At 43.2% G+C, this 72,089-nt stretch overlaps 2 protein-coding genes, 2 long non-coding RNA genes and 1 pseudogene across 5 annotated transcripts; 2 read left to right on the top strand and 3 right to left on the bottom strand.

The window, feature by feature from the left end:
* Positions 1–12,881: 12,881 nt before the first annotated feature.
* LOC127310478 (BTB/POZ and MATH domain-containing protein 1-like) lies at positions 12,882–14,086 on the bottom strand (annotated as a pseudogene).
* Positions 14,087–17,708: 3,622 nt separating this feature from the next.
* On the bottom strand, positions 17,709–20,657 carry LOC127307972 (uncharacterized). Of its 2 annotated transcripts, none has more exons than XM_051338725.2 (8): positions 20,432–20,657; positions 19,962–20,176; positions 19,609–19,841; positions 19,252–19,501; positions 19,008–19,153; positions 18,715–18,920; positions 18,508–18,632; positions 17,709–18,411 (listed from the first exon to the last, which is right to left on the bottom strand). In XM_051338725.2, coding segments are annotated over exons 1-8 (1,761 nt in total). In that variant the 5' UTR covers positions 20,434–20,657; the 3' UTR covers positions 17,709–17,827. The 2 variants fall into 2 exon arrangements, with proteins under 2 accessions (XP_051194685.1, XP_051194686.1); XM_051338726.1 differs by lacking the exon at positions 20,432–20,657 and adding an exon at positions 20,302–20,323.
* Positions 20,658–20,883: 226 nt separating this feature from the next.
* Positions 20,884–25,062, bottom strand: LOC127307973 (phosphatase IMPL1, chloroplastic). Its single transcript, XM_051338727.2, has 10 exons — positions 24,740–25,062; positions 24,124–24,191; positions 23,865–23,998; positions 22,999–23,087; positions 22,827–22,884; positions 22,697–22,749; positions 22,398–22,496; positions 22,162–22,275; positions 21,566–21,667; positions 20,884–21,292 (listed from the first exon to the last, which is right to left on the bottom strand). Exons 1-10 carry the CDS (start codon positions 24,995–24,997, stop codon positions 21,194–21,196), a joined length of 1,074 nt encoding a protein of 357 aa, XP_051194687.1. The 5' UTR covers positions 24,998–25,062; the 3' UTR covers positions 20,884–21,193.
* Positions 25,063–25,353: 291 nt separating this feature from the next.
* Positions 25,354–27,908, top strand: LOC127307971 (uncharacterized). Its single transcript, XR_007856109.2, has 3 exons — positions 25,354–25,920; positions 26,017–26,460; positions 26,604–27,908. It is a non-coding gene; the product is annotated as an uncharacterized lncRNA (long non-coding RNA).
* A 514-nt stretch (positions 27,909–28,422) lies between these two features.
* Positions 28,423–40,049, top strand: LOC139831918 (uncharacterized). The gene is made up of 2 exons (XR_011746318.1): positions 28,423–28,582; positions 39,200–40,049. It is a non-coding gene; the product is annotated as an uncharacterized lncRNA (long non-coding RNA).
* The last annotated feature ends 32,040 nt before the right edge of the window (positions 40,050–72,089 follow it).

Here is a 72,089-nt window from a genome sequence, read left to right as displayed (position 1 = left end):
CGGCGTCATCGGGTGCGGCAAATCGCGCAGTCGTCAACGCCAACAACGGTCCACCTCCAGCACCGCGTGCGGCCCACTCGACCAATAACCGAATCGAGCCGCGCCCTGCGCGAGTGATGGTCGCCGCCAACGGACAGCCCGTTGATGCGCGAACTCACATCGTCAACGATCAAGAATGGCGGGCGCGAAACCGGCTGAACGACCGCTACGCCGACGAAGCCCCGCGCCAAAGCGCGTTCACTCGAGTCGGCCCCGCCTGCTTCGGGCCGATGATCAGAGGCGAGCCATACCCCGCCGGGTTCAAGGGGCCCCGCGACATCGAGAAGTACGACACACATATCGACCCCACGGTCTGGATCGATTCATACATCGAGAAGCCCTTTACGTCAGTATCTTGAAGCCCTTTTCCCATGAGCTCGAGTTACAACCAGATTTGACATACATCGAGAAGCCAGCAAAGATTCTCGAGGAGAACTGGAAACAACTCAGGAATCGAGCTATTAAGTACTGCAAGATACAATGGAAACATCACCCCGAGAGGGAAGCCACCTGGGAAAAGGAGGAAGACCTGAGGAAAACATACCCCGAACTCTTCAGGTATTACAACCACAACTTCGGGACGAAGTTTTCTTTAAGGGGGAAAGGCTGTAATATCCCAGGTTTAGAGACAATCGAGGGGTATATTTTAGAAAGGGATGTGCATTGCATCGTAAATTCTGGGAAAATTTCGCGCTTTTAAAACAAAACTGCATCGAAGGGGGACAAGTTTCTCTCTCGACACCTTACAGGGTTAGGGTTTCGAGAGTGCGACAAACTTGTTTCTTATTCAACTAAGTTAGGGTTTTGAGAAGAGAAGGGAGATCTTGCATCACAACTTAAGTTGCATGATTGAATTCAAACTTAAGTTGCATGATTGAATTCAAACTTAAGTTGCATGTTTGAATGCAAACCTAAGTTGAATTTGAATTTAAAATTCAAATATCAAATGAATATCTCATAATTAAAAAGTGAGGAAATTCATTAAGTAAATTATAAATAATAAAGCACTTGAATAATACAAATATAAAGTAAAGCTCATTAGAGAAAAGTTGAGCTTTATTGATAAACACACAAGATACATTGTCTTTACAATATTCACAATTGAAATAAAAGAATATTACTCCCTCCGTCCCGCGGAAAATGTCGCGACCCCCGTTTTGCAAAAACGCCATCCTAGTTTCTCCGACCAAACCTGCAGTCCTCCGCATCATCTCCTTCCCCTCCGCGCGTCCCCTTCCCCTCCCTCCGCCGCTCCGTCGCCGGCTCGCCACTCCATAGGCGGCCACCCCGCCGTCGCCCGCGCCGCGGAGCTCCGCGCCTCCTCCCGCTCTATTCCCCGCTTAGTTCCTGCGCTCCCTCCTCCACTCCACCGCGCCTCCATCCACTCCCCCGTAGCTAAATATCGACTATTTCTCCCGCGATTCGGACGGTCGGCGTACTCCGGCGGTTCGGCACCAGATAAAGGTGGAGCGGCTTCGCTTAGGAGAAGAGGCGCTCGATCTGGAGTTCATGGCGACGAGGGAGGCGATGAGCTGGTGCTGTGGTGCTGGGTGCGACGAGGCGGACGAAGCTTCCACCTTTTTCCTCCATGGTCGACGGCGGCGCAGCAGTGGGTGGTGGCGACGCGGCTTGGAGAACGTCCGGCCCTCTTTCCCGTCGTTCCCAATCTCATTGGTATGCTACAGCAATCAACGGTTTCTCTCTCTGGTGTCTCTGTTCGTGAACTTGGGCGGCGACTGAGCATATGGTGCTGTGAACGTGATTGGCCGGCGGCGGCGGTCACACGGCCTCCATCGCGCCTCCTCTTGGCCGCACGGTGAACAGGCCAGCAGGGACTCACGCTTGTGGACTCGCGGTCGCAATTGCAGGCTGCCGGGTGCCGGCCCCTCATCTCTCCGGTCTCCGGCCATCCGACGAACTCTTTCCCTGCCTTCAAGTTTCAGGTAAATTCCCCTTTCCTACCGCAGTACGAATTTAGTTCTTGCTTTAATAACTCTGATTCTTGCATATTAGAATTGGGGAAAATTCTAGCTACTTTATAGATTTAGCAGTACACTAAAATTGTTGATCACAGATTGTTGTTTCATTGTGTAGCTAGGAAGTAGCGATGACAAATGTGAAGGTCCATGGTTCAGTATAAAGATTATTTTGTTTTGAAGTAGCTTATGCGTATGTTGATGATAGAAATGTATTTTGTGAACAAGCACGGCATATTATATAATTTTCTCAAAATGCTACGGATTTGAGCATGTTGTTGTCATATGATTTGGCATTCGAATTTTTTTCAATCTCATTTTTGTAGCTTCGCCTCTTCTAAGATTTTGGTCAAGCTTCGCCACTGTCCGGCCGGCTTAGACATATCATCTTCGCCTTCCCCATCTCCTGATGAGTAAACATTCTCATGCTCATGAGTAGTGATATTTAGCTAGGCGGCGATGATGCAAAAACATCTGGTGGTATTAAAATGATTGTTCTTCTTTAGATTATAGTATTAAAATGATTGTTCGGATGCCAAACCCTCATTTCCATGGACATGTATGCTCTTCTTTAGATTAATATTAAAATGATTGTTCTTTGCATAGGGCACCAAAGCATCAGGCATCAAGGAGGAGACACCATCTTCCTCAAAACCTACATCAAATGCCACTGTTTCCTCAAAAAGTTCCCGTGCCTGTATCTCCTATGAGGACTGTTCATCTTGCTGTGGCTCCAGTCACTACACAAGATTTAGTATCCAGATTTAAGTCTACACTACGAGTCAAAAGGTAGGCTTCTTCAGCTTTACTGTTTTACAATTTAAAGCTGTGACATTGTATTGTACTCCTACTCTGAATAATTAATGTTAACCGTATACATTAGCTAGTTCTATCATATTGTATTGACGCTGTTTACTTGACACTGATTTAGTGAAGACAGGAATGAAGCATATTGTTTCCTTGCTGGCTGGCTCTCCGCCATGCTGCCGCCACGGGCAATGCTGCTACAATCTGAGCTTTTGGATGTCAGCATATAAAAGACAACATTACTTGCTTTGATTTGTTCCACAATGTACTTGGTAGCGTTGATATCTTTGCACATTTTCTTTCTTTCTGCAGAAATGTAGTGTAGGGTGGCAAGATTGCAAATTTTCTGAGCTCTGCACAGTTTTCAGTAGAAACATTTTCTGTATTTTTTGTTTGTTTTAATGGTAGAAGGAACCTCTAGGAGACATGTGAAAGGACTGAAGAGTAACATAAAACGAGAACAGTCATCTACTCTTTAGGAACGAGATATTACTGGTGTGCTAATGTCTAGAGTTTGATTTCTCATTACTCTGTTCAATATGCAATTGACATTAGCTGCAAATTTCAGTTCACATGGCTGGACTAGCTTCGCTGGTGAAGAAATATTGTGGTGGTTGCAAGAGATATGTTGACCATATGGATAAAAACATAAAATGTTTCCGTAGGCATATGGCTGCTGATTTTAGACATGGCATGGTGCCCATTATAATTTCTGTGTCTCAATGTGCCCAAAATTTTTTTGTTCACAAAGTTTAACATGCATGATCTCAATAACCATCGAACTAGAATCTCCTAATGGCGATATGCATCCTATTGAGGTTTCAAGCATACGAGTAAGACAGTCCTCCGCCGTGGATGGGATGCATTTATAGATGTTGACAGGCTGTGGCAGACCTCGAACCTTCCCAGGTGGTGGTAGAGGATGCTGTGGGAAGATTTCGCGAAAAAAAAGGATGTTGTTGGATTAGCTTGCAAGAATTAAGCTTCTTCTTCATCCTCTTGCTTGCAGACGTAGCCCAGGCGGGCGAGCTCAAGGATGAAGCCCAGGCGAACGAGCTGACGGACGCAGTCGGAGGAGGGCCCTAAGGGCGAGTCGGGCGGAGGAGGCGGCAGGGGGCAGGCCAAGTCGGGCAGGGGCTCCTCTGCGCCCCACCAGCTCGGGGAGCCCATGCGGCAGAGTTCCGCGTCCTCCGCTAGGGAGCAGCCGGCGGTGGAGATGCGGCCGGATGCGAGGAACGGCGAGGACGGCCAGGGAGGAGAAGAACAGAACTTGGATTTCAGATCTGAAGGTTCAAAACGGAGAAGAACTGAGTATCTGGGGGGTTTTCTGTAAAAGTTAGAATGACTAGCCGCTCCGACATTTTCCACGGGACGGAGGGAGTAATATACCTCAAAAAAAAAGTATGCAATGCTAATAGGTTTTGGGAAAGCGCACTGCAAGTACAACAGAACAAACTAGCTATTTAGAAAAAAACTACAAATGAGTGCAATGCATCGAAAATCATTTTAAATTCCATTTTCATCAAAGAGACATGCCTGCGACTCCTTGAAGGTCGACCTTTATGATTTATGAAGGCCACTTCTCTGTATAGCCGAGCGATTCCAAGGGTGTCCCGAGAGTGAGAGGGGCCACACTACACATGCCCTTCCCCATAAGGCCCACCATCTGGCGCACATGGACCTAGGCAACGCGTGCGGCAGCGGAGTGAGCAGCATGCGAACACGGATGTACATCACGTTTCAAGGTGGCAGTTTCCCCCGTCAGGACGAGTACCCGCAGGTAATTACCCGCTAAGAACCGGGGTATGGGGCAAATTTGCCCAGTGGGGATGGCAGGGTGGGTATCCGGTAGCTTAACAGGGTGGGGACGGGTATGGAAATCCCCCCATGGGGACCTGGGACCCCACATGTTACTGTAATAGAACCCAGACCCCAACCTCTCCTCACCCAGCCTAGGCCCACTGATTCCCTCACTCCTCCACGACCCAGCCGCCACGAACGCACGGCCACGAGTCCTCGTCTCATGGCTCCTCTCCTCGAACTCCTAACTCCGCTCTTCGACCTCGCTCCCTTACTCCCAAATCATGGCTCCTTCCCATTCGTTGTCACCAACTCGTCGTCCGCTCCTGCTCAGGCGGTGACAAAAGGGGAGGAGCTCTCGCCGTTAGCAGATAGGAGCTCGTCGCCATCGGCAAGCAGAAGCTCTGGTTTGTTTATAAAACACACATGTATTAGCTTTTCTTGTTAATACAATTATAGCATGAGAAAAAACCTTTATAATAAACACAATTTAGAATAATAACAATTTTGTTATTGCCTCTCGGAGTCTCGGGCATACCTCCAACATGGGACTGGACAAACGGGAGATAGAGGAGGCGACGACGACGGCTGAGGCGTTGGAGGTCACGGCGCGGACCAAGAAAACCGGCCAAACTTGTTTCTCGAAATGCGTAATTAACCATCTATCATCTATGTAAAGATGGCCATTTTGGGCAAATAATATTAATGAAGAACCATTTACTATCATGTGTCAATGATGGATGGGTGGGTGGAGGAATCCGGCGGACACGAAAACAGTTTGCGGCACGTCCATGCCTCAGTATTGTCAGCCCAAAGTTGGGACGTGAATGCATCGGTACCAACAAGTCGTACACTTTGTATCAGGCCGCCGGGATAGGGTATGTTTTTCCTATTTCCTCTCAGCGTGGACCGAACATACACGTTTGGCCGGTTTGCATCTGGCCGCTGGAAGATGTCCCAAAACAAAAGTACTCCCTCCGATTCATATTAATTGACTTCAATATGGATGTATCTAGACACATTTTAGTTCTAGATACATCTTAAAATACACGGAAGTATAAAATACAAATTGAGCTAAAACAGAAGCATAGCAGAGCACTAAGTCTTCTAAGTAAAGTATGGGACAACAAAGAGATGTTGCCACGAATCAAAACATTCGCTTGGAGAATCATTAGAAGAGCCATTCCCACAGGAGAAAGAGCATCAAGGTATTCTAGCCACATTTCTAACATTTGCTGCAGGTGTGGTCTTCAAGAAAACGATATTCACTTATTTTTTACGTGCGCCTTTGCTAGAGCTGCTTGGTTTCAATCACCTTGGTATCTTAGGATGGATTTGATAATCCAAAACTCTCAAAATTTCCATACCACTGTATTGCAGCTTCTAGCTTTAAACCACCCTCACATAAACATACCAAATATCTTTACATTCTTATGGTGCCTTTGGAAGATGAGAAATGAAAAATTATTTAACAATTTGGAAGGGCAGCCTAGTCAAGTAATCATAAGAACGAATGCTTTGCTAAACAGTTTACAAATTCAAATGCTTCCAGTTGTTCCTCAAAAAACACATGAAACTCCCTCACAGCTATTGTACTCTGGGCCTAGAATTTTTGTTGATGCAGCCTGGAAGAAAAGACCAAACGGACAGCCATCTAAAGCTGGAGTTGGAATACACATCATTTGGAAACAGGGACAACACATCACTGATGTTTTCATCTCAGCTAAGACAATGCCAGTTTCTACACCATTGCAGGCGGAGGCGGAAGGACTTCTTATAGCGGCCAACATTGCTTCTTCACTTCTTTTGCAGGATGCTTATTTCTTCACAGATAATCTCGGACTAGCAAAAGTAGTGCAAGCGCGTGGAGGAGCAGATCCAAATGTTCTGTGGGAGATCAGGAGACAAGCTGTCCAATTTCAGGAAATTATGCAACTGCTTAGACCAAAGATCTTCCATATAAACAGATCTCTGAATGCCATTGCCCACAACTGTGCTCATCAAGCAAAAACTCTACCTAGAGTTTCGCCTATTTGCTCTTGTAGCAACTCTACTCATGCAGCTTTTTCGTGCCATGTCTCTGTAGCAATAAACAGACTAAGTTTGGCAGGGCCAATGATTGTAACAGCTCAATGTCTATGAGTAATGAAATCTAGGGTGCTCAGCACCCTACCCTTGTTCAAAAAAAAAAAAGATGTGAAACACAATTACTCGTAGTGAAACTCAAAGTATGTGGAAGTACAATTATGCTGAAAGTGAAGTACACCGAGATACTCCATCAATGAAACCCAGAGTAGATAAGAGCAATTCCAATAGTATAGCCAACTGCTGGCTATAACAAGATGTCGTGTCATTTGTAATCACCATATAGCTAACATGTACAATAGTTGGCTATAAGAAAGAAGTATTTTACTAATATATGGTCCACATTTCACTCTCACAAAGTGCCTAGGAGCACGTGCAAGAGCTGACTATTGCATAGTAGCCCACCTCTCTTCTCTCTCCTCTTCTCTCTCTTCCAACTCATCTAAAATATATTATTTAATATCTTATAGTCAGCTGACTGGACTCTATTATACTTGCTCTAAAAGAAATACTCTCTCTGGTTGATATTAATGGACTCAACTTTGTAGATATACATGCATCTAATCTAAAAACTTAACTAGATATATACGAATCTAGACCAAGTAAAGTCCATTAATATGGACCGGAAGAAGTATCTTATATATATATAAATTCAAATATATTTAAATACTACTTAGTATTTAAATATATTTGAATTTTGACAAATTTGAGGCAATCTTACGGAGGAGTATTATAAAACAAACTCTTCTATTACCGCTGCTGGTAAAAAATAACATTCCCCATCGGTGACACCGTGGTCTGGGCTGACTAGTGTACAGTACAGGTGCTCGGTCCAGAAACCAAATTAATCCTCGCGTCGTATGTTCTCCGTATTACATTTGTCTAGGAATCTACCGTTGTACTCCGTACTTCGTTGCTGCTTGGGATAGTGAAATAAATTAGCTTGTCAGAGAGAAAGGACGGATCGGATCAGATTAAGTATTGATATTTTCATATTTCAAAAAAAAAAAAGTCTTGATATTTTCATATTTTTATTATATTTTCAGCAGATTCAGGACGAAGCGTATAATGGTCGAATGCAAATGTGAATGTGGATTACATCGGATTGCGGATATGAGAAGACTCGTTCGGTCAGTTTTCTTGAACTCGGTCTATCAAAGGTGTTCATAGGGGTATAGGAGTAAGTGTATGTATGTATATGTGAGCATCTACGTTTGTACTGGGTTTCGCAAAAAAAGATAGCTGATGAGACGTATTCAAGATCGAAAACAAATGATTGAGAAAAAATGCACATAAAATCAGGAGTACGTTTCTTTTATGTAAAATTTTTGATCAGAAAGTGTGTAATAGTATACTATAGCCAAACCTGCGCACTTGTTCCTACAACAAACCAAATTATGTGTTAGTAGCATACATATTTCAGCCATAAACTAACTATGTTGTCTAGATGTTCGGGTTAGAATATTTTTATAACATTATTTTCTTTGAGAACTTCGGATAATCCATAGAAAATGTCAGCTAATCCGTATCCACTGAATATTATGAATACGCTACCATATCAATTCGATATATGGTTGACCAATATCAGCATCCATATCCAATGCATTTTTGAAAGTACACACCATATGTAGATGCGGATTTGAAACGGAAATGGTTTGCACCATTTACTATAGAAAGATAACAAGTACGGTACATTCCATCTTAGTCTATGCCTAATATGGACCGGAGGGGTTAGTTGCGCTTGTAACCAAAACAAATACCCTAAAAAAACAAAATAAATATATCAAACTTGCAAGATCTAAAATTCTCAACCTTGGCAGGGATGTAAACGTAAGATCATGTTTGCTCGGTGAGTGCCGAAGCACTACTAATTTTTTTTGCTGCAGGAGCTTAGCATAAGTTATAGGATGTCCAAGTAGTCGTTTGGTGCTTAATAATTAATTAATCAGTTACCTGACTGGTGGCCTTGGAGAGCTAACGCACAAAGATTCCTTACTCCGATCACAGGTTAGATGGTGGGTTTAGTTGGGGCATCGGAATGCGTAAACAATCACCAAACGCAGGCGCAAAATGGCGAAATGCGGTCTGACTCTGATCGGACTTGCGATCAGCGGCGGTTGGTGGCCGATGGGGACGACAGTGGTAGCGGGGAGCTGGTGAGGGGATCTAGCTAGCACACAATGTCTGTTTGGAAACCAGGAATATACAAAACCATACCAAACAGTTTGATTCCCAGTCACTGAGACCAGAACTGATCGTGCGATTCAAATATTCAAATGGGGTGTACACGTGTACTGGTGGTGCTCGAGAGTCGAGAGTGATTGCCACTGCTCAAATTTGGTGCAACAATGATGGCTTGCCGAACTTCTTTGTTTCAATTTTTCAGAATTTACTCTCTGTTCGTTAACTGTTGTTAAAAGTGGATCCAGAGGGACCATTTCATATTTCACAACTCAAAAGTAGAGTAATTCAGAAAGTACATGTGGATACTCCGAAGTCGAGACAAGTGGGTTCACCACTTCACCTGCTGAGATAGCAACCGAAGCCAAAGTGATTGGCTGTTATGAAATTAATGGTCATATTTGCACATCATAAGCCAAGTGTCACCAGTTATGATTCATACTGAGATAGCAACCGTCCGCGCAGGCAGTGCATCCATATTTGCACATCGTAAGCCTAGTATTACCAGTTATGATTCACTAAGCAAAATTTCTCGTCATCAAAGCATGAAACTCCAGGGATGGTATGGAATGCAGAAATTTCATACGAACCAGTACCTATTTCAGTTGATCTTTTTCCCTTCTAAGAACTTGCAAAAAAACAGAAAACATTTTTTACATTTTTGTAAATAATAAAAAATTAAAGAACAATGCATACATGGTTATACTAATCTAGTTACTATGAGTCTTGAGTAGATGAAATTTCTCAAGTTTTCGATGAGAAAGACGACTATCTTACCGCGTGTTATTCAGAGGATGAGATAAAAAAATTGTTTTCCAAATGGAGCACAACAAAATCCGAGGACTGGATGGTTTTCCAGTAGAGTTCTATCAAAACTTCTAGGAGATAACCAAATCAGATCTGATGGCGACCATCTCAGACACTGCGCTCATGCAAAGAAGAAATATCCTTCATGGGGTAGTTACCCTGCATAAACTGGTTCATGAGTTACATCCGAAAAAGATGGATGTGATCTTTTTAAAATATCGACTTTGAAAAAGTTTATGACAAGGCCAAATGGTCTTTCCTTCAACAAACATTCAGATGAAAGATTTTACTGATGAGTGGCGTGCTCTAATACATAATTTTATTTTCAGAGAAAGTGTTGCAATTAAAGTTAACGATGATGTTAGTAGATACTTCGCGACGAAAAAAAGATTAAGACAAGGTGATCTATTATTCACTCGTGCTATTTAATAAAGTGGTTGATATGCTAGCCATAATTATTGAGCATGCAAAAGTGAACGGATATATTAATTAAAGGGGTAGTTCTGCATCTTATTAATAGTGCTCTATCTATTTTTAAGTACATCGATGGTACAATTCTATTTATGGAACACAATCTTAAGAATGCAAGATTTTTTAAGATAATTTTATCAGCCTTCAAGAAGCTATCTAGTCTTAAAATTAACTTCCATAAAAATGAATTATTTTGCTTCGGTGAGACGCAAGATGAGGCCATCCAGTATGCTGATTTTTTTGGTTGGTTCTCATTAACTCAGTACTCAGTAATATGATATTGTATATGATTTCCTTCTTCTAGTTTCATAAAGGTGTCCTGCAAAGATTGGACTATTCTGATCCAGATTCTTTTGGCAAGAAGATAATGAGAAAAAAATCAACTAACTGAACTGAAAATTGTTTGCCGTACAAAATATCAAGGAGGACTTGGTATTTAAGACCTTGTGGTAAAAAACCAAGCACTTCTTGGAAAATGGTTATTCAAGCTTTAAATTGAAGATGAGATTTGGCAAACCATCATGAAGATAAACTATGTTAGCTCAAGGGTTTTATCCTAAATTTACTGGAAACCTGGGACTCGCACTTCTGGGTTGGCCTTAGAGCGACAGAGAAGTTCTCCTTTCCATATAGGTCTTTCTCTATCAATGATGAATCTCAGATAAGGTTCGAAAAAAGTGGCTTCATAATGCCACTCTTCACAAACAATATCCTGCAATATACAATAATGTGCGTCACAAAATCGGATACTTTAGCAAGCGTGATGGGAACTTTACTTCCAAATGTGACGTTCATACGAGATCTTGTTGGTCCAAGGCTAGCATCCTGAAATGCTTTGCTTCAACATCTGGATATGGCTCAGTTGACACATGGGACTGATGAATTTGAGATTGGAAAATTATATGTGATATCCATGTATAGTGCACTGATCCAACCTGACGCGCCAGTTGATAATAATACAAAAAATAGAAAATGAAGATATTGCTGAAAACTAAAGTTTTTGTGTGGTATATTTGTAGAGGGGTAATTATCACAAAGGACAACCTTGCAAAACATAACTGGCAAGTGTGTCTTTTGTTATCATGAAGAGACTATCAAACACTTATTCTTCTGGTGCCAGTTTGCTATATCTATATGACCAGTCATCCACATGAGTTCTACCTTATATCTACCACGTGGCGTTGGATGATAAAAAATATTCTCTCTTGCAGGTTATATACCAGTGCACTGCTATACTCCGTTTATGGTCGTCTTTTCAGCGCGTGGAAAATCACGACCTATTTATTGATTTTAAGTTGATCATGTATATTGCACTTTTATATTTTGCCTTTTGTATCGTTAGATGTTGAATGTTTGTGTGGTTGTGTACATCTCAGTTATGTAGAGGCCAAGTGCAATGCTTAAATATTTTAAGTAATAAAGCATCCTTTAGATAAAAAAAATTGCACACATAGGTAAAAACGTAAAATTATCATTTGAACTATCCGCTTACCGGATGATGGTTTCTATGAGATAATTGCAGCATAATGTAATGCCATCACTGTAGGGATACTCCATTTTTGATATGGAAAAATAAGGATAGACACCCTACTCAGAGGATAGGCTGAGAGTTGAAGCGGTGTGTGTAAAGATGGAAAAGAGAGATTCACATGCTCATAACAGATGAGTTTAATATTAGAACGAAAAGTACTCGCTTAAGCATCGGAGAGTAATGCTGATGATAATTGATCTAAGCTTAGATGCAGCAAGGAAGGCAAGGGGGTGGACCAAGCTAAAGTTAAACATGTGCAAGAGTGGAGAAATAATACGAAATTCTTTCGCCTTATTGCAAAGGGAAACATGGGAAAATGCAATCTGTTAACTACATCAAGACGAGGGGACTATAGTAGACCAAGACAACCTAAATGTTTATATATTAGAATATTGCAAGAGATTGGTTAGCGCATCTGCTAAAAAAGGCTGCACCATGAGAGAAGACAAGGCTCAGATAAAAAAAAAACTATCTTTCAATACTTTTTTGAATTGGTGTATTCATTTTTTTTGCAAATACAGGCATGCAAAGAATAAGTGCCATCAACCCTAATAAAAATAATTACATGCTTTAGATGGGTAAATGACGAAGACAATTAGAGTAACATGAACAGCAGTGCCCTAATTAAGACACAACTACATACTAAGTTAGGGAGTGAGCCATAAAGGAATAAAATACAAGGTTTGTGTACTAGCAGCCCATGTTTAAAGTCAATTCATGACGGAGAATTCGCAAACAAAATTGAACTGATATGAGAGCAGGAGTGAAAGATGTACAATTGGAGATAAGTGCTTCCATTTTTCATACACCAATGTACATACGAACAACAAAATCTATTTATACCAGATCTAGTACAGCTTTGTGTGAAATGACATGCATTTGGTAGAATCTTGGAATATATGTATTTACTACTGTAATTGATGTGGTAGTACATTAGATCATCCACCTATGGAGCAATACCAAATAAAAAACACTAAATAAACCGTTATATATCTAGTAAATATAGCAACATATTAATAGTACTCACATCAACTACACATGAAGATCAAGATACAAATATCTGAAATTAATACAGAGACACTACGTAAAGCTACAAGAAAATAGAGGTTCAACATATAACTAAAAATAACAGCAAAAAATGAAAAAATGAAATACATGGACAACTATACATACCATATCTCTTCTAAATCTTAGCTCAATTAAATGGATAATTTGACATTCATTGGAATGGGTCTTGAAAGAGTACCAACGAACTAATGTGGAGTATATGAACAGTGGACTAAGTGTTACAATCAAATGGAGTATATGAACATGTATCTCTGACATGAAAAATATATAAGAGGTTTTAAAACATAATTCAGCCAGACATGACCAAATTGGAAATACTATGAAATACACTTCTCCCTACTTCTTAGCCTTCTCCCTTAGCTCAACAACAATTGATGGGAACTTCTGAACCAACTGCACGAATCCATCAGTCAGCACAGCCTCCCTGAAGTTCTTCTCGTCGGCAAAGAAAGCAATGCACTTGTCTTTCAGCTCCGGGCAGTTGTATGTCTCAGCATGACATAAAGTTGCAGCAGCGGTGTCTGCAGTCACATTGTCCCACAGCCTTCTTGCGCACATCAGCTTTAACCTATCCATGTCGTACCTGTCAGCGACGGCGAGCAAATGCCGATACACCTCAATAGCCGAGTCTCCGAGCTCGTCATCCCCAGGCAGGGCATCCGTATACATATACCGGAGGAAAGGTCTGAAGGTTGCAGGCTCAATATCATCCCCAGGCAGGGCATCGTAGATTCCGCCATGGAGCCGAGGAGCTCTGCCTTGAAGACCGGCGAGCGGGCGGCGAGCACAGCCCGGTGAGCAGTGAACTCCTCGCCATCGACGAGGAATGAAACGTCAGAACCATCGGCGCAGTCCAGGAGTCTGCCCAGGTGATCCCCTATGTCAGAGGACGGCACAGTCAGGGGATCGTCTCGCACGACTATGACTCCGTACACAATCGTGATCCACCCATTTTTCACGCACTGAGACTCGAGGTCGCTTCTCGCTTCGCGAACCGTGGCCACCCCCAGGTGTGGAAGCCCTTGGGTTGGAATGAATCCAGCAGCCTATCTGCAAGAGAAGATGGATCCCCGTCCTTGTCCAAGACGAAAACCTCAAAGATGGCCTTGACACCTGTGGCATTGCTCACGAGCTCGAGGTAGATTGAGAGGTAGTCGCCCGACTTGACCTCGCTACCGTCCCCACGCGGGTAGCAGTAAATCCTCCAGCGGTATCCCCCGGCGGAGATGACTTCGGGCTGAGCGTAGACGACGTCGCCGACGGCAAGGTTCTTTGTTTCCGCATAGTGAAGCTTGAACGGCATGAAGCAGGAATCGAACATCTTGGCCTGTGTATTGCTTTGGATGGCCAGTGGAGTACTTGAGGTAATTTAGTTGGAGTATGTCAATCTATATATATGATGGATTGATGGTTAATACAGAAGGGCGACGAACTGTTGGGCTTCCGGGTATGATAACTAACTCTTGGGTTTCTCTATGTACACCCAAGGGAGTGGTTATGAAGGTTGATCGTTTGTAGTCTTGAATGCAGGGAGACGATGACGGTGAAGGCCGTATCGGCACGCTTCGAGTTCTGAATCGTCATGGGAAGCGCGAACGGCTTTCTTGGGTGAGTAGCTGGCGGTGAGGAAGCGATCCTGGGCCCGAGAGGATCATAGGAACGTTGATTGTCATTGGTACCAACGCCCTCTAATGGCACTATTTCGTTTTGATAAAGAACAAAATTATCTAGTACCACATCCAACTCACGGTGGGCAAAAAAACCGATGACCGAAGACCGAAACCGAAAAGACCGAGACCGAACCTGAAAAGACCGAGACCGAAATGACCGATAAAATGTCGGGTAGAAAATTTTATAGACCGAATTAAGTTTGGTCAATTCGGTCATTTTGTTCTGAGTAACCGAATAGATCGAACTGGCCGAATTTTACGTAAGACTGTCCCAATCTTTAGATTTTTTGATATGCATGAGATGTGATATTCTTGAATGTTCATAAACTTCTCTAGCCTCGTTGTTACATTTTTATTTAGATTATTGAATATTTATTCGTGCCAATTGATAATAATATATGTAATGAAAAAACATCCAAAATACATCTAAAATGTTGCCAACCTTTTACTAAATAATGTCTAAGTTTTGCGTTAACAACGTCAGCCACACTATTCGGTCATGACCGAACCCGAACCCGAATTACAGGGTACCCGAATTTGTCGGGTAGTAAAAGTAACGAGTATATTTCGGTCTTCATTTTTTTCTGACCGAATTTGAAATAGACCAAAATACAAAAACCGAATTTTCGGTCATGACCGAATGCCCACCCCTACATCCAACAACAAAAATACTCTACCTATCGTGACAGAAAAGAACGGTCAACAATTGTACCTGTAAAATTAAGACATACAGTACACGTCTGAAGGGATCATAGGAGTACTATAATAATGACCGTCTCAGATTCTAATTTTATTTTATACAACTATGAAAGGAAAACCGCCTAGATACACGTGCTTGAATTTTTAGTCGCCTTTCTCTTGCACTCACTCTTTTTTCTTGGGAAACCCGACATTTTTTCCATTTATATAGAAAAGGAGTTTCCGGTTTATACATAGGAGTCTCCGGTTGCCCCGCCAAAGCGATGAACCGGATAAACACACCACAAACTCTCCAACAAATGAGCCACCACGTAAAAGCAACGCACCACAAAACTGCAAACACCACGCCAATACAAGGTAGAGAAACCAAGCCGCTGACGCCCCAACGTTTGGAGTAGGTGAAGCCCGTCTCTAGAACCTCATGAGTCATGACATTTGTACCATCCCATAAAATGAGGACCGCGGAAGTCGGGGCCTTCATCCTGACTTCCAACCACTCTACCGCACACTACAGGGTACACCAACACCAGCCTCCGGGGTGCACGACCGTGAGTTGTAGCACCGCCCTCCGTAGTCCTTGATGCACAAAGATGCCACTTGGGGTCTTTGAAAGCCTCTCCAACATCTAAATTTGATGTCGATGTCTTATACCGACAGTATTTAACATGGAGTGATAAGTTGGGCTGGTACGCTCGGTATCTAAATGAGTTTGCACAAGAGAGACTAATTTAGACAGGTTTGGGCTCCTTGAAACATGATGGTAAAGACCCTACTCCTATTGGTGGTGAGGTGTATTGCTTATGTACCATATGATAGGGTTTGTGTATGAGACTAAAGATGCCTCTCGGTAGTTCCTCCCTACCTTATATAGGTGGCCAAGGGTGGGCTTACAAGCTAACCAAGTTGGTTTACAAGTAGAGTCAGTCTTTTGGTATTCCGGGTATTACTTTGTATGTATTGTGTGCTCCAAGTTTGGTTGTTCACCTTGTATCGTAGTATGCCTCCATACTGATGGCCTTGGTCATTCTATGTTCATAGGTTAAAATTGTCCTCCATGTGGTACCCGGTGTTCTATGTACTCATACACTAGGCTCAGAGTCCTTCATGATATTCAATATCTTCTTTAAGGATCCTTTGTCGGCTAGGGTTGGCCTCGCCGCTTCTCCACCCCCCTCACTTTTATATAGTTGGTTGGTGACCCCTTGCCCAAACCGACTAGGGGGGGGGGGGGGGGGGGGAGTTGGAGTACAAGTGGAATTCTCCTACCCAAACCCAAACCGGCATAGGGGGTCCTAGTTGGGCTAGGGCTCACCCTCCCCTAGGACGATGGTGCCCATCCCGGGCTTGCCCTCGAGAACCTTTCGCAGAATATGTTGGACCTTCCAGGATGTTTCTATGACCTTCCGAAACCTTCTGTATATGCTTGAAACCACTTTGAACACCCTTGATCATATTCCGGACACCTGCGGAATAATCCAAGACTCTTAGAACCACTTTCGGGACCACTTCATCCATATGTTAAATTGCACTCACATTCGAAATGTCGCTAATCATTTAAGTGTGTGACGTACCGTATGGGTTGGATACACGTGGACATGTCTGGAGCACCTTCTACAATAATAATAAATAACTGCAACGAGTTCAACATATAATCATATAACACGAAGATCTTTATCGTGTGAAACTTCCATATTACTATCGTCATATTGCTTCTCAATACTTCGCATAACATGGTGGAAAACTATTATGATATTCTTGCTATCAGACATGTACTTTTTTACTCATTCCATATTATCGATATTCTTGTAACTAACAACTTAATTAGTCACATGTTCTACGAGACGATAACTAATATCTAAACACATGAGTGGGCCCATAGTGTATCTCTCCAGTAGCAATTCCCATAGCGATATAATGTAGAACTTCAACATATTTACTTTCCCGTATGTGTGAACAACACTTTGTTGGCATTCAATTATAAGATATTTCATCTGATTCATATTACTTGCTACTAGTATGTATGTATGTACCTAGAACTAAAATATGTCTAGATACATCTATATTAGTGGCAACTAATATGGATTGGAGAGAGCATTTGATGATCTCATAGCATCCATTTAGGCTGGTAATAGTGGGGAGTAACTTAGACTAGTAACATAGTAGTATGTCATGTTACTAGTCTAAGTTACTACCTTCATAGTGGGTAGTAACTTATATGTGGTGTCATGCATTGTATCATTTATTATGTTGTAGACTCATCTTGCCTTGAGGTGTGTGATGTTATGGTAACATAGCTAGTTACCACCTCACTCTCTTTCTTTATTTATTAGCATGCCATGTCATCAAAATGAATTGAGATGTGTGATGTTACTAGCTATGTTACTCCCACTAGCCATATGATTCACATCGTAATTCAGGTTAGTCATAAGTTGCAACATGGCTTGCAATTGAGATTTGATGACATTATCTGACTGAAAACAAAGTTAGTTCGCACTATCCTTGCGTTTTTTAACCAAAGATGCCTAAACTTTTTCCGAGAATGAACTTTAATTTTTAATCTATTCATTTCAGATCTTCGTAAAAGAATAAATTTCTTTAGATGAATAATCCATGAAGATAATCTTATATACCGCTAACGTACTAATTTACATCTTCAATTCCTTCAAAAAAAATTGACATCTTCTAAGTCTCTGTCATATGGTGAACAATGTCTTGGCCTCCTTGTGCATGGACCTGACGATGGCCGTGACCTGCTCCACCTGTCGCTCGTCGGAGCACGCCGCCACGAGCACCTTGGCCGTCCCGGCGTCCGGGTAGCACCCGGCGTCCACCATCTCCTCGAAGATCTCCAGGCACCTCCTGTACTCCTTCTTCCTCGCGTACGCGCCCATGCGGGACGTCCACGTCACCACGTCGGCGGCGATCCCCCTCTTCCCTTGCATCGCCGCGAACGCCGCCTCCATCCTCTCCAGGTACCCCGCGCGGCCGTACGCGTTCACCACCACGTTGTACGTGCTGACGTCGCAGGACCCTCCGTGTTCCATGGCGGCGAGGAGGCGCTCCATGTCGTCGAGCCGCCCGGCGCGGCCGTACGCGTTGAGCATGGCGTTGAGGGCGAAGGTGTCCGGTGTGAGGCTGGACTTGTGCAGTTGCGCCATCACCTCCTCGCACCGCGCCACGTTGCCGGACCTGGCGTGCGCCGACAGCAGCAGCATGTGCGACTTCATCGTCGGCGCCATCCCGTGCTTCTTCAGCGACTCGAACACAGCCTCCGCTTCTGCATCCATCCATCAACAATGGCGGTCGGATTCAGCATCTCGTAAGAGCAGAGCAGAGCAAGGAACGCTGGCTGGAATTGGTTTGATCAGTTTACCTCGGTGGCGACCGGCTCTTCCATAGGCGTCCACCAGGATGTTGTACGAAGCTCTGTCAGGCTCGCACCCCATGTGCTGCATCAGGGTGAAGATCTCCGAAGCGCCTTGCGGGAACCCCGCGCGGCTGCAGCGGTACATCGACAGAAGTTCAGGCTTCGAATTCAGAGCAATATGAACAGATTTCAGTCGAATTGTGGGTGGATCACCTGTAAGCCTCCATGAGGGCGTTGTAGGCGTAGACATCAGGCTCGTGCCCGGCCTGCTGCATCTCCTCGAACACCTCCTCCGCCTTCTCGCACAGCCCTTCCCTCGCGAACGCGTTCACCAGCGCCGTGTAGGTGCAGATGTTGGCCTTGCACCCGATCGATTGCATCTCGTTGAAGACCTTCATCGCCGACATTGGCTGCTTCGACTGTCAATCGAAATCCCAAAGAAATGTGAGCGCAAGCCACTGTCTCAAAGAACATTTTCAGTTCATTTCCTAGCAACATTGCCTGACCTTGCCATACACATTGATCATCAGGGTGTACGTCTCCGTGTTCGTTCGGCATCGATCCCTCTTCATCTTCTGATACACCTCGACCGCCTTCTCGGTGCATCTCGCCTTCAGCAACCCGTCGAGGTACGCGTTGTATACGGTTGCGCCTGGAAAGAAGAAACCATTTCTTCGTGAGTGAATGTCTCAGTTAACCTGAAACTTTCTTCCCCATGACAGACGGTTCAGAGCAAACTGGAGTGCCTACTTGGAGGGATCCCGTGCTCCCGCATCTCCGAGATCACGCCTTCTGCCCGGTGCAGGGACCCAACATTGCAGTAAGCTCGCAAGAGGAGGGCGTAGGTGTCCTCTGTCGGCACACACCGCGCCTCCAGCAGAGCCGTGTACATAGCCTCTGCCTTGTCCAGCTGCCGCTTCCGGCCATAGGCGTCTATGAGCAGGTTGTAGCAGATGACGTCCGGGCGGAAGGAGCTCCGGTACACGATCCACTCGCAGACCTACAGACAGTTCTGAGAAATCACACATCAAGATGTTGATCAGGGCTTAACTGAAATGGTGAAAATGCGATGAACGATCACAGCGGTGTGCTGGTCTGGGGACCTACTGTTATGATCGGATCCCACTGCCGGTTCAGCCGGAGCTGGACGGCGACGTTGAGGATGTCGTCCCACAGGCTGTGCGTGGCAGGGATGCTGTCCAGCGACTCCCAGACTTTGGCAACGTCTGTTCCCTTCTGGACGAGTTCTAAGATGTCCTGTGCCATTGGACTGAGCACGGGGAAGACTCCGTCCACAAATCCAGAGCCGTACTTCCAACCTCGGCCTCTCATTGCACCCGCTACATCAGATGAGACTCCAAGCTGTTAAACCCGTTTCAATGGCAGAAAACTCAAAAGGCAACGTCGCTTGGTTGCAGAACTTAACGCAAGCCTAAATCAAGCAAGGGATGGACAGTTACTTCTTTTCCGTGACATTTTCTTTCGGTCGAAGGTCCTCGCCTCACCATCTCTGTCAATGTAAGCGCCGTCGTATTTGTTCTTCCTTTCGCCGTAGCTATATAAGTTCACCTCTGCTTCGTGCAGGGAAGTTCCTTGCTGGATGTTTCCGCAAGCACAGATTCGCCATCTTGGTCCTGCGACCGGAGGATAATACAATGGTGACTCTATCCTCAACCTGCAACATGGTGGAGGGAAGAGATGTCAGTACAGCTGCAAAACATTCAGTACACTGGAAGAAGTAGAAAGAATCTGTTCCTTTGAGAACTTCCTGTCAAAACATTCAGAGAGGGGAACTGTTACATGGTTCTATAGAAGTGTCATCAAGAACACAGACCAAATTTAACTGCAGTTGCCTGAATTTGGGCAAAACTAAATGAACATGGAAACAACAAAGGTAAGAAGAATTCAGGAAGATAGGAAGTTGGATTACATGAGCGAAGTGTGAAAGTCTCCGCAGGCAAAGCTGCAGCTTTGAGAAGGGACAGATGACGTTGAGCTCGTGCCCGCTTCTGATAGTGGTGGAAGAGTGAGGAAAATACTGGAATATCTGCCAACAATTTTCCCTTTGGGTTGTTCTGTCTACTGTGTCATTTTTAGCCTCACAAGATCTATCGTCCGGTTGTCTTATCCAGAAGGCAAAGAAATCCTCGCTGTGGGGGCTGCGCTGGGCAGTGCAGCGCCCTTTGAGTGGACTGACTAATATATGTGGTTTTTCTCTAGTGTTTCTGTACAAATGTCAATGTGCACAATGCAAGACAGAGGTGTTTATTAGAAGTAAATTCGTGGTTATCTCGTGCATTTGTGTTTACATGATTGTAACATCGCCATGCAAGCAAGTTCTTTAGCAATGGCAATTCATGCGCTCTTTCTGAGTAACCATGATTGGCAAAACTTGCTGATATTTTTCCAAATAGAACAGGCACAACTATGCATACATAACTCTTTTGCAGACATTAATTTCTGGTACATCTGATTATTGAGAAAAACGAAATTGATTGAAGCTCGTTGCAGCTCTACTCTTTTTTCCTGTACAGTTTGGCTATAATAACCCAGCCGCTTAAGTCAAATGGCTTTTAAGTTTTAAAAACTCAAATGACTTTGAAATGTATTGTCAGTCTAAGTACATGGTTGTTGAGCAAAAGTATCCTTGTTTTTGCTTCAAAGAGAACAAGTAGCTGAAGGGCTGCGTAACTCAGAAGTCTGTAGGGTACTTGTCAGGCTTAAACCACAAGGAGAAATCAATTCCTTTCTTCTTAAGATCTTCAGTAGCAGGCCGGATCCGATCCAAAAGCTGCAGTTCAGTAATAGGATTCATCAACAACCCTATAGAAACTCTCTAAAAAATAACATAACAGAATTATCATTGTTGTAGGCAATTCATAAACCAAACAACACAAACACCCTAAACCTGGAGATCCCCTAGTATGACAAATCATGTAATGTGGACTATTAAGTTCATATGGTTTGACCCTTTGGAGAAATGAGAGTAATTCCTTGAGATATTAGTAGTAAATGTGCGTGGTTTTTAGCAAATAAGAGAACAAGCTACTTTTTTTAAACCAACCTGTTCGTGAACAGCACCATTGGAAACAAGAACAGAACGATCAAAGACGGTATACTCTCCACCATCCATGCGCGACACTACCCCACCAGCTTCTTCAACTATCTATTGAAAAAAAACAACCAAATTCGTCAAGTAATTATACTGATAAACTCCACATAGTGAGAGTTGCTTAGATCAGGAAAAAAGAATCCATCTACTGAGGATCAATGGGCAGAAATTAACTAATTGAAATCAAAAGTACATAGATAAATACATTTTAGAATACATGCAACATTGTGATACCTTTTACAATGCATCTACGTTCGATTACAGAAAATGATATCAATTGCTTTTAAAAATTAGCTCAAAACTGCTCAATTATACCTTTAAGATTATCTTTAGTTCAAACTGCTCCATATTATTTTTCAACCCGAATTATAAGAATTCAACAATATAAGAACCATCATAAACATGAAAATTATCATCTAAATGAAAAGGTTGTAAGATTTGAAAGTAAGCAAATAAGCCACTCCCAGTTTCTGCCAAACTGATGATTGTTTAGCAATTCAGATTCCAATTGTTAATTGTGGGCATTCCCATGAGGTTAAAAAGATTACCAGAACGCCAGCAGCCATGTCCCACGGCTTAAGCCGATATTCCCAGTAGGCTTCTGTAATGCCAAGACCAACATGGGACATGTCAGCAGCAGCAGAGCCTAGCCTTCGTACCCCCTGAAGGAAACTACATTAATAAAAGAAATAATAAAAGGACAAAAAAATGGGTGCATGGTATTTGGTTCCCTTGTTAGTGGACACACAGTAATACCTTTTTAATCATGGGAAGATTCACTTACCCTACTAATATCAGTAAATTCCTTGAACAAATTTATATTGGTCAGCCATGGGTCATCATGTTCATATCCAAACCCAGTAACCAGAAGAGATTGTTCCACCTAGAGAATCAATTAGAGATAACAGATTACAAATTCATTTCGGCTGGCATGAACTATCTATGTCACATGAATTATGATTGCATCCTGAAATATTTAAATTAGATAATTTGAGTCTATGACTGCTGGAAGATTTTCCTGAAGGTACACACAAGTGTTCACATATCATTACTTCTAATGTAGCATAAGAGAAAATAGGCTACCTTGTCCGTTGGACTGACATGAATCTTTTGCCCATTACAATAAGCACCATTGCCTGTTCAAGGAGCAAACAAAGCCTTAAAAAACATTTCACAGTATAGGAGAACAACTATTGTTGATCAAAGATCCTACCAGAAGATGCAGATATTGTACGAGTGCTCCAGCACATAGGCCCACCACAAAACTCCACCTAAAGGAGATAACATTTGAGTAAAATAGAGAGAAACTATTTCTAAAACCAACACTTTTTTTCTCCGGTATTCCATAATCATATGGTTCGACAATATTACATGCATATACATACCACAGTGGCAGCAGCAGGCTTTCCTCGGAATAGAACACCAATGGATACAGAAAAGCTGGGGTAACCATGTGCAAAGTTTGTTGTTCCATCTAAAGAAGAGAAATTCAATTTCGTTCAGGAAGATGATGAAAATGAATAGTATCATTTTTAGAGGGGAGACCCACATGGGCCCTGCCTTTTTATGAAAGCAACAGAGGTTCGTTACATCTGGGGATACCAGTTCAGGCAGAACGTGCAAAACAAAACAGGTAAACCAGAAAATACTACGGCACCAGGCCAAGCCAACCGAAGGTTTCAAAACGAACAAAGATCCATGTCCATGCAGGGACTTAAGCTAAAACTTAAAAAAAAAGATCATCCAATCCCACGTCTTGGTCTTGCAACGAGATACATCCTTCTACCATCATCTTTATCTTGTCCACCATTGCCCGCCATGAATTGTACCTTTTACGAAATTGAAAGGTTGTTTTGCATTTTATCTATTCCCTCTGACCCTAAATACTTGTCACAGATTTAGGCAAAATGTAGGCTAAAATATGGAACCTCCGACATGTATTTTGGGCCGGAGGGAGTAATCAAATGGCTCAGAGAAAGTGATAATGCTTCAAAATTAGATACCAAGTCTAAATGTCGAATCATTCTTCCACTTAGTAATCTACGTACAATTGTCACTTTCCAAATCAGTGGAACGGACTAACCCAGACAAGTGCACAGCTTACATCCAGAAAATTAAACAATCCTCAGAATCAGAAATACCACAAGAATCATCCAACGATACATATACTGTTCGTTAGAAAAATCCCAATTAACCCCACTACAGGAAAAAATGTTGAGTATACTATATGTAAGTTATAAAGCAGCCAAACCTAAAGGATCAATGCACCAGAGATACTCTGAGAGGGAATCTCCAATGATGCCCCCTTCCTCCCCAAGTATGAGATGGTCTTTAAAGTTCTTGGTCACAACTTCAAGAATGACAGACTCGCTCAGTTTGTCTGTGCTGAACAGAAGTACAGAATAATAAATTCACATGAAGTTCCAAGTAAAAATATAGGCCCAGGTTCATATAACAGTGGAGCCAACAGCACATGCAGAAATAAGAATATGCATGAGAAGCATTCTTACTCTGTCACCAAGTCTGCAGTCCCCTTGTATTGGATATTGCGCGGCTTATTAACAGCTTCCATTACAACCTAAATGAACGGAAGACAAGGAAATTGACTTGAGAATTTATTCATTAAAATTAGAACAAGGACATGAGGAACTTGCATCAGGGCGTGGAAGTACCACACTACATCTTACAAGAATGAGGAACTGAGCAACCCATACAGCCTCGTGTTGTATCCCCTATGTTCATCCTCTCTTGGTTAACAGATGAACCAGTATGGGCTCTCTAGATAGTCAAAATAGGCGGGGCCCTGTTGCTCTAATAATAGTCACAATATTGGATCCTGTCAAATATATCTATCCCCAGAAACCAATGAAACTAGTACTAGTTGGCATCGTAGCACATTGACCAGCACCTGCCGATTCAACTGAACGACTAGCATTTCTTCGAGACGAACTGGCTCTTATGGGTTATGGCTGCCCATGACAGACATATTTTCATAGCAACCGTCACCCCAAATCCAAGCAAGCAATTCAATCTACGAACCTTACCCCGGACGGAACCTGCAATCATCTAACTGAACCAACCCGATAAGGGAAGCCTGACGAGAGAAAAACAAAACCTCAAACGCACCTCTGCGCCGGCCTTGGCGGCGGCCTGGATGACTCCGAGCAGCTCGTCGGCGGGAATCGGGCCGGTCGTGGGGGCGGCCACCTTGGGGAACTTGCTGGGCGCGGTGGGCTGCTCCGACGCCACCGCCATGATAGGGCGCGCCTGCTTGGACCTGGAGGCGAGCCCGCGCAGGGCGAGGAACGGCGCCGGCGAGGTCCTGGCATCCCTGGGGAGGGAAGAGACGGCGGTGGTGGTGGAAGGGAGAAGATACCGTGCCATTGGTGCTGAGAGAAAGGGTAGAAAGGGTCTGATTTTCCCCTCCCGCTGCACTTCGTGTGTGTCAGGTAACCAGGTTGACACAAAAAACAAAACAAAAGAACCACACATCTTTTTTGTGATAGTTTTGAATTTTTTTGGAGGGTTAATGTGGAGCTGACACGTATGTACTTGGACAGTTTAATGCCTGAAGTGATTTTTTCCGTGTGTACTTCTGGTGCTCTCTAGGATTTGTAAGAAGACTGGAAAATATCTTTTGCCTTCCTTCCCGGTGTGGTTGTAGCATTAACGGACGGTCAAAGCGGTAGCCGCTTAACGCTGCATTGGTTCAAGCCGACTAGCCAATTTGCCCTCCTCTCGCTCATGTCGATGTCGCTCTCGCCCGCTTCGTCTGCATCCTCATCGCCATCCAGAAAGACACGAAACGCATCGTCGGGGACTGGCGGTGCAGAGGAGGAGCTCGGCGCCGTACTCCCATTCTGGGTGGAGCAGCTTCGCCCTCTCCTCTCCCTTCGAAAGCAGTTGGTGGCATGGAGCAGGCCTAATACGGCGAGGCGCTCAACAAGGAGAGCACGGTCCACCACCGAACGCCGATAGAGGACGGCGCCTACGCCCCAAGGTGAGCACCCACCCCTCCTTTGTTCCCCTCACTGTACAACCACCTTAGGCCTCGCCAGAATCAAGCAGGCCTGCTATGTCGAGCGGAGAGGCTCATAGGAGAGAGGGAAAACATGGGGAGAGGAGGCGGGAGGGTGCCTCGCCGCCGCCGCGGGCTGGCTGGACGAAGTCGCAGACGGCGGCGGGAGCGGAGGCACAGGGGAAGGGGGATTGGGAGTGTTGGCGCAGCCGCACAAGTAGCCCTCGGCCTCCATCTATCGATTTGTTGTTTCGTCGTGCAGACTCCTCTTCGGATTGGCCTTCTTGTGGTATGCTTCTTTTCTCAATCCTTTCCTCTTCCTGCTTGATTTGGTCTGCTCTTGTTGACCTTTTTCTTCCTCATGGTGATTCGTCTTTTGGTGCAGATCATCGAGTTTCGCTTCCGTTCCTACGAGCAGATGACGGATTGGTATCTATCGTGTTCATCTGCCTCGCCTTCTCTGTTGCTACATCGGCTTTTCTACTGCTCGAATCTTGGAGATGCCAACGTCGTGTAGCAGCATGGGAGGGGCCATACACCTAAAGAGCAGCAGCATCGGAATTGGTAGAGGGGACCAATTCGGTGATGGCCGGCGAGCACGGCACGGAAGGAGATCTGAGATGGCAGAATTCGTCGTGACCACAGCGGCGTTTTATTTGTCTTGCTCCACCTCCATCCTGCCTAGCTGGGGTACGAAGTTTGTCCTTCTTAGCCTTAGGCGGCAGTGAGCCACCGAAGATCTCCATTTGTCCTCCTTATCTCTTCATATTCCCTTGGCAAGATTCTGTTGCTACAATTTTTTCCTTGCTGATTGATGGTTTCAGTAAAGGTAGGTACACATCCCCTTTCTAATCTCTCATGTTTCCTCTTTCTAATCTCTCATGTTTCCTCTTGATCACGGCCACCACTTGTTGCCGGCCGGATTAATTTGTGAGCTTCATATTGATCAAAGTTATCTCCCTTCCACGGCAGATTATTCCCTATGGTGGAGGGATTCCATGAATCACCTTGCAGGCTACAAATAATTTCTTACTTTTTCTGTCTTGATGTTTGGAATGGACAAATCTACAACATCAGTGGCCTGATCTCTTATTTTGCAAAAGGTCAAAGTTTTTCTGTCCAGCGGGTCATCAACTACGATATATCACCTTCCCTTTTAGAACAAGCATTTGATCAGCAACATGATTTTTTTCTGCTCTAGGGAAGCATATCAATTTTTTTCCTTGCCGGTCAATAATGAGAGTGATACTTGGTTTTATTTCTGGACAGTTTCAGGTTTTAGTACTTCTAATGTGTAGGAAGTTCTCACTGCATATTCATACTGCATATTCATATTCAATTATCCATTCGAGTTCTTGATTCTGGAAATCATGTAGTGAACTAAAACGTATGAGATCTGCTCCAGCCCAAGAGTCTCTTTTTGGAAGATTATAGATGTGTATTGTGCAATAAACTCAAGACAGAGAAATGAGATCATTCCTTCTTGAAATGTCAGTTTGCCCAGATGCGCTAGAAATATATATGGCCAGATTTCAGAACTAGATGCGCTGGAAATATATTTGGCCAGATTTCAGAACTACAAATTTGTTCATTGTAGTATTAAAAATATGTTGGCTATCCCTTTCCATACTAAAATTATTGCCTTGGTTGCTCCGACTCAAGAACAAATCAACCAAGTCTTTACAAATGCATGAGAAGCTTCCATGAGTTCATGCATATGGTGTTACAAATAGTTAAAAAAGAATATCATGACCTAGGGCCTGGACAGAAGGACTTTGACATCTCTCTTATTTAGCTTTTGCCTCTTTTCTTGCCGTTGTAGATACTTTCTTATTATTATTTACTTTTCAAAATATTCTACAGGTTATATATATGTTTAGAGGACAGAAATCCTCATGGGCAAGCATCCAATTGATTGTGCCACCGGTATGTCCTAATTTTCTTTTCTTTTGGATGCAAAAATCTTCTATATTTGATTGCATTCTTGGGATCTTTAGAGAAGAATGGATACTTCTTTCTGTATGTTGTAAATGCCAACTAATTCTTATGCTTCTATTGTTCAATAGGAAAATGAATGCCATGTTTAGTTCATGCCTCTTGTGTACCACTTTCATATGTTCATTTTTGTTAAACCTGATCATCCTCTCACAATCTTTCACTCTCTCGATCTAGCAATAGTTGCAACCTAAGCATACTAATTTCTGTGTTTGCAAGAAGCACCATACTCTGGACTTGAAGGAACTGAACAAAAGAGACAATTTCCTATCCAGGATGTATTTTTTTATTATTTTGAAGTTTGGACAATCTATCATTACTGCTTCTCATCCTGGTGTAGGCCTAGACCAGGATTTTGGATCGGGATAATATTCTAAGTTATTTCGTTAAAGTGAATTTTTTATTTTATACACACTTACTAGGGAGGATTTTTTTTCGATAAAGGATGCTTTATTACTTTTGATAAGCAATTACATCCAGCCTCTGCATAACCAGGATGCACACTGTTCACTTACTAGGGAGGATGGCAATGAACATGTTTGTTCACAGATTACTAATTTTTTCTTACAGTTTTATTTATGCAAATAACATCATAGGGAAGTGGCCCTCTGCCTTCTACAAATAACATCACATGTTTGTATGTCTCAATGTCGGATTACTATTTTCTTGCTTTACATGTCCTACTAGAGCACCGAGAATTCCTTTCATTATTGGGTTGCTATATTGTGTTTGTGTTTTCCGAATTAGAGAGAGGGAGAGGGAGAGGGAGATAGAGAGGGGGAGAGAGGGAGCTTTAGGTACCAAAAAAGGGGACTACAAGCTTAAACATCTGCTAAAAATAGCAACAGTAACCTTAACAGTGGCCTTATTTTTCAGTTCGCCACTGAAAGAAGACGAGTTCACATGTAGATATATGCCTACATCTGTAATTTCTGAAGGGATATAGGAGGCATCAGGTAAGCAGAAATTAGAGAGTCATTAATACTCATATCGATGAACCCTCCAAGCGACGGGCGGGCCGAAACCCTAGCCGCCCGCCGCCACAAGCCCCCTTCGGTGCCCCTCCCCTCGTCGCCCCCTGAGGCTGCCGCCGGCGAAGCCGGGCGGCGCCGACGAAGGGGGCGGCGGGGCCCTAGCGCCCCCGGCGTCCCTTTGTGCTGGCCTGGAGGGTGGCTGCCCATCCTGGGTCTCGGCTGGCGGCGGCGCGCGGCGGCGCGCGCTGGAGATGCGGCGGCGGCGGTGCGAGCTGGTGCTGCAGCGGTGGTGCGGCCTGGAGGTGCGACGGCGGCGGTGACGACCTACGGCCTGGAGGTGCGTCTGCGGGCGATGGAGGTGCCATGGGCTTGGCATGGCCCGTGGTTTCTACGCCGGGGAAGGGGCAGCACGCCCGGCGTGGTGCTGCGCCGGCGGTTGCCGGAGGTGCTAGATGCAGCGGCCCCTTGGGCGGGGCCAATCTGGGATCTTTCTTCGGCTTGGAGGCCCGCAGCGGCGTGGTGGCGTCTGGAGGCGCCTCTTGGGGCGGTGGCCAGCCCTGCGACGGTAGGCGGCGCCGAGCGTTTTCTGCGGCGCGTGGATGGAGGGCTTGTCCTGGCGGGCGCGGGCTCGTCCTGTTGGAGATATGCCCAAGAGGCAATAATAAAATGGTTATTATAATATATCTTCGTGTTTATGATAATGTTTACATACCATGCTATAATTGTATTAACCGAAACATTGATACATGTGTGTTATGTGAACAACAAAGAGTCCCTAGTAAGCCTCTTGTATAACTAGCTTGTTGATTAATAGATGATCATGGTTTCGTGATCATGAACATTGGATGTTATTAATAACAAGGTTATGTCATTATATGAATGATGTAATGGACACACCCAATTAAGCGTAGCATAAGATCTCGTCATTAAGTTATTTGCTATAAGCTTTCGATACATAGTTGCCTAGTCCTTATGACCATGAGATCATGTAAATCACTTATACCGGAAAGGTACTTTGATTACACCAAACGCCACTGCGTAAATGGGTGGTTATAAAGGTGGGATTAAGTATCCGGAAAGTATGAGTTGAAGCATATGGATCAACAGTGGGATTTGTCCATCCCAATGACGGATAGATATACTCTGGGCCCTCTCGGTGGAATGTCGTCTATGTCTTGCAAGCATATGAATAAGTTCATAAGAGACCACATACCACGGTACGAGTAAAGAGTACTTGTCAGGAGACGAGGTTGAACAAGGTATAGAGTGATACCGATGATCAAACCTCGGACAAGTAAAATATCGCGTGACAAAGGGAATTGGTATCGTATGTGAATGGTTCATTCGATCACTGAAGTCATCGTTGAATATGTGGGAGCCATTATGGATCTCCAGATCCCGCTATTGGTTATTGGTCGGAGTGAGTACTCAACCATGTCCGCATAGTTCACGAACCGTAGGGTGACACACTTAAAGTTGGATGTTGAAATGGTAGAACTTGAATATGGAATGGAGTTCGAATATTTGTTCGGAGTCCCGGATGAGATCCCGGACATCACGAGGAGTTTCGGAATGGTCCGGTGAATAAGATTCATATATTTGAAGTCATATTCCATGTTTGGAATTGATCGGGTGCTTTTATGGCAGGTTCTAGTAGGTTCTAGAAAAGTCCTAAGAATGGCACTTTGGAAATTAGAGTCCCGACGAGACTCCACTAGCTTGGCCGGGCAGCCCGACAGGGACGAGTCCCAGGTGGAGTGCACCTACAGGTGGCCGGCCACCCCACCTCAAGGAAAGGTGGGAGTCCCACCTTGGGTAGGACTCCCTCCTTGAGTAGGTTTCCCACATATGGGAGGTTTTAGTGTTGGGGTCTTATTCGAAGACTTGGACTAGAACTCTTGGGGCTTCCACCTATATAATGAGGAGGAGAGGGAGGGGGCAGCCACTCTTTGGCTCAGCCTTGGCCGCACCCTATAGAGGGCCGGCGCCCAACCCCCCCTCTCTCCCCAAACCCTAGCGGTCTCTCTCCTCCACCACATCCCGCACGCTTAAGCGAAGCTCCGCCGGATTTCTCCACCACCACCGACACCACGCCGTCGTGCTGTCGGATTCAAGAGGAGCTACTACTTCCGCTGCCCGCTGGAACGGGGAGGTGGACGTCGTCTTCATCAACAACCGAACGTGTGACCGAGTACGGAGGTGCTGCCCGTTCGTGGCGCCGGAAACGATCGTGATCAAGATCTTCTACGCGCTTTTGCAAGCGGCAAGTGATCGTCTACCGCAGCAATAAGAGCCTACTCTTATAGGCTTTGGAATCTCTTCAAGGGTTAGTCTTGATCATCCCCTCGTTGCTACCGTCTTCTAGATTGCATCTTGGCTTGGATTGCGTGTTCACGATAGGAAAATTTTTGTTTTCTATGCAACGTTATCCTTCAGTGGTATCAGAGCCGTGTCTATGCATAGATGGTTGCACGAGTAGAACACAATGGTTTTGTGGGCGTTGATGCTCTTGTTATCTTTAGTTTGAGTACTTTGCATCTTTGTGGCATAGTGGGATGAAGCGGCTCGGACTAACTTTACATGACCGCGTTCATGAGACTTGTTCCTCGTTCGACATGCAACTTGTATTGCATAAGAGGCTTTGCGGGTGTCTGTCTCTCCTACTATAGTGAAGATTCAATTTACTCTTCTATTGACAACACTAGTGTCACCGTTGTGGTTCATGTTCGTAGGTAGATTAGATCTTACTCGAAAACCCTAAACCACGTAAAATATGCAAACCAAATTAGAGACGTCTAACTTGTTTTTGCAGGGTTTGGTGATGTGATATGGCCATGATATGATGATGAATATGTATGAGATGATCATTATTGTATTGTGGCAACCGGCAGGAGCCTTATGGTTGTCTTTAATTTTCATGTTGAGTAGTATTTCAAAGTAGTTGTAATAGTTGCTACATGAGGTGAACAACCATGAAGACGGCGCCATGAACCTTGACGCTACGCCGACGATGATGGAGATCATGCTCGTTGATGATGGAGATCATGTCCGTGCTTTGGAGATAAAGATCGAAGGCGCAAAGACAAAAGGGCCATATCATATCACATATGAACTGCATGTGATGTTAATCCTTTTATGCATCTTATTTTGCTTAGATCGCGACGGTAGCATTATAAGATGATCCCTCACATTAATATCAAGATAATAAAGTGTTCTTCCCTCGTATGCACCGTTGTAACAGTTAAATGCTTCGAAGCATCTCGTGATGATCGGATGTGATAGATTCAACGATTCACATACAACGGGTGTAAGCCATGTTGCACACGCAGAATACTTGGGTTTGCTTGACGAGCCTAGCATGTACAGACATGGCCTCGGGACAACGGAAACCGAAAGGTTGAACACGAGTCATATGGATGATATGATCAACATGTTGATGTTCACCATTGAAGCTACATCATCTCACGTGATGATCGGTGTTTGGTGTAGTGAATTTGGATCGTGTACCACTTAACAACTATGAGGAATGTTGTATTAAGTGGGAGTTCATTAGTAATTAGATTAAAACATGAACTAATTATCATAAACATAGTCTGAGTAGTATTTTGAATTAATTTTGTAGTATTGGCATCCGTTTACTTCTATGCGCTATAATTGAGATAGAAATACTGTTAAAATCTGACAAGAAACTTTACGGATTGGCACCGTATTGTTAAAGAATCAAGAATTGATTAAGTCCTATTGCAAACTTTTAGTAAACCTCACATTGTTGATTCAAAGAGCTATGGTTTCAATTAGTACCTAAAGTTATCTTGTCTCCGTGAAACTTGAAATTCAAATCTGTTTGAAAAGTAAGGAGCTGAAAATTTAGTTTTCAGAAATAATCAAGGTATGAGATATATGTGATATCTAAGACCTTATTGCAAGATGATAGAATAAAGTTTGGTGAGACTACATAAACTCATAAGTTTTATGGGAATGTACGAAGGTTGAAGACGCAAGGCGTCACAATCCTCCAACTATTGGGGCACTAACGATATTCGCATATCCATGAAGTGACCATCCTTAAATATGCACCGTTACTAAGACTCGTCGTTCCGAAGCATCACGTGATGATCGGGTGTGATAGATTCTACGTGTGCATAAAACGGGTGCAAGCTAGATTTGCACATGCAAATACCAAGGTTAAAACTTTACGAGCCTAGCATGTACAGACATGGTCTCGGAAAGTCGTCATGATATGATGGATAAAATTATGAGTGAAATTGTTCATCATGTTACAAAGTTACTAATAATGAAATCTGGAACACTTGTCATATGATGATCAACTTCAAAGTAAGAACCTCAAGGTTATTGGTATTTGACCAACAAACCTAGAAGTTAATGATGTTGAAGTGTTTTTCTGAATAATGAGGAAAGCTAAAAGAGAAACTGCAAAAGATATTTTGGCAAAAAGAAAAGAAAAGACTAGAAAGTCTAGCTCAGGTGTATATAAATGATATACATGTTATGGTTGTATTCCTAGTTAAGTCACACAATGAAATTCTTGGGTATTAGTACCATATTGGTTGGTATGAAGTGTCATACAAAACAATGCAATACAAGAATACAATGGCCTAAGTGACTGACAAGGAATATAATAGAATTGCACGTCTGGAACAAAATAAAGTGTTATTATGTTTGTCGTTGACATTCTATCTAGCCCTTAGAATTTATAATAAAGAACTTAATAATTGTTATTTTGCTCTGGTCAAATGAAAACAATGAGTTGTTCAAATTATGACATTACTCCATGTACGATGGATAAGTTATTATAAATCTTAATGGTGAAACACACATACATAAAACTGACGCTAAAATGCCATAAGGCAAATGATTTGAATTCCACTTATTTGTGGAACCGCCATTTAGGTCATGTTAGAAAGGAACGCATGAAGGAACTCCATGCAAATGGATTTTTGGAGTCATTTGATTTTTGAATCATTTGGCACTTGCAAATCTTTTCTAAAGAGAATGATTAAAATACCGTTCATAGGCCAAGAGTTGAACGGGCAACTAACTTTGTGAAAATATACATGATGATGTATGTGGTTCACTAGGCATAGTTGTGTGCGGGAGATTCTTCTATTTCATGAAAACCTTCAAACAATGAATTGAGTATATATGTGGATATATTCAATAAGGAAAAGTTTGAAACATTTGAATAGGATTCAAATAAATTTCAGCATGAAGTGGAAATCATCGTAATAGAAAAGTCAAATATCTATGATTGGATCATGGTGAAAATATTTGAATTACGAGTTTTAGCAAACATCTAAGAGAGTTATGAAATTGTTCTACAACTTATGTTTCTTGGAGTATCATAGTGATGATGAAGTATCCAAGAGATATATCCAAACTTTGTTGGATCAATGATGAGATAAAATATTGATGCCATTATATTTTTGTGGATTATGCTTTAGTGACTACCGCTTTTACACTAAATAGACCATCATCATGATCCGTTGAAATGACACCATACGAGTTATGGCATGGGTATAAACCTTAATAGTCCTTTCTTTAAATTTTGGTCTAAGAGTTTACAACCAAAATCGGATGAATGTCTTTGTTGGTTATCTCAGAGAATTGATTGGGAATTCTTCTCACAAGACAAAGACAAAAGTGTTTGTCAATGTTTCTTATTTCCGAGAAATTGTTTCTAATGAAGTATTTGAGTGGGAGGACAATATAATTTGATAAGGTTTATGAACCTGAGCATAATGATCAGAGTAGCGCAGCATCGGAATTGGTTTCGGAAGCGGCCACGACGATCATGGCTCCCATGACTACAAAGTGTTTTAGCCATGGAGATCGAAGTACATATTGAACCTTGTAGGTATGGTTTACTTTGTGATCAAATAAATGATTTGTGGACAAAGAATTGATTATGAACAATGATAAACCAACTACAAACAAAGAAGTTATGATGGGCCCTGACTCCGTTAAAATAGCTAGACGCCATGAAATCCAAGATAGATGAATACTTTTTGAAAGTAAATAGATCTATAAAATTGATGGACTTGGATGAAATATCCTTGAAGAAGCTTAACTTGTTGAAAAGTTGTTTACGACAAAGTTCAAAGAGTTGACTACGACAAGATTAGATCTTCCGTAGCAATGCTTAAAGTCTATATGGATTATTCTAGTAATCACTACATATTTCCTTTATGAGATATGTTAGTAGGATGGCAAAATACATTACTTATCAAAAGTGTGTATTAAAGGTGTATACAAGATACAATCAAGAGTTTTGCTGGTCCGTGGAATACTAGATAGGTATACAAACTTCAATTTGATGAAGTAAGTATAGCGGAGTTTGAATCTTCACTAGATGAAATAGTCAAAGAGTTTTTTGATTTCATCAGAAACAATGAAGAGGCTTGCATTTGCAAGAAATTAAGTGGGAGCGCTAAGACACATTTATAATACTTTATGTAGGTGACATATAGTTGGTTATAAATGATGTAATTATATACTTGATTAAAAGGTTTCATTGAGAATTAACTTCAATGAAAGGATATGGACTGAAACAAATTTAGTGTCAAGATCTATGAAGATAGATTGAAACACATAAATAAGTTTAAGTCAAAGTACATATGATGGATATTGAAGTAATTCAATATAGAAATATTAAGAAAATGTTCTTGTCATGTGAAGTTTTAACAAGACTTGAGTGTATATGACACTCGATGAGTAAAAACACATGAGTGATTTTAGATCACGCATCATCTGTCCACAATACTATATCATGTGCTATAAAGTGTTATGAGCATATACCAGAATGATTCATATGATGATCATTGGACAACAGTAAGAATATCCTTGAGTACTTTAGAAGAACTAAGGATATATATATTTTTTTTATGAAGAAATGACAAACAAATCGCTGTAAGGTGTTACACCGATATTGGTTTTGTCACATATAAAATATAATTTCAATCTCAAATTAGACTAAGTGTTGTTTAAAAGGTAGCACAATGAGCTAGAAGTTGTCTATGCTAGATTTAGAAGAGTTCTAAATATTGTGACAGAATCTACAAAAGAAGGCAGAGTATGTCATTGTTTTGACAATGACAAAGGATGTTAAGTCAAGAGGTTCTTTGAGAACACGGTGTTTTTCCGACACAGTCGAACTTTGAAGCTATATTGTGTGTGACAATATTAGTGACATATTTCAGACCGCGGAATTAAGGTTCCACCGTAAGACCAAACATATTTAATGCCGACTCATTTGGAAATGAGTGATGCGTTAAGACGCAAATGAATTACAAAATACATACGGTTCTCGAGCATGTCAGATCCGTTGACTAAAAACCTCTCTCGTGAGCAATACATGATAAAACACCAGAAGACCAAGGTGTTATATCTTTACAAATGTAAACTAGATTATTGACTCTAGTGCAAGTGGGAGACTGTTGGAGATATGCCCAAGAGGCAATAATAAAATGGTTATTATAATATATCTTCGTGTTTATGATAATGTTTACATACCATGCTATAATTGTATTAACCGAAACATTGATACATGTGTGTTATGTGAACAACAAAGAGTCCCTAGTAAGCCTCTTGTATAACTAGCTTGTTGATTAATAGATGATCATGGTTTCGTGATCATGAACATTGGATGTTATTAATAACAAGGTTATGTCATTATATGAATGATGTAATGGACACACCCAATTAAGCGTAGCATAAGATCTCGTCATTAAGTTATTTGCTATAAGCTTTCGATACATAGTTGCCTAGTCCTTATGACCATGAGATCATGTAAATCACTTATACCGGAAAGGTACTTTGATTACACCAAACGCCACTTTAGCGTAAATGGGTGGTTATAAAGGTGGGATTAAGTATCCGGAAAGTATGAGTTGAAGCATATGGATCAACGGTGGGATTTGTCCATCCCAATGACGGATAGATATACTCTGGCCCTCTCGGTGGAATGTCGTCTATGTCTTGCAAGCATATGAATAAGTTCATAAGAGACCACATACCACGGTACGAGTAAAGAGTACTTGTCGAGACGAGGTTGAACAAGGTATAGAGTGATACCGATGATCAAACCTCGGACAAGTAAAATATCGCGTGACAAAGGGAATTGGTATCGTATGTGAATGGTTCATTCGATCACCGAAGTCATCGTTGAATATGTGGGAGCCATTATGGATCTCCGTGATCCCGCTATTGGTTATTGGTCGGAGTGAGTACTCAACCATGTCCGCATAGTTCACGAACCGTAGGGTGACACACTTAAAGTTGGATGTTGAAATGGTAGAACTTGAATATGGAATGGAGTTCGAATATTTGTTCGGAGTCCCGGATGAGATCCCGGACATCACGAGGAGTTTCGGAATGGTCCGGAGAATAAGATTCATATATAGGAAGTCATATTCCAAGTTTGGAAATGATCCGGTGCATTTATGGCAGGTTCTAGAAGGTTCTAGAAAAGTCCGGAAGAATGGCACTTTGGAAAGTAGAGTCCCGAAGAGACTCCACTAGCATGGCCGGCCAGCCCTAAAGGGAAGAGTCCCAGGTGGACTCCACCTAAAGGTGGCCGGCCACCCCACCTCAAGGAAAGGTGGGAGTCCCACCTTGGGTAGGACTCCCTCCTTGAGTAGGTTTCCCACATATGGGAGGTTTTAGTGTTGGGGTCTTATTCGAAGACTTGGACTAGAACTCTTGGGGCTTCCACCTATATAATGAGGAGGAGAGGGAGGGGGCAGCCACTCTTTGGCTCAGCCTTGGCCGCACCCTATAGAGGGCCGGCGCCCAACCCCCCCTCTCTCCCCAAACCCTAGCGGTCTCTCTCCTCCACCACATCCCGCACGCTTAAGCGAAGCTCCGCCGGATTTCTCCACCACCACCGACACCACGCCGTCGTGCTGTCGGATTCAAGAGGAGCTACTACTTCCGCTGCCCGCTGGAACGGGGAGGTGGACGTCGTCTTCATCAACAACCGAACGTGTGACCGAGTACGGAGGTGCTGCCCGTTCGTGGCGCCGGAAACGATCGTGATCAAGATCTTCTACGCGCTTTTGCAAGCGGCAAGTGATCGTCTACCGCAGCAATAAGAGCCTACTCTTATAGGCTTTGGAATCTCTTCAAGGGTTAGTCTTGATCATCCCCTCGTTGCTACCGTCTTCTAGATTGCATCTTGGCTTGGATTGCGTGTTCACGATAGGAAAATTTTTGTTTTCTATGCAACGTTATCCTTCACGTCCGTGGCTCGTTCTTGGGCCGCCAAGGAGGTTTCCATGCTGGCGGTGATCTTCGGTTTCCTTTCGCGGTGATGGCTGCCCGGGTTCGCTCTGGTTGCTTTCGGCAACTATCTCGCGGGCAGCGGTGATGATCCGGACGGCGGCTTTTGTCGCGGCGACGGGGAGCCTAGGTGTGGCGGCGGGAGGGACGCTTGATGATCGTCGGGAGCTTGGAGGGGGAGAGGCGTGGTGGTTGTGCCGGTCCTTGTTGGGCGGGCGTGAGGACTTAGACTCATCGCTAGGCGAAAGCCTTGTCCTGGCGGCTGGCCAGGACCGACGACGGTGACGCCCGTGGGCGCCGCATCCTTCTTGAAGTCGTTGTCGCAGCGGTGTGTTTTTGCTCCTTCGCCCGGGTTCTCCGGGGGAAACCCCAGATCCCTTGCGGGATCGGGCGTGAGTGGCGCTTTTGTGTCGCTTTGCCTCTTGAGGCCTCGCTTTGGATGACCACCGGTCAAAGGGACCTATGGAGTGTTTTGGTGGTTTGGCGGAGGCGAGTTCGTCTTCGGCCAGGCGGGGCGCGGCCTCGGGGCCGGCGTGGTAGTTGGAGCGGTGGCTCCGGTCTTTAGCCTCCGCCTGTTGCGTTGATGTGTGGTGTCGACCTAGGTGGTCGTCGACCCGTGTGGAGCGCAGCCTCGGGGCTGGCGTGTGGTGTTGTGTTGTACGGTTTTTCGGCCAGTTTCCCTCATAAACGGGTCGGCTCTTTTCTCCTATATCAATGAAAGGCAAATCTTTTGCCCCATTTCAAAAAAAAAATCGATGAATTAAATGAATTATCACCAAATAGAGAGTCTTGTGATACTTGAAACCCCAATTGATATTTTCTTGCAACCTACAAAATAAGTACTCTTAGATTGTTGTTTATGTTATTGTATATCTTACACCGGTCCAGTTTGCATCAATGAAGGATGACTGTTTTTCTTCTCCATGTAATTGAAGTTCAAGGTGCCATCATCTCCTGCAACTTTCCATTTCCTACAGCCATTGCTACATTACATAAAACTTACATTTTATCATCATAATTTCCTTGCTAAGTGTACTGCATGAATTTCTTCATATTTCAATCTTGACACTGAAGCAACATACACTTCTTCTTTAAAGTAGATTCCTCCTGTAAGTATAATGATGACTTAATTGTATTTGATCTCGGAATTCAAACGGATTATGCTATCGTATATAGGGTTCGTCTTCCTTTCCCAAGTATAGATCCTTGCAAATGCTTGATCATTAGGTATTGTATCTAATGTTATCCCATACCGTTTGATGAAATAATGATGGATACTAAGATATTTTCCCTGTTTTGTAGCACTTCAGGTTTGGCTGATCCTCACACCATCACACCCCAACCCCCCTGGTCGTGCAGCGTTGGCTGAGTCATAAAGAGCCTAGCTAGAGGTATTCTCAAATATCTGGAGGTGGAAAATATAGGCAACACTGGCATGCAGGCCACACGGCAACCAGTATTTGATCAAAAGCTCCTTCCAGTGGTACGATTTCCCCACCAATGCCCTCCCCTTACCCAGTGACATGGGCTTCCAGCTATGTTCCTCCATCTACGTCTGCACCACCTCGGAATCCTATGTGCATAGAAAATGAGTGTGTTTTCTTGATATGGTCTTCAAATAGAGCAGGGAAGGATGCCTAAGTACAAATTTGCTTAAGTAAAGTTGACTTATCCAAGCGTTGGAGATTCAGTGTAAACTTATAATCTCACATGTTTTCTTGAGTAAAATGTCGCTATTGGGTGTCATTCTTTACATGACATCACTCTGTACTACAAGATCTACAAGATGCATTGCTTTTTGGTTATTCTACACTAATTACTGAATATTGTTAATGTGGTACATACCACCGATGTCAGTAGCAGCCATGCTGATCTACACTTGAGATGTTCATTGTCGCCGGAGCATGGAAAAAGTGCAGAACGACAGGCCATCCGTAAATAATCAAGTTTGCTCAATGCACAATGGTTTAGGAAGTTACTCCTCAGCCTAAGAATTTCCCTCTGTTTGCGTATAAGGCTTATCCATTTGATGTCAGGAAGCATGTATAGCAGATGCATACTTTAAGGTTTCCTTTATTCTGCACCACTGATGTCATTGGGGTTTTTGTGTGTCAAAATCATAAGAAGAACCTGTAAAAAAAGTTACATCAAACTAGCAAAGCATCTGTGTATGTTTTTCTTCGCCTCTATAGCAGACCTCTTCTAGCACAGGTCGTAGCTGTTGAAATGAATTTGTTTTGCTCTTAAATATATTTTTTGTATGACGTGTATATCTTGAATTGTGACATAACTAATATATTTTTCACAATACAGTGAAACTGCATTGATTTCTAGAGTAACTGAAATTTTCGTGTGCCGATATAGTGCAGGAGTCATGGTACATCAATATACATCAATATTTTACTTTTCTTGGTTGCTTCAGTTCTTCTTTTTTATTTCATATGACTCTTTATGCAAGTTAGGACTAGATGTAAATTATGTAAACACATGATACAATGCTGACCAGTGAATATACACTTTTACTATCAAATATAATCCAATCAAAAAAATTCAGTCCATTTGCCATAAAGTAATCCCAGATCATGGGAAACATGTTGTGCAGTCCTGTTGAAGAGGTATTGGGCCTGGCTGTGTGACTTACCTACTTGGCCCATGTGGCCCATGTTAGAGAGTGTTCTGAAGATGCTTTATAAGGGACTCGTTCCCTTCTTCCTGACCTAGCCGCCACAGCTCTTAGAGCATTCAAGTTAGACACTATCTCTTTGTACATCATGGTATCAGAGCAAGGGGCGATGGAGGGGCGATGGTGACTGCAACAGTGGCCTAAGGTGGAGCTGGGAGGACTGCGCAGGTGGTGGTGCTGATTCAGGAGGTGGCGTGGGTTCTGGTGGTGCTGTGCTGAGAGGAAGTGGACTGGAGGAGTGCCTGCTGGTGATGTGCAAGATGGGGGATGTGCTCACAACAGCTCTTGAGAAGCTGGCCCAGTTTCTCGTGGCCAAGAATGCTGAGAGCACTTCTGCTGAAGGGGGTGCTGCTCGTGTTTCACAAGCAGAGATGGTGCAGAACGTGGAGCTCATGCCAAATGAGGTAAAGTTAGAAGGGATGAGCAACTACCTGAGTTGGTCAAGGAGAGCATTGCTCATTCTGAGGACAAAAGGCCTGGATGGGCATGTTCAGGGAAGTGCTGCTGAACCGGAAGATAAGGGGAGTGTGATGCGTGCAGTTAACACACGTCCGTTGGGAACCCCAAGAGGAAGGTGTGATGCGTACAGTGGCAAGTTTTCCCTCAGTAAGAAACCAAGGTTTATCGAACCAGTAGGAGCCAAGAAGCACGTTGAAGGTTGATGGCGGCGAAGTGTAGTGCGGCGCAACACCAGGGATTCCGGCGCCAACGTGGAACCTGCACAACACAATCAAAGTACTTTGCCCCAACGTAACAGTGAGGTTGTCAATCTCACCGGCTTGCTGTAAACAAAGGATTAATTGTATAGTGTGGAAGATGATGTTTGTTTGCGAAGAACAGTAAAGAACAATTGCAGTAGATTGTATTTCAGATGTAAAGAATGGACCGGGGTCCATAGTTCACTAGTGGTGTCTCTCCCATAAGATAAATAGCATGTTGGGTGAACGAATTACAGTTGGGCAATTGACAAATAAAGAAGGCATAACAATGCACATACATATATCATGATGAGTACTATGAGATTTAATCAGGGCATTACGACAAAGTACATAGACCGCTATCCAGCATGCATCTATGCCTAAAAAGTCCACTTTCAGGTTATCATCCGAACCCCTTCCGGTATTAAGTTGCAAACAATAGACAATTGCATTAAGTATGGTGCGTAATGTAATCAACACAAATATCCTTAGACAAAGCATCGATGTTTTATCCCTAGTGGCAACAGCACATCCACAACCTTAGAACTTTCTCACATCGTCCTGCATTCAATAGAGGCATGAACCCACTATCGAGCATAATTACTCCCTCTTGGAGTTACAAGTATCAACTTGGCCAGAGCCTCTACTAGCAACGGAGAGCATGCAAGAACATAAACAACATATATGATAGATTGATAATCAACTTGACATAGTATTCAATATTCATCGGATCCCAACAAACACAACATGTAGCATTACAAATAGATGATCTTGATCATGATAGGCAGCTCACAAGATCTAACATGATAGCACAATGAGGAGAAGACAACCATCTAGCTACTGCTATGGACCCATAGTCCAGGGGTGAACTACTCACACATCGATCCGGAGGCGATCATGGCGATGAAGAGCCCTCCGGGAGATGATTCCCCTCTCCGGCAGGGTGCCGGAGGCGATCTCCTGAATCCCCCGAGATGGGATTGGTGGCGGCGGCGTCTCTGGAAGGTTTTCCGTATCGTGGCTCTCGGTACAGAGGGTTTCGCGACGAAGGCTTTAAGTAGGCGGAAGGGCGGAGTCGGAGGAGCCACGGGGGCCCCACACGCTAGGGCCGCGCCGCCCTAGTGTGGCGGCGCCCCGTGGCCCCACTTCGTTTCTCCCTCGGTCTTCTGGAAGCTTCGTGGAAAAATAAGCCCTGGGCATTGATTTCGTCCAATTCCGAGAATATTTCCTTACTAGGATTTCTGAAACCAAAAACAGCAGAAAACAAAGAATCGGCTCTTCGGCATCTCGTCAATAGGTTAGTGCCGGAAAATGCATAATAATGACATATAATGTGTATAAAACATGTGAGTATCATCATAAAAGTAGCATGGAACATAAGAAATTATGGATACGTTTGAGACGTATCAAGCATCCCCAAGCTTAGTTCCTACTCGCCCTCGAGTAGGTAAACGATAACAAGGATAATTTCTGAAGTGACATGCTATCATAATCTTGATCAATACTATTGTAAAGCACATGAGATGAATGCAGCGATTCGAAGCAATGATGAAGACAATGAGTAAACAAATGAATCATATAGCAAAGACTTTTCATGAATAATACTTTCAAGACAAGCATCAATAAGACTTGCATAAGAGTTACTCATAAAGCAATAAATTCTTAGTAGAAAGCTTTGAAACAACACAAAGGAAGATATAAGTTTCAGCGGTTGCTTTCAACTTCAACATATTTATCTCATGGATAATTGTCAACACAAAGTAATATAACAAGTGCAATAGGTAAACATGTAGGAATCAATGCACACAGTTTACACAAGTGTTTGCTTCTAAGATAGAAAGAATAGGTAAACTGACTCAATAATAAAGTAGAAGAATGGCCCTTCGCAGAGGGAAGCATGGATTACTATATTTGTGCTAGAGCTTTTCATTTTGAAAACATAGAAGCAATTTTGTCAACGGTAGTAATAAATCATATGTGTTATGTATAAGACATCCTATAAGTTGCAAGCCTCATGCATAGAATACTAATAGTGCTCGCACCTTGTCCTAATTAGCTTGGATTAACACGGATTATCATTGCATAGCATATGTTTCAACCAAGTGCCACAAAGGGGTACCTCTATGCCGCCTGTACAGAGGTCTAAGGAGAAAGTTCGCATTGGTTTTCTCGCTTTTGATTATTCTCAACTTAGACATCCATACCGGAACAACATAGACAACAGATAATAGACTCCTCTTTAATGCATAAGCATTCAACAACAGTTAATATTCTCATAAGAGATTGAGGATTTGTGTCCAAACTGAAACTTCCACCATGATTCATGGCTTTAGTTAGCGGCCCAATGTTCTTCTTTAACAATATGCATACTCAAACCATTTGATCATGAAAATCGCCCTTACTTCAGACAAGACGAACATGCATAGCAACTCACATGATATTCAACAAAGGTAAAAGTTGATGGCGTCCCCAGAAACATGGTTACCGCTCAACAAGCAACTTATTAAGAAATAAGAACATAAGTACATATTCTTCAGCACAATAGTTTTTAAGGCTATTTTCCCATGAGCTATGTATTGTAAAGGCAAAGGATAGAATTTTAAAGGTAGCACTCAAGTAATGTACTTTGGAATGGCAGAGAAATACCATGTGGTAGGTAGGTGTAACATCCCAAGTTCAACAATAATAAAATCAAGAGAGAGTTTCCATTACTCAAATTTTGCAACAAACAAAAACTTTTTCTATGCATATAGTGCCACATATAGACTTATGCATTTGAGTGAATTTCTTTTGTGCAATTGCCATGATGAGTGTTAGCATGATTAAATATTGTTATATGAACACTAACCAAGATCACCAAACCCTAAATTGAGGAGAAATAAAGAAAATGGGAAAAACTCATATTTCACTTACATACACCATATGCCAAAATTCAAATCCTCAACATAGGCCACCATTACTTGCCCCATTGCTTCTAAAATACTTTAAAGTGACAAACTAACACAAATGCATCCTTGGAGCAAGAATCAAATCAAAAGAAATCAAGATTTCATCATACATATGATAATGGTCACTTAACCCAAAAATATTTTCTTCACTACTTTACCCCTCTGTATTTCTCAATTCTTAAACTAAGCAAGGTCAACTAAAGCCAGGTCATCCAAGAACATGTCAAGGTGAGTAACCTTGATGTTGACCACCCTCCCTAAAGTTGACTAGGTTGACCAGAATAAGAGGGCAAAGATGGAACCCGAGAGAGAGAAGAAGATCACCTCAAATTTGAAATGTTGCAAATCACTTCCAAATTGAGTGCCACCACCACCAATACCTCACATTAATTATATCATTAAGATGTACCAAAAAGAATTCCAAAATTCGACAAAAATATTCATGCGGGCATTGTGTCGAACAGGTGGCAGGCATCAAATCCAAATTTAGACACACACTATTGTCCACTGGTTTCTTCACTAAACCACCTTTAAACTTGATCATTGCACTCCCCTACGACCCCTGCTTCACCCCAGTACTTGACCTGATCGAGTAAAGTGAGAGGAGGGAGAAGAAAAACCCTAAAACAAAGCCTACCGTGGCCATGCCGGCCACCTTTGGCATCTCCACCTCTGGCCACCATTCTAACCTATCCTCTTGTCCTGGAGCATCTCTGTGACACGAGGACCTCGACGGTACACAGCCCCTGCTCGCCAAGGCTCGGCATTGGCCAGGACACGCGTGCCCAAACCATGCCAGGACGTGCCAGCCGGCGTGGTGATCACGCCCTGGACGCGCCAGGACGCCACGCACTCGATCGCTACCGTCCTCGCCCTGCATCCCTACGCCTGGAACGAGAACCGCCTCTGCGCCCTCTACCACCTAGACACACTCGATCGACTGCGGCCGCCTCGTCACCGTCGTCCTCGCCGGCGAAGTACCGCGGGTACCGCAGCACTCGAATCGATTTCCTGGACGATTCCTTCGTCTTTTCTCCGCGCCAGCTAGCCGTTGAGCATCGCCAGGACGACGCCTACACGCAGCCGTCCTTCACTTGCCCCTTGGAGCGCCAGAAGCGCCGCGCCATGGCCGCTCCTCCACAGCACACTCGGCCTCTTCCCTCCCTCTATAAATAGCGACGATCGGCGCCTCCTCTCTTCACACAATCCACTCCCCTCACCTCACTGAGTCTCCTCCACCCATCAATTTCACCAGACCTCGCCGGAGTTGCTCGAATCGCGAGCTCAAGACCGCCGGAGCCCGCGAAAGCCCTGCTTCGATTGGCGCCTCCCCGAGCGCCGCCGCTGCCCCAAGCTCTTCCCCATCTACTACACCTTCACCGCGCTTACTGCCAGACACCTGCAACGGCCTGGTAGGCTCCCCGACCCCCTAGGCTCGCCGCCAGTGAGCTCGCCTCTCGCCGGAGACGACGATGCTCACACGCCGTCAATCTCCTTTCTAATCCTACGGTTTAGATCCAGCGTACCGCTTCGGCGTTTAAAGAGGCGCCGACAGGTGGCCCCCACCTTGTCAGCGCGGCCCGAGCGCGCCAGACGCGTGTTGGGCTGCGAAGTGCTGTTAAATTTCGTTTCGGCCCAGTAACGCTTCCCGCCTAAGCCCAGGAATTCAAATCTAGTTTAATCTTATTCAAATTTGCTCTGCTGAAGGTTTAGTAAATTTTGAATAGTTTGAATTCTGCCAAACCAAATTTAGCAAACTTTATACCGTTGGAAAGCCCATGAATTTATCTATCCAATGCCACTGGGCCCACCTCCAAATTCGTAGTAGATTTAATTTGATAAAAATGACAAGACAGGAACTTTTGCACATTCAAACTTTATTTAAAATTCAACCAGAATAGATTTTGAAGTAATTCCAATTCTAATAAATCACAAATGATGTCCTCTAATTGATTATGCAATAACATAGCCCTGTTGTTTGTATGATCATGGACTAGATCAAATAAAATGGCTATGTAGTCATTTCTAGAGCATTTTAAAGTGGAATTCAAACCCAACCCTAATATGAGAGCTACCTCTCATTTAAATTTTGATCCTAAGTACTAATAACCAGGGGGAATGACTTAGGCTAATGAACCCCTGAGAATTATTACTTAGAGATTTTAATTCATTTAGATGTTAAGTATTAAAACTATGTGAAGTATAGCACTTCAATTAAATTGAACTCACATATAATAGATATGAAATGTTGACTTTGGGTCAACCTATATTTCATACCTTATTATTATATGAAGAGGTTAAATCTTAATATTAGGTAATGCAAATAAATGAATTTCTTTAAAGACCTACACACCAATTTTAAGAAATGAGAATAATGAGAGGAAATTATTTTTCTCCTAAATAAGAATTCATCAAATAAACCACCATGCCATGTTTGATTGATAATAGGACTAGAGTATGAACTCTTTGAGTGCTTCTAGTTTAGTATGAAAGCTTGGTCTAGTATTTATACCTCATATTCGTATATAGACGCTAGTACCGAGGAATACCAAGAGGAGGAAGGCTACTCACAGGAAGAAGAAGAGAACTTCGATAACTACCCAGCTCAAGGCAAGCTAACCCTTGCTAAACACAAGTGCTTAGCTCTACAAGAGCAAAGGCACCATCACACTTTACTTTTATGTATTACCTATCCCATGTTTTTACATACATTTTTCCTTTGCTTATTTATTTCAAAGTACTTTTGATTTATGATTTACTTGGTCTAGAGTAGAACAATATTTGGAAATAGATTAGCACAACTCAAAGCTAGATAGCACCCCTCATATAGTTGCTAGTGCTAATCAATTAAAATTTGACTACTCTAGATGGGAACATGGTGAAGAAAAATGACTTTGAAAGAAAGTAAAGTGAAGGTGGATGTGAACAAGAGAAGATAGTGATTTTTGATAAAATTGATGATTGGGTCTGAATGCGATACCCTTCCAATTATACAAGTACCCCCACAATACCTGATTATGGGTAGGGCTTAACTGGAAACTTGTGTATTTTAGTATGGGTTCCCTCTAAACAAACATCATAGGGGTTACGCCGAGGCTGCCTCCGTTAAATGTGGAAGGATGTTAATATGAGGTGAATGTACGGCCCAAGCCCTGTGCAGTTCCCGGGTTGACTGCGGTTTCCACCGGGAGGCCAAGCTCATGGGGAGAGGTGCTCATACTAGCATATATAAGTGAAAGGTTTCGATTGATGATCCGCGTACTGTGTTACGATGATTCGGGGTTATCCTCGACGGATGAAATCAAAAGTTGTGGCACAAGAGTACAACCTCTGCAGAGTGTTAAACCTATTCGAATAGCCGTGTCCACGGTTACGGACAATTGGAAAGGCCATACTATCTCCGTTATCATTAAAATGTTTTGATTCTAGAAATGAATGGTGGATTGAAAGGTGACATTATGGTGAACCATAATGAGTAGTGGGAATGACACTAATGTTCCCACTTGAGTTAGTCTAGCACATGATAAGGCTTTACCAAAGATTTATGAAACTAAAACTTGGCTTTATGCAAATAAATCTAGAGCTTAGCACCCCCTTATTACACTTAATGAGTAATTATTATTAAGTTGGTTTGCGAGTACTTTAAAAGTACTCATGGCTTTGCCCTGGCTATTCAAATGCCAGACTATGAAGGAGAGCACCAGTATCAGGATGACGGACAGCAGGACGTCTATGATAACTAGGATCGTCTTCTAACGTCAAGCGTTGCCTGTGGAATAGATAGTCCACTACTACTTCGCTTCCGCTACTATTTGTGATGTTGAACAATATATTCGTGTAATTTTGGATCATGTGATCTATGGTTGTAAGACAATATGGGTTGTAATAAATGATGACTCTATGCTACTTACTATTATGTCTCGCAAAAACATTATTCCTGGGATTGCGATGTACGGCATAATAGGCATCTGGACTTAAAAATCCGGGTGTTGACAAGTTGGTATCAGAGCCATTGTTTGACCTTAGGAGACCCTAGTTAGAATGGACGTTCGATAAACTTAGTTTCCAAAATAATAACTTGAATAGTTATGAAAAATACAATCATATCCTTACCTTCGATCTTTTAAACTAGCCAATTCATGTTCTTATTTATAAGTTGCTTAAAATTTTGAACACTTGCACATCTCTAACTTGCTCATCCATCCCTCTACAGATGGATCCTATCATCCCCACGGAGCCCTTCATCCAGACTCAAGTGTACGACCTGGCGAACGGTGGGGATCTGATCTTCGAGAGGGATCTGATGGCCCTCTCACAGTTCCTCGGACGCTCGCCTCCCGTGTTCTACGGAGGCCAGATCTCTGACCAAGCTGGAGGCCAACTCCAATGGCTCATCATGGCTAGCCTCCCGGGGAAGCCGGAGTCCCCCATGTTCCGCCAGATTCAGTTCTCTCTCCGAGAGAACAACTGGGTGGATGGACTCACCCGCGCTCTACAGGAGGCTCTCGCTCGTCTGTGCGGGCAAAACTCGGTGGCGATCGAAGGAGAGCGCTTTGAGCACTTTGCAAGGCACTCCTCTCTCGGGCTGCCCCTCAGCCTGCCGTTCCACCCGGTGCTCAGGCACCACGTGGATCACATGGACTTCATGCTGTTCGAAACTCGTGCTGAGTTGGACAACTCCCGCTCCGCCGCCATCCACACCCAGGACCAGCTGAACAAGTATGCGGAGACCATCAAGGTCATCGCAAAGGAGCGTAGAACTCTCCGCCAGCTGGTCGTGAAGAGGGACTCTACCATTCACCGCCTGAAGGCCAAGATCGCCGTCCTGAAGGAGACCATCGCCACTCAGGCGGAGCAGCTCCAGATCCTCGAAGGAGAGGGACAAGGGGAGGACATCCAAGGGGATGGCTACTCCTACGTCAGCAACGACGATGACTACGAGGAGGAAGACGAGGGAGACCTGGACTTCCACCAGCACCTGCCTGCCGGGATGGACACCATCTTCCCGCTCCGCATCGATGGATAGCTTCCATCCCCCTTATGAGCACTTGCGAGTATGAGATGTATCGGTCCTTTGTATTCGCCCCATGTATCGTAGTTTGTTGAAAGGGTTCTTAAAACCCTCCTGAACATTTGGCTTGTAATAATTGCTACCTCCATGACTATGTTTGTGTATGTATAATATTATTATTATGAATCAAGTTTTAAGTTGTGTGAAATTTCATACCAAAATAAGCCATAGAAATTTCCCTCTTATCTCATGATCCATATCACTGTTCAGATGGCACCCCCAACCCGCAACGAAACCACAATGATGCAACTGCTGCAATAGATGATGGCAGAAAGAGAAGCTGAGAGAGTTGACCGTCAAGCCAACCTAGCTGCACTTCAACAGATTGCTCAGGGCAATCAAGGCCACGGAAACCACGACCACCCAGGGTCGAAGCTGAAAAACTTCCAGAACACTAACCCACCGGTGTTCAGCAAGACCGAGGAACCCCTCGATGCTGATGATTGGCTCCAAACTATGGAGAACAATCTCGAGGTTGCCGGAGTGGAGGACAACGAGAAGGTGTTGTTCGCCACCCACTATCTGGCTGGACCTGCACGTGCCTGGTGGACAAGTACCCGCGCCTTACATGCGGGGCAAATGATGACTTGGGAGGATTTCAAACTCAAGTTTAGTAAGTATCATGTGCCCCCGGGTTTGATCAAGAAGATGAGGGATGAGTTCAGGGAACTGAAGCAAGGCAGAATGACCGTGGTGGAATACCGCGACAAGTTTCTCACTTTGTCAAGGTACGCCCCGGATGAGACGGACACCGTCGAGAAGAGGAAGGAGAGGTTCCTGAATGGACTGCATGATGAAATGCAGACTGTGCTGATCAACATTCCCTTTGCTGATCTAGAAGCCCTTGTTGACTCCGCCATTCAAATGGAGGGGAAGATACATCAAGCCAACGAGAACCGCAAGCGCCGTATGATGAACAAGAGTGGGCCCAGCAACAACCACAAGTATCGCCCCAGCTCAAGTGGAGGGTTCGCCCCAAGAAACAACAAGCCCCCGATGCAGAATCCACGTCCGGGTTATCAGAACCGGAGTGGAGGAAACCCCAGGCCAGGAGGCCACCACAACTACAACAACAACAACCACCACAACAACTTCAACCGCGCTCCACCGCGCGCCCCCAACAACAACTCCAACACCGCTCCAAGGACTGGGAGCAATGCTATTCCAATCACCCCCAAGGACAAGTCCACCTACAACTGCTATGAGTGCGGAGTGGCTGGGCACTTCTCCTATGAGTGTCCCAAGAAGCTCGCCAAGACTGCCGCCAACACCTCAGGCCCTGCGCAGCAGCAGCATCGTGTCACCACCAACAAGAAGTTCGCCCCCAACAACCCGAACAACCGCAACGGCCGCCTCTACCACATGAATGCAGAAGAAGCTCAGGAAGCCCCAGACGTTGTGCTGGGTATGTTCTCTGTTAACTCAATACCCGCAAGAGTGCTATTTGATTCTGGAGCATCGCATTCATTCATTACCGAAGATTTTGCATGCACTAAGTAAGATTCAACCCATCAGTTTGAAGCATGTCATGATAGTTCAAATACCCGGATCCACAACTAAAGCTAGAAAAATTTGCAAAGATGTGCCAATCAGAATACATGAAATAGAATTCTATGCAAATTTGATCGTTCTGGGAGCCAAAGGTTTGGAAGTAGTCCTAGGAATGGACTGGATGGCGAAACATCATGGATTGATCGATTGTGCCAAGAAGGCCATCACCATGACTAGTAGCACCGGAATAATAGTTGAACACATATCTGAAAGGATGCCCCGAAAATTCACTTGTAACCAAAGCCTAGCCAAACCCACCTTGGATCAGATCAGGGTCGTTTGTCGATATCCTGATGTGTTTCCGGATGATCTACCCGGTATGCCCCCAGATCGGGATATCGAGTTTATCATCGAGTTAATCCCCGGAACTGGACCTATAGCCCAGAGAGCTTACAGCATGAACCCGGCAGAGTTAGTGGAACTGAAGAAGCAACTGGATGATATGCTATCCAAAGGTCTGATTCAACCAAGTGCGTCACCTTGGAGATCGCCAGTTTTGTTTGTGGATAAAAAGGACGGTGCCACTCGTTTGGTTACGGACTATCGTAAACTCAACGATGTCACCATCAAGAACAAGTATCCGTTGCCTAAGATAGAAGATCTGTTTGACCAGCTGACCGGAGCCCAAGTATTCTCGAAGATTGATCTGCGGACAGGATACCATCAATTGAAGATTCGTGCCACCGATATCCCCAAAACCGCCTTTACCACCAGATATGGATTGTATGAATACAATGTCATGTCATTTGGATTGACCAATGCCCCCGCTTACTTCATGAATCTCATGAATAAGATCTTTATGAACTTCCTGGACAAGTTTGTCGTTGTCTTCATCGACGACATCCTCATATACTCCAAGTCCGAGGAAGAACATGAGCAACATTTGGAAGTGGTCCTAGATACCCTTCGGGAGCATCAGTTGTATGCCAAGTTCAGCAAGTGTGAGTTCTGGTTGAAAGAAGTAGGATTCTTGGGTCACATCTTGTCAGCCGGAGGAATTGCCGTTGACCCCGCAAAAATCAAGACTGTTGAAGAATGGAAAGCCCCAACCACTCAAACCGAGGTCCGTGCATTTCTCGGATTGGCGGGATACTACCGCCGATTCGTTGAAGGATTCTCGAGCATAGCAAGACCGATGACTCAATTGTTGAAGAAGGACCGGAAGTTCGAATGGACCGACAAGTGTGAAGAGAGCTTTCAACGGCTCAAGCTAAGATTGACAACAGCCCCAATACTGGTTATGCCGGACATTACCAAGCCCTTTGATGTGTACTGCGACGCCTCCAAGATTGGTCTTGGATGTGTGCTGATGCAAGAAGGCAAGGTGATATCTTACCTATCAAGACAGCTAAAGCAGCATGAACAGAACTATCCAACCCATGACTTAGAGCTAGCAGCGGTGGTGTTAGCACTGAAAGTATGGCGTCATTACCTCATGGGTAATCGATGCGAGGTTTACTCGGACCACAAGAGCCTGAAGTATATCTTCACGCAGAAGGAGCTGAATATGAGACAACGCAGATGGATAGAGTTAATCAAGGATTATGACATGGAAATCCACTATCACCCCGGCAAGGCCAATGTGGTAGCTGATGCTTTGAGTAGACTGCCGTGTCAGTTAAACTCCATGTTAGCAATTGAGCAACCCAGCCTGTTTGAAGAGTTTGAACAGTTTAGGCTTGAACTGGTTAGCGAAGGATACCTCGCCAGCATTGAACTCCAACCCTCCCTGATTAGTCAGATCAAGGAAGCACAGAAAGGAAATGCTAGCATTGACGGAATCAAGAACCAAATAGCCGCCGGAAAAGCACCGGGATTCACCGTAGATGAAGAAGGAGTGCTATGGTATAACAAGCGCCTCTGCGTGCCGTCAGACTCAGAATTGAAGCAAGTTATTCTGAAAGAAGCTCACGACACCCTATACTCCATTCACCCCGGAGGGACCAAGATGTACCAGGATTTGAAGGAACAATTCTGGTGGCATGGAATGAAGAGAGAAATTGGAAGCTACATCGCCAAGTGTGACATCTGTCAACGAGTCAAAGCAGAACACCAACGCCCCGCAGGACTGTTGCAACCCCTACAGATTCCCGAATGGAAGTGGGATTCCGTAGGAATGGACTTCATCACCGGACTGCCCAAGTCTAATAAAGGACATGATTCCATCTGGGTAGTGGTCGACAGACTTACCAAAGTCGCCCACTTCATCCCCGTCAAGACCACCTATCAAGGACCGAGACTCGCAGAGTTATATATCTCAAGGATAGTCAGCCTTCACGGAACCCCGAAGTCGATAGTATCCGACAGAGGATCCCAATTCACCTCCAGATTCTGGCAGAAAGTACATGAAGGACTCGGAACTCGTCTAAATTTCAGCACCGCCTATCACCCGCAGACAGATGGACAGACTGAAAGAGTCAACCAGATACTAGAAGATATGTTGAGAGCATGTGTGCTAGAATATGGATCTAAGTGGGAAGACTGCTTGCCATACGCAGAATTCTCGTACAACAACAGCTATCAAGCCAGCTTGCAAATGGCCCCCTTCGAAGCACTGTACGGAAGGAAGTGCCGTACCCCTCTGAATTGGTCAGAAGTAGGAGAGAGTCAAATCTTTGGACCAGATATTCTCCGAGAAGCCGAAGAGAAGGTTCACAAGATCCGCGAGTATCTCAAGACAGCCCAATCAAGACAGAAGAGCTACGCCGACAAGAGACGCCGAGAGATGACCTTCGAGATCGGAGATTTCGTATATCTCAAAGTGTCCCCTCTTAAAGGAATGCAGAGATTCCAGCTTAGAGGAAAGCTTGCACCCCGATATGTCGGACCTTTCAAAGTCCTGAGCCGCCGAGGAGAAGTATCTTATCAGCTGGAGTTACCGGAAGAAATGTCAGCGGTGCACAATGTGTTTCACATCTCGCTACTCCGGAAGTGTTTAGAAGTACCTGAGAAGACCGAGGTTTTCAAGAACATCGACCATCGAGCTGTGGATATCAACTCAGATCTGACCTACCGCGAAGTACCTATTCGCATCCTGGAAGAAGCCTTCAGAACCACCCGTACCCGAAGTATCAAGTTTCTGAAGATCCAATGGAGTAACCACACCGAAGAGGAAGCCACTTGGGAAAGAGAAGACTTTATGAGGACTGAGTACCCAGATCTCTTTAGTACCTAGTTTTCTCAGATCTCGGGACGAGATCTTTTGTAAGGGGGAAGGGTTTGTAACATCCCAAGTTCAACAATAATAAAATCAAGAGAGAGTTTCCATTACTCAAATTTTGCAACAAACAAAAACTTTTTCTATGCATATAGTGCCACATATAGACTTATGCATTTGAGTGAATTTCTTTTGTGCAATTGCCATGATGAGTGTTAGCATGATTAAATATTGTTATATGAACACTAACCAAGATCACCAAACCCTAAATTGAGGAGAAATAAAGAAAATGGGAAAAACTCATATTTCACTTACATACACCATATGCCAAAATTCAAATCCTCAACATAGGCCACCATTACTTGCCCCATTGCTTCTAAAATACTTTAAAGTGACAAACTAACACAAATGCATCCTTGGAGCAAGAATCAAATCAAAAGAAATCAAGATTTCATCATACATATGATAATGGTCACTTAACCCAAAAATATTTTCTTCACTACTTTACCCCTCTGTATTTCTCAATTCTTAAACTAAGCAAGGTCAACTAAAGCCAGGTCATCCAAGAACATGTCAAGGTGAGTAACCTTGATGTTGACCACCCTCCCTAAAGTTGACTAGGTTGACCAGAATAAGAGGGCAAAGATGGAACCCGAGAGAGAGAAGAAGATCACCTCAAATTTGAAATGTTGCAAATCACTTCCAAATTGAGTGCCACCACCACCAATACCTCACATTAATTATATCATTAAGATGTACCAAAAAGAATTCCAAAATTCGACAAAAATATTCATGCGGGCATTGTGTCGAACAGGTGGCAGGCATCAAATCCAAATTTAGACACACACTATTGTCCACTGGTTTCTTCACTAAACCACCTTTAAACTTGATCATTGCACTCCCCTACGACCCCTGCTTCACCCCAGTACTTGACCTGATCGAGTAAAGTGAGAGGAGGGAGAAGAAAAACCCTAAAACAAAGCCTACCGTGGCCATGCCGGCCACCTTTGGCATCTCCACCTCTGGCCACCATTCTAACCTATCCTCTTGTCCTGGAGCATCTCTGTGACACGAGGACCTCGACGGTACATAGCCCCTGCTCGCCAAGGCTCGGCATTGGCCAGGACACGCGTGCCCAAACCATGCCAGGACGTGCCAGCCGGCGTGGTGATCACGCCCTGGACGCGCCAGGACGCCACGCACTCGATCGCTACCGTCCTCGCCCTGCATCCCTACGCCTGGAACGAGAACCGCCTCTACGCCCTCTACCACCTAGACACACTCGATCGACTGCGGCCGCCTCGTCACCGTCGTCCTCGCCGGCGAAGTACCGCGGGTACCGCAGCACTCGAATCGATTTCCTGGACGATTCCTTCGTCTTTTCTCCGCGCCAGCTAGCCGTTGAGCATCGCCAGGACGACGCCTACACGCAGCCGTCCTTCACTTGCCCCTTGGAGCGCCAGAAGCGCCGCGCCATGGCCGCTCCTCCACAGCACACTCGGCCTCTTCCCTCCCTCTATAAATAGCGACGATCGGCGCCTCCTCTCTTCACACAATCCACTCCCCTCACCTCACTGAGTCTCCTCCACCCATCAATTTCACCAGACCTCGCCGGAGTTGCTCGAATCGCGAGCTCAAGACCGCCGGAGCCCGCGGAAGCCCTGCTTCGATTGGCGCCTCCCCGAGCGCCGCCGCTGCCCCAAGCTCTTCCCCATCTACTACACCTTCACCGCGCTTACTGCCAGACACCTGCAACGGTCTGGTAGGCTCCCCGACCCCCTAGGCTCGCCGCCAGTGAGCTCGCCTCTCGCCGGAGACGACGACGCTCACACGCCGTCGATCTCCTTTCTAATCCTACGGTTTAGATCCAGCGTACCGCTTCGGCGTTTAAAGAGGCGCCGACAGGTGGCCCCCACCTTGTCAGTGCGGCCCGAGCGCGCCAGACGCGTGTTGGGCTGCGAAGTGCTGTTAAATTTCGTTTCGGCCCAGTAACGCTTCCCACCTAAGCCCAGGAATTCAAATCTAGTTTAATCTTATTCAAATTTGCTCTGCTGAAGGTTTAGTAAATTTTGAATAGTTTGAATTCTGCCAAACCAAATTTAGCAAACTTTATACCGTTGGAAAGCCCATGAATTTATCTATCCAATGCCACTGGGCCCACCTCCAAATTCGTAGTAGATTTAATTTGATAAAAAAGACAAGACAGGAACTTTTGCACATTCAAACTTTATTTAAAATTCAACCAGAATAGATTTTGAAGTAATTCCAATTCTAATAAATCACAAATGATGTCCTCTAATTGATTATGCAATAACATAGCCCTGTTGTTTGTATGATCATGGACTAGATCAAATAAAATGGCTATGTAGTCATTTCTAGAGCATTTTAAAGTGGAATTCAAACCCAACCCTAATATGAGAGCTACCTCTCATTTAAATTTTGATCCTAAGTACTAATAACCAGGGGGAATGACTTAGGCTAATGAACCCCTGAGAATTATTACTTAGAGATTTTAATTCATTTAGATGTTAAGTATTAAAACTATGTGAAGTATAGCACTTCAATTAAATTGAACTCACATATAATAGATATGAAATGTTGACTTTGGGTCAACCTATATTTCATACCTTATTATTATATGAAGAGGTTAAATCTTAATATTAGGTAATGCAAATAAATGAATTTCTTTAAAGACCTACACACCAATTTTAAGAAATGAGAATAATGAGAGGAAATTATTTTTCTCCTAAATAAGAATTCATCAAATAAACCACCATGCCATGTTTGATTGATAATAGGACTAGAGTATGAACTCTTTGAGTGCTTCTAGTTTAGTATGAAAGCTTGGTCTAGTATTTATACCTCGTATTCATATATAGACGCTAGTACCGAGGAATACCAAGAGGAGGAAGGCTACTCACAGGAAGAAGAAGAGAACTTCGATAACTACCCAGCTCAAGGCAAGCTAACCCTTGCTAAACACAAGTGCTTAGCTCTACAAGAGCAAAGGCACCATCATACTTTACTTTTATGTATTACCTATCCCATGTTTTTACATACATTTTTCCTTTGATTATTTATTTCAAAGTACTTTTGATTTATGATTTACTTGGTCTATAGTAGAACAATATTTGGAAATAGATTAGCACAACTCAAAGCTAGATAGCACCCCTCATATAGTTGCTAGTGCTAATCAATTAAAATTTGACTACTCTAGATGGGAACATGGTGAAGAAAAATGACTTTGAAAGAAAGTAAAGTGAAGGTGGATGTGAACAAGAGAAGATAGTGATTTTTGATAAAATTGATGATTGGGTCTGAATGCGATACCCTTCCAATTATACAAGTACCCCCACAATACCTGATTATGGGTAGGGCTTAACTGGAAACTTGTGTATTTTAGTATGGGTTCCCTCTAAACAAACATCATAGGGGTTACGCCGAGGCTGCCTCCGTTAAATGTGGAAGGATGTTAATATGAGGTGAATGTACGGCCCAAGCCCTGTGCAGTTCCCGGGTTGACTGCGGTTTCCACCGGGAGGCCAAGCTCATGGGGAGAGGTGCTCATACTAGCATATATAAGTGAAAGGTTTCGATTGATGATCTGCGTACTGTGTTACGATGATTCGGGGTTATCCTCGACGGATGAAATCAAAAGTTGTGGCACAAGAGTACAACCTCTGCAGAGTGTTAAACCTATTCGAATAGCCGTGTCCACGGTTACGGACAATTGGAAAGGCCATACTATCTCCGTTATCATTAAAATGTTTTGATTCTAGAAATGAATGGTGGATTGAAAGGTGACATTATGGTGAACCATAATGAGTAGTGGGAATGACACTAATGTTCCCACTTGAGTTAGTCTAGCACATGATAAGGCTTTACCAAAGATTTATGAAACTAAAACTTGGCTTTATGCAAATAAACCTAGAGCTTAGCACCCCCTTATTACACTTAATGAGTAATTATTATTAAGTTGGTTTGCGAGTACTTTAAAAGTACTCATGGCTTTGCCCTGGCTATTCAAATGCCAGACTATGAAGGAGAGCACCAGTATCAGGATGACGGATAGCAGGACGTCTATGATAACTAGGATCGTCTTCTAACGTCAAGCGTTGCCTGTGGAATAGATAGTCCACTACTACTTCGCTTCCGCTACTATTTGTGATGTTGAACAATATATTCGTGTAATTTTGGATCATGTGATCTATGGTTGTAAGACAATATGGGTTGTAATAAATGATGACTCTATGCTACTTACTATTATGTCTCGCAAAAACATTATTCCTGGGATTGCGATGTACGGCATAATAGGCATCTGGACTTAAAAATCCGGGTGTTGACAGTAGGTATGGTGGACACAAATGGCATAGTTTTTGGCTCAAGGATTTGGATGCACGAGAAGAATTCCTCTCAATACAAGGCTAGGCTAGCAAGGTTGTTTGAAGCAAACTCAAGTATAAAATGGTGCAGCAAGACTCACATATGAACATATTGTAAGTATTATAAAACTTTACATCATCTCCTTGTTGTTCAAACACCTTAACCAGAAAATATCTAGACTCTAGAGACCAATCATGCAAACCAAATTTTAACAAGCTCTATGTAGTTCTTCATTAATAGGTGCAAAGTATATGATGCAAGAGCTTAAACATGATCTATATGAGCACAACAATTGCCAAGTATCAAATTATTCAAGACATTATACCATTTACCACATGCGGCATTTTCCGTTTCCAACCATATATCAATGAACGAAGTAGTTCAACCTTCGCAATGAACATTAAGAATAAAGCTAAGAACACATGTGTTCATATGCAACAGCGGAGCGTGTCTCTCTCCCACATAAAGAATGCTAGGACACGATTTTATTCAAACAAAACAAAAAATAAAAGCAAACAGACGCTCCAAGCAAAGCACATAAGATGTGACTGAATAAAAATATAGTTTCACTAGAGGTGACCTGATAAGTTGTCGATGAAGAAGGGGATGCCTTAGGCATCCCCAAGCTTAGATGCTTGAATCTTCTTAAAATATGCAGGGATGAACCACGGGGTCATCCCCAAGCTGACTTTTCACTCTTCTTGATCATATTGTATCATCCTCCTCTCTTGACCCTTGAAAACTTCCTCCACACCAAACTCAAAACAAACTCATTAGAGGATTAGCGCATAATTGAAAATTCATATATTCAGAGGTGACATAATCATTCTTAACACTTCTGGACATTGCACAAAGCTACTGAAAGTTAATGGAACAAAGAAATCCATCAAATATAGCAAAACAGGCAATGCGAAATAAAAGGCAGAATCTGTCAAAACAGAACAGTCCGTAAAGACGAATTTTTCAGGGGCACTTAACTTGCTTAGATGAAAATGCTCAAATTGAATGAAAGTTGCGTATATATCTGAGGATCACGCACGTAAATTGGCAGATTTTTCTGAGTTACCTACAGAGAACCCTGCCCAAATTCGTGACAGCAAGAAATCTGTTTCTGCGCAGTAATCCAAATCTAGTATTGACTTTACTATCAAAGACTTTACTTGGCACAACAATGCAATAAAATAAAGATAAGGAAAGGTTGCTACAGTAGTAACAACTTCCAAGACTCAAATATAAAACAAAGTGCAGAAGTAAAATAATGGGTTGTCTCCCATAAGCGCTTTTCTTTAACGCCTTTCAGCCAGGCGCAGAAAGTGTGAATGAAGTGTTATCAAGAGATGAAGCATCGACATCATAATTTGTTCTAATAATAGAATCATAAGGTAACTTCATTCTCTTTCTAGGGAAGTGTTCCATACCTTTCTTGAGAGGAAATTGATATTTAATATTACCTTCCTTCATATCAATGGTAGCACCAATAGTTCGAAGAAAAGGTCTTCCCAATATAATGGGACAAGATGCATTGCATTCAATATCCAAGACAACAAAATCAACGGGGACAAGGTTATTGTTAACCATAATACGAACATTATCAATCCTCCCCAAAGGTTTCTTTATAGCATTATCAGCAAGATTAACATCCAAATAACAATTTTTCAATGGTGGCAAGTCAAGCATATCATAGATTTTCTTAGGCATAACAGAAATACTTGCACCAAGATCACATAAAGCATTACAATCAAAATCATTGACCCTCATCTTAATGATGGGCTCCCAACCATCTTCTAACTTCCTAGGAATAGAAGTTTCAAGTTTTAGTTTCTCTTCTCTAGCTTTTATGAGAGCATTTGTAATATGTTTTGTAAAGGCCAAATTTATAGCACTAGCATTGGGACTTCTAGCAAGTTTTTGTAAGAACTTTATAACTTCAGAGATATAAAAATCATCAAAATCTAAACCATTATGATCTACAGCAATGGGATCATTGTCCCCAATATTTTGAAAAATTTCAGCAGTTTTATCACAAACAGTTTCAGCAGTTTCAGAAGTTTCGGGCAGTCTCGCACGCTTTGCACTAGGAGTAGAAACATTGCCAACACCAATTATTTTACCATTAATAGTAGGAGGTTTAGCAACATGTGAATCATTATCATTACTAGTGGTGGTAATAGTCCAAACTTTAGCTACATTATTCTCTTTAGCAAGTTTTTCGTTTTCTTCTCTTTCCCACCTAGCATGCAATTCAGCCATCAATCTTATATTCTCATTAATTCTAACTTGGATGGCATTTGCTGTAGTAACAATCTTATTATCATTATCCTTATTAGGCATAACTTTCAATTTTAAAAGATCAACATCAGAGGCAAGTCTATCAACCTTAGAAGCAAGAATATCAATTTTATCAAGCTTTTCCTCAACAGATTTGTTAAAAGCAGTTTGTGTACTAATAAATTCTTTAAGCATGGCTTCAGGACCAGAGGGTACATTCCTATTATTGTTGTAAGAATTCCCATAAGAATTACCATAACCATTACTATTAGCAGAAGGATATGGCCTGTAGTTGTTACCAGAATTATTCCTATAAGCATTGTTGTTGAAATTATTACTTTTAATGAAATTCACATCAACATTATCTTCTTGAGCAACCAATGAAGCTAAAGAAACATTATTAGGATCAACATTAGATCTACCATTCACAAGCATAGACATAATCACATCAATCTTATCACTCAAGGAGGAGGTTTCTTCGACAGAATTTACCTTCTTACCTTGTGGAGCTCTTTCTGTGTGCCATTCAGAGTAATTGATCATCATATCATCAAGAAGCTTTGTAGCCGCCCCCAAAGTAATGGACAGAAAGGTACCTCCAGCAGCTGAATCCAATAGGTTCCGCGAAGAAAAATTCAGTCTTGCATAAAAGGTTTGGATGATCATCCAAGTAGTTAGTCCATGGGTTGGGCAATTCTTCACCAAAGATTTCATTCTCTCCCATGCTTGAGCAACATGTTCATTATCCAATTGCTTAAAATTCATTATGCTACTTCTCAAAGATATAATTTTAGCGGGAGGATAATATCTACCAATAAAAGCATCCTTACATTTAGTCCATGAATCAATACTATTCTTAGGCAAAGATAGCAACCAATCTTTAGCTCTTCCTCTTAAAGAGAAAGGAAACAATTTTAATTTTATAATATCACCATCTACATCCTTATACTTTTGCATTTCACAAAGTTCAACAAAATTATTAAGATGGGCGGCAGCATCATCAGAACTAACACCAGAAAATTACTCTCTCATGACAAGATTTAGTAAAGCAGGTTTAATTTCAAAGAATTCTGCTGCAGTAGAAGGTGGAGCAATAGGTGTTTTATAGGAAATCATTATTATTTGTGCTAGTGAAGTCACACAACTTAGTGTTTTCAGGAGTATTCATTTTAACAGTAGTAAATAAAGCAAACTAGATAAGGTAAATGCAAGTAACTAATTTTTTTGTGTTTTTGATATAGAGAACGCAAACAAGACAGTAAATAAAGTAAAGCTAGCAACTAATTTTTTGTGTGTTTTTGATATAAGAGCAAACAAAGTAGTAAATAAAACAAAGCAAGACAAAAACAAAGTAAAGAGATTGGATGTGGAAACTCCCCTTGCAGCGTGTCTTGATCTCCCCGGCAACGGCGCCAGAAAAAGTGCTTGATGCGTGCAGTTAACACACGTCCGTTGGGAACCCCAAGAGGAAGGTGTGATGGGTACAGTAGCAAGTTTTCCCTCAGTAAGAAACCAAGGTTTATCGAACCAGTAGGAGCCAAGAAGCACGTTGAAGGTTGATGGCGGCGAAGTGTAGTGCGGCGCAATGATACGTCTCCAACGTATCGATAATTTCTTATGTTCCATGCCACATTGTTGATGTTATCTACATGTTTTATGCACACTTTATGTCATATTCGTGCATTTTCTGGAACTAACCTATTAACAAGATGCCGAAGTGCCAGTTCCTGTTTTCTGCTGTTTTTGGTTTCAGAAATCCTAGTAACGAAATATTCTCGGAATCGGACGAAATCAACGCCAAAGATCTTAGAATCCCCGGAAGCATCCAGAACACACCAGAGAGGTCAGAGGGGGGCCACAGGCCCACCAAACTACAGGCTGGCGCGGCCAGAGGGGGGGCCGCGCCGCCCTATGGTTTGGCCAGCCCTTCGACCCCCTGGCGCCGCCTCTTCGCCTATATAAAGCCCCTGACCTAAAAACCTCGATACCAATTGACGAAACTCCAGAAAGACTCCAGGGGCGCCGCCGCCATCGCGAAGCCAAGATCTGGGGGACAGGAGTCTCTGTTCCGGCACCCTGCCGGAGTGGGGAAGTGCCCCCGGAAGGCTCCTCCATCGACACCGCTGCCATCTCCATCGCCATCTTCATCACCGCTGCTGCTCCCATGAGGAGGGAGTAATTCACCCCCGAGGCTGAGGGCTTCGCTGTAGCTATGTGGTTCATCTCTCTCCCATGTACCTCAATACAATAATCTCATGAGCTGCTTTACATGATTGAGATTCATATGAGTTTTGTATCACTACTATCTATGTGCTACTCTAGCAAAGTTATTAAAGTAGTTCTATTCCTCCTGCACGTGTGTAAAGGTGACAGTGTGTGCACCGTGTTAGTACTTGGTTTATGCTATGATCATGATCTCTTGTAGATTGCGAAGTTAACTATTGCTATGATAATATTGATGTGATCTATTCCTCCTACATATGCATGAAGGTGACAGTGTGCATGCTATGCTAGTTGTCAACATCCGGATTTTTAAGTCCAGATGCCTATTATGCCATTCATCGCAATCCCAGGAATATTGTTTTTGCGAGACATAATAGATTAATATCACAACACATCATTTATTACAACGCATAATTGTCTTACAACACGGGATCACATGATCCAGTCTCATTACAATACTAGTTGATCTATGGATCAATTACAAAACACATAGCGGAAGCGAAGTAGTGTAGTAGTAGTCCATCTATTCCACAGGCAACTGTTGACGTCAGGAGTGATCCTAGTTGTCGTAGACGTCCTGCTGTCCTTCTTCCGGGTTCTGGTACTCCTCTTCATAGTCTGGCCATTTGAATAGCCAGGGACAAAGCCATGAGTACTTTAAAGTACTCGCAAACTAATACTAATGTAAGTATTATCAACTATAGAAGGGGATGCTAAGCTCTAGTTTCATTTGCAGAAAGCCAGTTTTATTTCATAAACACTTTAATAGTCAAAAACCTTCATTTGCTCAACTAACTCAAGTGGGAACATTAGTGTCATTCCCACAACTCCGTTGTGATTCAAAGTCAAAGTCACCTTTCAATTCAAATCACAAGTCACAATTCACCTGTCACATTTTTGAAAAAAATGGTCTGATGACGGAACAGTATGGCCTTTCCAACCGTCCATAACCGAGGACGCGGCTATTCGAATAGATCTACACTCTGCAGAGGTCGTACACTTGTGCCACAACATTTGCAATAATCCGTCAGGGTTAACTGGCCCTGATTTACCACACTCCGTGTGCGGACTACCAATCATAACCTTTCACTTACATATCCTAGTATAGGCATCTCTCCCCATGAGCTTGGCCTCCCGGTGAAAACCAACTGTTAACCCGGGAACTGCACAGGGCTTGGGCCGGACATTCACCTCATATTCACGTCATTTCATATCACTTCACTTTTGTAGAGGCAGCCTCCAGCATAACCCCGATGACGCTTGTTTAGAGGGAACCCATACTAAGATACATAAACTTCTAGTTAAGCCCTACCCCTATCAGGTATTGTGGGGGTACTTGCAAAATTGGAAAGGTATCGCATCCAAACCCAACCATCAGTTTTTGTAAAATTCACCAAGTCATTCACCAGTCACATTCACCTTCAAAATCTTTCAATAGAATGACTCATCATTCCAAGGTTTTCAAAGTCATTTCAATTCACAAGTTCCCATCTAGAGTAGCCACTTTTGATACTGAGCACTAGCAACTAGTCCTGAGGGGTGCTAAATATCTTGGAGCTTGCTAGGCTAAGTTTGATACTCTTGTAGTATTCTATCTCTAGACCAAAGTTAACTATAAAAGCAAGTTATAAATAATCAAAAACAAAAGCTTGCAAAGTAAAACTGGGAAATAGGATCATAAGCATAAAGTAAAGAGTAATGGTGCCTTGCTCTTGTGGAGCTTTGCACTTGGGTAGTCTTGCAAGAATATTTGCTGGCCAAAAAAAATGGTTTGCAAGGATGTTAGCTTGCAATAGTCTAGCTTGCAAAGGTGTTAGCTTGCCTTGAGTGGTGTACTGATCAAAGTGGTCTTCTTCTCCTTCTTCTTGGTAGAAAACCTCCTCCTCTTGATAGTCCCCGGTACTAGCGTCTAAAAACGAATACGAGGATACAATCACCAAACAATTCATTGGCTATTCCAAACATCACATAAATTCACACAAACTATTCTATGCACACAAATAATACAATTTGGTGCATTGGTGGTCTTGCTTTGAGGAAGAATAATTTCCTCTTATTTTATATGTAAAAGAGATAGTTTCCATATAGTTCTTGAGGAATAATTTCCTCTCATTGAATCTTCTTTAAGATTTAATTTCTCAAACCATTACTCATGAATTTATGTTGACCTAAGTCAACCATTCATCATCATCATTTGAGAAAATGATTTAAATGAGGTAGGGTTACCTCATATCATTTAATAGTGCCTATTATGATTTAAATCTCCAAGTATTTCATGTGAGAGTATTTGACCAGGGGTTCAAACTTCACATGAAAGTACTTGGGACAATATTTAAATGAAGTGAGACACCTCATATAAGTTACACAAGTAAACTAGCATTACTCTTTACTATTAGGTGGGTAAGTGTGTTGTTTTCTTATTTAGGAAAAAAATCTCCTCTCATACTAAATAAGGTGTTACTTTTAATTACTTAGAGAAATAACTTCTTCTCATTGTCTTATTAAGATTTAACTTCTCTTATGCATAATATGTGACCTAGGTTGACCAAAGTCAACCTCTTCACACTTATCATTCAAGAAAAAGATTTAAATGAGGTTCCATACCTCATGCTATTTAATTCCTATTAATATCCTCAAGGGAGCATATATGAGACCAAACCATAAGGGTCATCACATTACTTTAGGCCACTTGGGTAGGATGATTTAAATGAGGTGCTATACCTCATAGATTTGAATCCTAATTTTGAACATACTTTAAATGAGGTGGTGCACCTCATGTATTTTAATAACACAAGTAAAGATTTAATTTCCTCAACTAATTCAGTATGAGATTTAGCTAACCATGGTATCTACCTCATGTTGAATTAGTTGAGACAAGATTTAAATGAGAAGGAATCTCTCATACAATTTAAATACTATTTTTGAAAAAGTTTAAATGAGCTAGAGATGGCCAGATAGCCATTATTTGAGTTTAGCTCAAGATCATATGAAACAACCATAGTATTTTATTACATAATAAATTAGACCACATCAAATGTGATTTTTGAGAGGTGGAACCACCTCAAAATAGTTTATGATTGATTTTTAAGAATTGTTTGAAGTTTGAAAGGTTACTGATTTGTTATTTTTACTATTCAAATTCTACAATCAATTTTGATTTGAATCCAGTGTGGTTGGATGGGGCCTTTCATGAGCTTTCTAAATATATAAAATTGGTTGAATTTGGCTCAGTAGATTTGGATCTATTAAATTTTGAATCTAGTATCAGATTGTAAAATAAATGAAAAAGAATTAAACTATTTTGAATTCAAACGGGGGCGGGAAACCTAAATGGGCCGGCCCAACTTCGCTGGCGACGCGGGCGGGCCGCGGCGATGCTGGGGTCCACCGTCGGGGCGTTTAAAACGCCGAACCGGTAAGCTGTGTTGTGGACCGTAGGATTAAAAGGGGATCTAACGACGCAGGGTCGTCGTCGACGTCGACGAGCGACGGCGCAGGCACGGCAAGGGTTTGGGGCTAGCGGCTTACCGGAGCTCCGGCGAGGCTCGGCGAGGCGCTGCGGTGGTGTTGTCGAGGACGAGGAGGCAGAGGGTGGTCGCGGCAGAGCTTGGGGTGGAGGAAATCAACGGCGGCGCTGAGCTTCCGTGGCGGCGGACTCCGTCCAAATTCCGGCGGCCTCGGGCTCAATCGAGGTGGAGAAAGGGTCTAGGAGATCGAGGAGAAGGAGGAAGCTGCGAGGTGCTGAACTCGTCTAGGGGGAGTCGGTATTTATAGGGGCGAGGGTCGGCCGAGGGTGCGGAGCAGGTCGACGGCGAGGACGTCGTTCCACGGCGACGAAGGGGTAAGGAATGGGCGTAGCGTGTTCCTTGTGTCACGGTGAGCGCGACGGGCATCCATGCGAGGTCAGGGGAGGAAAGGTCGCGTCGTCATCGTCCTCGAGTCCTGGCAGTATGGTGGCGGAAAGTCGTGGAAGGTGACGACGGCGACAGTGCTCGAGCTGGGAGATGGGGGTGTCTGGGGGCTTACTGGTACCGTGGCGATGCTCCGTGCAGAAGCTGAGGTCAGGGGGAGGTTGGAGGCGACGAGGCATGGCGATGCTCTGGCGCGTCCAGGGGACGTCACCATGCGCACCGTGGCACGCGTGGGCGTTCTCTGGGCGTGTCTGGGCGCGCTGGTCCTGGCCAATGTCGACGTCCTCTCGAGTCAGCAGGTGTATGGTCGTGATCAGTAGAGTGAGGGCAAGCTCAGAGACATGCTGAGGTGATTTGGATGGGAGAGGAGAGGGGGTGAGCATGTGGGGTGACATGGAGCTCGGCATGGTTGTGTTCTGGTCAAAAATGGTCCAAGGCAAGTGGTGGCAATGATTGACACTGGTCCTGAGGGGTGAGGTGAAGTGCCAAAGCAGCAGAGAGGGTCAGAGATGGACTTGGTCCAACCAAAAATCAGTATGGGCTCAAATCTAAGTGCTGCCCACAAGGTGTTTGTGAAAATGGCCGAAAGAGAAAAGTTTTCAAATTTTGAAAATTCCTTTGGTGGATCTCAAACATATATTCATAGAAGTGGAATGGTGGTGGTGGTGGTCAATTTGGTGAAGAAATGCAGAATGGCAAAAGTGAGATGATCTTCTCTTTATTTCAAAGTCTCCACTTGGCAGCACTATACTGGTCAACCTGGTCAACTTCAGTAGGGATGGTCAACATGGAAGTTGTTGACCTTGACATGGTCTTGGATGACATGGTCATAGTTGACCAAGTTTGGTTGAAGAAAAGTCAAATGCAGGGGTGTAAAGTAGGGAAGAAAATATAAAAGTGACATATGACCATTATCATATGTGAATTGGATTTGAGAATTCCTTTGATTTGATTCTTGTTTCTTTGATACAATTGTGTTTGTTTATCATATATAAGTATTCTACAAGCAAGAGATCAAGCCATGGTGGCCTTGCTTGAAGATTTGCAAATTTGGCTCTATGTGTATTTGAGTGAAAATGGGATTTTCTCACCAATTGATTTCTCTCCATTTACTTTGACTTTTGTTGACTCAAATGTGATTCTTATTAGTTTAGAAACATTTTCGAACCATTGAATCCATTCAAAAAGGTCTTGATCCAAGATTTGCAAAATTGGCCATAACACATAAGAGGTGATGTGTTAAGTTTTATTATTTTTGAAAAGGGTTCACCTTGCTTCACTTGGACATGGGTTAGGGTCAATTTGGTGTTATATTAGGTTTGGAGAAGGTTTCACACCATTTGGTCAAGGTAGAAAAGCATAGGTCAAGATTTGGTGAAAAGGGCTATGGTTCTCATATGCCTCTATGCATATGTGGCATTGATTTTTGATTTGAGTGTTCTTGGCCCAAAGGGTGTTGTTGAGGGTTGAAATGGTATATGGAAGTGATCCATCCATTCACAATAAGTCCTAGGGTCAAGATTCTTAATTCCACAAATTGCACTTTTCTCACATATGCCTCTATGGCATTTTTAGTTTCTTTTTATTTTCTTTGGAAACCACTTGGATTTGGTTTGGTAAGTACTAGGTAAGGTGTATGAAGATTTTCCAAACCTCTAAGCAAGGTAGAAAGGCTTAGGGTAAAGTTTTATAAAAATAGCCATAGGCACATATGCCTCTTTCTTATTTAATTTCCTTTTTATTTTATTTTATCTAGTAGTGGTGAAAAGAGGGGTGAGGTCTAGGGTTTAGTGGGGTTCACAAAGGTTCACCACCATTTAGCAAAATTAATAAAGGTAGGGTTCAAGAATTACCTATTGGGGGTTATATGTTCCCAAAGGTCTTTTATTTTATTTTGGGTTTCTCAAAAAAGATCCAATTGATTTAAGGAGAAGCTTAGGGTTTAAGGTTTTCCTTATTTGATTTCTTTCTCCTTTGTTTTATTGGGTTGGTGATCTTCACTTGATCACTTTAGGGTTTTAGGGTTTAGCACATAAGCATAAAAACACTCATCATGGCAAGACACAAGATTTAAACAAGATTTATATGTATCAATCTTATTTTAAAAAAAAGTTTTTGTTGGTTCCAAAATTTGGAACTAGGGAAATTCATTTTGTTTGTTTTGAAATTTTTGGGTTGTTACAAACCCTTCCCCCTTAAACAAATCTCGTCCCGAGATTTTAAGAAAAGTTAGGTTCCTAAGAGAGATTGAGCATTTTATTAACAGGAAGACATACTTGGCATGGTCTGGGGTGCTTCCTGAGCTTCGGTGGCAGTCATGTGGTAGAGACGGCCGTTGTTGTTGTTCTGGTTCCTTCTTCCTGCGAAGCGGCGCTGTTGTTGAGCAGGTGCTGCGGTGTTGGCGGCAATCCTGGCAAGCTTCTTGGGGCACTCCTTGGAGAAGTGACCCACAACTCCACATTCATAGCAGTTGACGGTGGACTTGTCTTTGGGGTTGACGGGAACAGCGTTGCTTCCAGTCCTCGGGGCAGTATTGGGGTTGCTGTGGTTTCCATTGTTGTGGGTGTTGGGGCGGTTGGTGTTGTTGTTGTTGTTCCCTCCGGGCTTCGGGGGTCCTCCGTTGTTGTTGGTGTAGTTGGGGCGATAATTCTGGGCAGGGGGCTTGTTGTATCTTGGGGTGAATCCTCCAGAGGAGGTATTGCGATACTTCTGATTATGGTGGGGTCCATTCTGGTTCATCATCCGGCGTTTGCGGTTCTCATTAGCTTGGTGGAGTTTCCCTTCCATCTGTATGGCTGAGTCCACGAGGGCTTCTAAGTCAGCGAACGGAATGTTCACTAACACAGTTTGCATCTCGTCGTGCAGTCCGTTCAGAAATCTTTCCTTTCTCTTCTCATTGGTGTCGGTCTCATCCGGGGCGTACCTTGACAGAGTAAGAAACCTGTCGCGGTATTCCACCACGGACATTCTTCCTTGCTTGAGTTCACGGAACTCGTCTCTCATCTTCTTGATCAGTCCTTGGGGCACATGGTACTTGCTAAATTTCAGCTTGAAGTCTTCCCAGGTCATCATCTGTCCTGCATTCATGGCACGGGTGCTTGTCCACCAGGCTCTGGCTGGTCCTGCTAAGTAGTGCGTGGCAAACAGCACTTTCTCTGCGGCTTCAACTTGCGCAACTTCGAGGTTGTTTTCCATGGTCTGGAGCCAGTCATCAGCATCTAGGGGTTCTTCAGTCTTGTTGAACATCGGAGGGTTGGTGTGCTGAAAGTTCTTCAGCTTTGACCCCGGGTGATCGTGGTTTCCATGGCCTTGGTTGTTCTGAGCTATCTGTTGCAGTGCAGCAATGTTGGCTTGACGTTCAGCTCTCTCGACTTCTCGGTCGGCAAGCAGGGTTTGCAGCAGTTGCATCATGGCATCTGGGGTGGTGTTGCGGGTTGGTGGGGCCATCTGAACATTGAGGTAGATGATAAGATAAGAGGGAAATTTCTATGGTTTGTTTTGTTAAATTTTTAAAAGTTCACAAATTAAAATTTGAGTAGTGTTGCGGGGGTAAAAACCAACAACACTTTTTCATTCATACCAAGCATCACATATTACAAATCTAACACACCGTTGGTTTGAAGAACCATTCATCGCTCTACGAGACAAGGGGGATCCTGATACAACTCACACCTACTTAAGTGCTGGGGTGATACTACTCTTCCGGGTGGATTCTTCTTCTTCACGGGTGAGGTGCTTGGCGAGAGGCGAGGGCGTTGTCCAAATCTCTGCGGGTTTTGTACTGCCTGAAGTCCTGAGGGGCTTCATAGGGGTTCATCTTTGGTTGTGGTGGGGGCATGGTCATCGGTCTTCCCATGGAGTCATGCCTTGGGTAGTAGATGAAGCGAGTGCTCTTGATCTTGTCTTCATTTTGTCCACACAGACGGGAAATTGCTTCCTGCATAGCTTTGTCTAGTCCTTCCTTCCAAGTGTTTCCCGTTACAGAAAACCATATGGTTTCCCATACCGGGGCATCAAGCTTCCTTCGTAGATCAGTAGAGACGTCCCACTGAGGTGGTTCTCCTAACTGAGCCTTGAGGGGTATTCCGAAGAACTCGGGATACGGGTGTCCTAGATAGTCCACTAGTTGCTTCAACTCCTTTTCGAAATTTTTGTCGTCTCCGGATCCAAGCTTATAGGACTCCCATTGGTACTTCATCTGTGAGCAAGTAGGATAAGTATGTTTAAAGAAGTAGTCAAGTGTGCAAAATTTTAGCTAGTGCTACAAGGAAAAAGTAGAGCATGAATTTCTTATTTTAAAAAAGATTTCCAAGGTTAAGGGTGAGAATAAGTTTTTCCCAAATATTCACTTCTTTGGTTTTGAAACTAAGTTTTACAGAACGTCCATTCTAACTAGGGTCTCCTAAGGTCAAACAATGGCTCTGATACCAACTTGTCAACATCCGGATTTTTAAGTCCAGATGCCTATTATGCCATTCATCGCAATCCCAGGAATATTGTTTTTGCGAGACATAATAGATTAATATCACAACACATCATTTATTACAACGCATAATTGTCTTACAACACGGGATCACATGATCCAGTCTCATTACAATACTAGTTGATCTATGGATCAATTACAAAACACATAGCGGAAGCGAAGTAGTGTAGTAGTAGTCCATCTATTCCACAGGCAACTGTTGACGTCAGGAGTGATCCTAGTTGTCGTAGACGTCCTGCTGTCCTTCTTCCGGGTTCTGGTACTCCTCTTCATAGTCTGGCCATTTGAATAGCCAGGGACAAAGCCATGAGTACTTTAAAGTACTCGCAAACTAATACTAATGTAAGTATTATCAACTATAGAAGGGGATGCTAAGCTCTAGTTTCATTTGCAGAAAGCCAGTTTTATTTCATAAACACTTTAATAGTCAAAAACCTTCATTTGCTCAACTAACTCAAGTGGGAACATTAGTGTCATTCCCACAACTCCGTTGTGATTCAAAGTCAAAGTCACCTTTCAATTCAAATCACAAGTCACAATTCACCTGTCACATTTTTGAAAAAAATGGTCTGATGACGGAACAGTATGGCCTTTCCAACCGTCCATAACCGAGGACGCGGCTATTCGAATAGATCTACACTCTGCAGAGGTCGTACACTTGTGCCACAACATTTGCAATAATCCGTCAGGGTTAACTGGCCCTGATTTACCACACTCCGTGTGCGGACTACCAATCATAACCTTTCACTTACATATCCTAGTATAGGCATCTCTCCCCATGAGCTTGGCCTCCCGGTGAAAACCAACTGTTAACCC

This window comes from Lolium perenne, chromosome 6 (genome assembly GCF_019359855.2).
Source record: "Lolium perenne isolate Kyuss_39 chromosome 6, Kyuss_2.0, whole genome shotgun sequence".
Classification (NCBI taxonomy): Eukaryota; Viridiplantae; Streptophyta; class Magnoliopsida; order Poales; family Poaceae; genus Lolium; species Lolium perenne.
This window is presented reverse-complemented; position numbering and strand designations above follow the sequence as displayed.

Excerpts from the sequence above, each read along its gene's own strand:
- LOC127307972 (XM_051338725.2), bottom strand. Across the intron at positions 19,502-19,608 it reads AGTGGGATCCGATCATAACA|GTCTGCGAGTGGATCGTGTA; the intron begins GTAGGTCCCCAG and ends AACTGTCTGTAG. Across the intron at positions 18,633-18,714 it reads GCCCTCATGGAGGCTTACAG|CCGCGCGGGGTTCCCGCAAG; the intron begins GTGATCCACCCA and ends GTACCGCTGCAG.
- LOC127307973 (XM_051338727.2), bottom strand. The coding sequence starts at position 24,997 with ATGGCACGGTATCTTCTCCCTTCCACCACCACCGCCGTCTCTTCCCTC. Across the intron at positions 22,750-22,826 it reads TACAATATCTGCATCTTCTG|GCAATGGTGCTTATTGTAAT; the intron begins GTAGGATCTTTG and ends CTCCTTGAACAG. Across the intron at positions 21,668-22,161 it reads ACATGGCTGCTGGCGTTCTG|ATAGTTGAAGAAGCTGGTGG; the intron begins GTAATCTTTTTA and ends TTTTTTCAATAG.